Source organism: Callionymus lyra, chromosome 14 (assembly GCF_982586985.1).
Source record: "Callionymus lyra chromosome 14, fCalLyr1.hap1.1, whole genome shotgun sequence".
Classification (NCBI taxonomy): Eukaryota; Metazoa; Chordata; class Actinopteri; order Syngnathiformes; family Callionymidae; genus Callionymus; species Callionymus lyra.
Genome location: NC_141831.1, coordinates 3057484 through 3128520, shown reverse-complemented (window position 1 = coordinate 3128520; position 71037 = coordinate 3057484). Strand labels below are relative to the sequence as shown.

Below are 71037 nucleotides of genomic sequence, written 5' to 3'. Positions count from 1 at the left end.
ACTAACAGTACTAACAACACTAACAGTACTAACAACACTAACAGTACTAACAGTACTAACAGTACTAACAGTACTAACAGTACTAACAGTACTAACAACACTAACAGTACTAACAACACTAACAGTACTAACAGTACTAACAGTACTAACAACACTAACAGTACTAACAACACTAACAGTACTAACAGTACTAACAACACTAACAGTACTAACAACACTAACAGTACTAACAACACTAACAGTACTAACAGTACACACTGTGTGTGTGTTTGTGTTGTTGAAGGCGAAAGAAGTGCTGGTTCAGATCAACTTTATAAAGTAATAAAGTGTAAAACATGGTCATGATGAGGAACATCTTGAAGAACATTCACTTCATGACACCAGATCATTTGTTGATCTTCAATCCATCATCTCTGCTCGAGGAGAGTCACTGGGAACTAGAAGGATTTGTGAGATGTTATCTCTAGATTGACCTCGACTTCCTCATGGGATCTGGTGGAGATGATATTTTCAATTCTTTGAATTCTTCTTCTTCACTTCCTCATCATCATCAGTGGCAGCAGAAGATAGTGGTCAACATGTTTCCACGGCCAACACAGGGACGTGAAGTTCAGACTCTGGCCGGAGCCAGAAGCAACAGAAGATCTAGACAGAGAGAGAGAGAACGAGAGAACGAGTGGAGCTGAAGGTCGAAGGTCACCTGTGGGAGCAGAAGAACGTGATGTGAGAAGATCACGAATGACCAGAGGCCATGAGTGCTGAAGATTCTTCTGCGTTTACACGACCTTCATGAGACACAAACAGAATCGATGCCGTGACGTCATTTCCTTTCATAGCCTCGTCTCGTCCCTCGTTCAAACCACGTTCACGTCGAGGACGTCAATGTCATCGACTCAGAAGCTGCTGCGAGAACTTCAAGATCTTCACACGTGAGTGAAGAGACACCTAAGGTAAGGTAAGGTAAAACTGTCACTTTACGTTCTTTGTCTGGAGAAACATTTGAGGTTTGGCTTCGATCCTGATTCACTCATCGTGTCGACGCCACCAGTCACAAGTCACTCCCACAAGCCTGGATTAAAGGTGGATTAAAGGTGGATTAAAGGTGGATTAAAGGTGGATTAAAGGTCAGTTAAAGGTGGATTAAAGGTGGATTAAAGGTGGGTTAAAGGTGGATTAAAGAGTGGATTAAAGGTGGATTAAAGGTCAGTTAAAGGTGGATTAAAGGTGGATTAAAGGTGGGTTGAAGAGTGGATTAAAGGTGGATTAAAGGTCAGTTAAAGGTGGATTAAAGGTGGATTAAAGGTGGGTTAAAGGTGGATTAAAGAGTGGATTAAAGAGTGGATTAAAGGTGGATTAAAGGTGGGTTAAAGGTGGGTTAAAGAGTGGATTAAAGGTGGGTTAAAGAGTGGATTAAAGGTGGATTAAAGGTCAGTTAAAAGTGGATTAAAGGTGGATTAAAGGTGGGTTAAAGGTGGGTTAAAGGTGGATTAAAGGTGGATTAAAGGTGGATTAAAGGTGGGTTAAAGAGTGGATTAAAGGTGGATTAAAGGTCAGTTAAAAGTGGATTAAAGGTGGATTAAAGGTGGGTTAAAGGTGGGTTAAAGGTGGATTAAAGGTGGATTAAAGGTGGATTAAAGGTGGGTTAAAGAGTGGATTAAAGGTGGGTTAAAGAGTGGATTAAAGGTCAGTTAAAGGTAGATTAAAGGTGGGTTAAAGGTGGGTTAAAGGTGGGTTAAAGGTGTATTAAAGGTCAGTTAAAGGTGGATTAAAGAGTGGATTAAAGGTGGGTTAAAGGTGGGTTAAAGAGTGGATTAAAGGTGGGTTGAAGAGTGGATTAAAGGTGGATTAAATGTCAGTTAAAGGTAGATTAAAGGTGGGTTAAAAGTGGGTTAAAGAGTGGATTGAAGGTGGATTAAAGGTCAGTTAAAGGTGGATTAAAGGTGGGTTAAAGAGTGGATTAAAGGTGGATTAAAGGGGGATTAAAGGTGGATTAAAGGTGGATTAAAGAGTAGATTAAAGGTGGGTTAAAGGTGGATTAAAGAGTGGATTAAAGGTGGATTAAAGGTGGATTAAAGGTGGATTAAAGAGTAGATTAAAGGTGGGTTAAAGGTGGATTAAAGGGGGATTAAAGGTGGATTAAAGAGTAGATTAAAGGTGGGTTAAAGGTGGATTAAAGAGTGGATTAAAGGTGGATTAAAGAGTAGATTAAAGGTGGGTTAAAGGTGGATTAAAGAGTGGATTAAAGGTGGATTAAAGGTGGATTAAAATTGGGTTAAAGAGTGGATTAAAGGTGGATTAAAGGTGGATTGAAGAGTGGATTAACGTTGGTTTAAAGGTGGATTTAAAGTGGATTAAAGAGTGGATTATGGTTGGTTTAAAGGTGGATTAAAGGTTTATTAAAGGTGGGTTAAAGAATGGATTAAAGGTGGATTTAAAGTGGATTAAAGGTGGATTTAAAGTGGATTATGGTTGGTTTAAAGGTGGATTTAAAGTGGATTAAAGAGTGGATTATGGTTGGTTTAAAGGTGGATTAAAGGTTTATTAAAGGTGGGTTAAAGAGTGGATTAAAGGTGGATTTAAAGTGGATTAAAGGTGGATTTAAAGTGGATTAAAGTTGGTTTAAAGGTTGATTTAAGGTGGATTAAAGAGTGGATTAAAGTTGGTTTAAAGGTGGATTAAAGGTGGATTAAAGGTGGATTAAAGGTGGATTTAAAGTGGATTAAAGTTGGTTTAAAGGTGGTTTAAAGGTGGATTAAAGGTGGATTGAAGGTGAGTTAAAATTGGATTAAAGATTGATTAAAAAGTGGATTTGAGGTTTGGCTTCGATCCTGACTCATCATGGTGGATGTGAGCGAAGCTGGCGGTTCTGATCCGAACGGGTCACCCAGGGTTGGACGTGGAGTGAGTCACGAGCAGCTGCTGGTCTGATCAGATCCTCTGAGATACGATCATGACACGACAGAGAAGCGTCTCTCACTGTAAATGTGCTTCTGGAAAACTTGACTCGTCATCTGGGGAAGAAATAATCCCAGAACTCGTTCCATCTCCTTCTTCGCCGCTCAGCACTTTTTTCAAACCTCAGCACTTGAGGTTTGTTTACACATGTGTGCGATTCCTTATTTGTGCAGAAAACGCTCCCAGAATCCCGTCTGATTATACAATATTGTCACCTGATCCTCAGCTGGTCGCCCCCCCCCTCCATCGGTGGCGAGGTCAGAAGCGAAGTTTCCATGCGGTTACGAGCTGTTCCTGCGCCGGCGTGTTTTCACCAGGAGCGACCTTTGTGTTGCTGCCATAATGGAGCCTTTATTCTCCGACAACGTTTCACAAATGACTTCCCTGAAGGACTGTGAAGTCGTTTCTGCACATTCTTTCCAGGTGAGGAGAGCAACACACGCCTGATGTACACAATACTTTACACACACAACTTCACTGAGTCAGGGATTACATCAAGTTTGATGAACAAAATACTTTAAGTAAGTTAGTAAGTAAGTAATTGTTATTTATATAGTGCTTTTCTAGACCAGGGTCACAAAGCGCTTAAACAATCGAAACAATATTCAATAAAGTATATACTTTAAAGGTCAAGATAAAACTGATAACCTGGTCTGGAAAAGCGATATATAAATAACAATTACTTATTTACTTACTTACAACAGGAGTTCCAGAAAATCAAGGAAAACCCTGAACAAATAAAAACGTCTTAAGATGTTTCTTAAAGGAGTCAGTAGATCCATCAAGCCTGGAAGGATTTCTCTCCTCTGGTCCTGAACCGTGTGCGTGGAACCATCAGTAGATTCTGATCCACAGACCCCAGAGCCCGAGCTGGGGTGTAAGTCTGGATCAGATCACTGATGGAAGGTCTGACCATGAATAGATCTGAAAGTAAGAACCAGAATTTTAAAGTTGATCCTGAAAGAAACTGGCAGCCAGTGAAGAGTTTGAAGGAGAAATGTGAGTTCTTCTACTAGAGCGGCTCAGAATTCTCACTCTGAGTCAACTGCAGGCGAGACACATCCTTCTAGTTAAGACATGAAAACAAACGCATGGATTATAAGATCCAGATCATGTTCCGACAACATTATCCTAAGTTTAGAGATTTTTCTCAGTTGAAGGAAACAGTTTCTGGTCAGTTTTCTTCAGTGTTGAACAAGAGACATGTCTTTATCAAATACAACACCCAGGTTTCTCAGGCTCAGTTTGACAGACTGACCTAAGTCACCCAAGTACTGACTCAACCCTGGAATCTTATCATCATCAACAATCACCAGAGTTTAAGTTTTGTCCACATTTAGCTGCAAAGTGTTTTCACTCATTGTTTGATTTCTAGCAAACAATTGTCTAAGTTCAGCCTCTGGGGCTCAGTTGGATCAACAGAGCAGTAGAGCTGGATGTCATCAGAAAAATTGTGATGAGAAACATCAGGAAATCTCTGAATGATTTTACCGAGGAGAATCAGGTACAGCAAAAACAATAAAGGACCCAGAACAGAACCTTGAGGGACTCCACACAACAGATCTGCCGATTCAGATCTCATTTGAGTGACAGATACACTAAAACTGCGCCCAGAAAGGTAAGATGAGAACCATTCTAACACAGACCCAGACAGTCTTCATCCCTCAGTCTTCTCAGCAGGATCTGGTGATCAACTGTGTCAAAGGCTGAGGACAGATCCAAGAGAACCAGAACATTGAATTTACCAGAGTCAGCCGACATCATGATGTCACTGGACACTTTCAATAAAGCTGTCTCCGTAGAGTGATGTTTACGGAAGCCAGACTGAAACTTCTCATGGATGTCGCTCTGATCCAGGAACAAAGACAGCTGCTCAGACACCACCTTCTCCAAGATCTTGGACAAGAAAGGGAGCTTAGAAATAGACTTGAAATTACTGAGGTCAGTCGGGGCTAAGCCTGGCTTTTTGAGCAGAGGCTCCACAATGACATGTTTAAATGCATTGGGAAAAACCCCTGTGGAAAGGGAGAGGTTCACCATATTGGTAACCCAGGGGCCAATTACATCAAATACTTTGATAAAAAGCCTACAAGGAAGGATGTCATCTGAGAAAGAGGAGGGTTTCATCTTGTTCACTAGTGCCGAAAAAAACACCCAGAGATACAGCACTGAAGGAAGACCAAGAGGATGAGAGGGGCTCAGAGACAGTAGGGGTTCCAAACAAAGGGGGAGAGATTTTCTCTTTGATCAATTTAATTTTTTCAATGAAAAATCTCAACAATGCATTGCTGTCAGCTTCACAGAAGACAGGCGTGATTTGAGGTGAAGTGTGAGGTGAAATATAAATAAAAGGTGGATTAAAAAGTGGATTAAAGGTGGATTAAAGGTGGATTAAAGATGGGTAGAATGTGGGTTAGAGGGGGATTAAAGGTGGATTAAAGGGGGATTAAAGGTGGGTTAAAGGTGGATTAAATGTGGGTTAAAGGTGGATTAAAGGTGGGTTAAATGTGGGTTAAAGGTGAATTAAATGTGGGTTAAAGGTGGATTAAAGGTGGGTTAAATGTGGGTTAAAGGTGGATTAAAGGTGGTTTAAAGGTGGGTTAAAGGTGGTTTAAAGGTGGGTTAAAGGTGGTTTAAGGTGGATTAAAGGTGGGTTAAAGGTGGTTTAAAGATGGGTAAAGGTGGGTTAAAGGTGGGTTAAAGGTGGGTTAAAGGTGGTTTAAAGATGGGTTAAAGGTGGATTAAAGGTGGGTTAAAGGTGGATTAAAGGTGGGTTAAAGGTGGTTTAAAGGTGGGTTAAAGGTGGGTTAAAGGTGGTTTAAAGGTGGGTTAAAGGTGGGTTAAAGGTGCATTAAAGGTTGTTTAAAGGTTGATTAAAGGTGGATTAAAGGTGGATTAAATTTGGATTATATAAATAGAGATTTTTATTATTATTATTATTATTAAAGTAACCGACTATCTTAAATACTTGGCGAGGTCTCGATTACAGTCAGACAGTGTTGACTGAAGTCGTTTTCATTTCTCTAATCTTAATGTTCTTTGAAATATCAGGTTTTTTTCTCAGGAGAAGAAAAGCAGGTTCGAGCAAACGTGTCAAAACAAAGACGAAGCTGCAGCTCAGAGTCTTGGCCGAGCCTCGTCTTCACTGGAGATTTGGGTTTGGAGGCGATTTAGAAGTTCTAGAAACTCTTCACCAAACGGTTACAGGAGAAGAAACAATAATATTTATCCTGAAGAAGTATTTGAATCGTTCAATATGTCGAGTCAAGGGTCGATCACATGAACAACTATTTACCGTTTCTGACTCTGACCCCTCGGAATTTATAGAAAGTGATGATGTCATCATTTCATATTTTATTCTGCCATCTTTATTGACGTTATATGGTCATAAGATCCGCCCATTGAGTGCGAAGGAAAATGTGTGTCAATCAAAGCAGCGGAGTGTTGTTCAGAAGATGATTCAACAAAATGATACGATTAGATCAGGTTATTGAGGCGTGGACCGTCATTTTTGATCAATACGTGTCGATCAATCGTCTGTTTTGACTTGTTTTCTATGCGTTGAACTTCAAACACACGCGTGTTTGTTCACGGTTTTATAGACTCGCAGCGTTCAGTCAAAGAACCTTTCACAAAATACCACAGGACAGCAGTGCTTCGTTTTCCCCGACCACGTCTGTACTGTGGCACACACACACACACACACACACACACACATACACACACACACACACACACACACACACACACATACACACACACACACATACACACACACACACACACACATACACACACACACACACTGAAGCAATTAGCTGCGGCCTTGTGGTCAAATAACAGAATTGTGGCATTCCTGGTGATTTCTGTGCAGGGAAGGAAAAAGATGAAACTCGTGATTGGTTTTTCTTCAACAAGCTCCACATGTTCCTGCGTCTTCTATTAGACATGCTCGCTCTGATGAGGACCTTCTCGTCTGTCAGACCAAAAAGATGGATTCCCCGGACACCGTGAGCGAGTCTCTCGCTCGGATCACCTTCAGCTTTCATCACTTTGCGACGACGGTTAGTTTCGCTCCTGTTAGCCGACGTCAGCCGTCCAACACAAACACACACTCCTGACGTCCTTCGTCGCGCACATTCTGCACCGCCAACCCTCCGCACACACTCTTAGTGAGTCCCAGAACTTCTGCACTTACACTAGACTCAATATTTTGAGTGCGTTCTACACGGAGTCGCTTCCGTCTTGGAGAAATATGAACAATGTTCTTGCAACGGGTCGTTTATTTGCCGCTTCAAGTCAAACAAAATACAAGCTTTACATTCGACCGGATGCACTTTCTCCCGGCGACTGTACAGGTCAATAGTCCCGGGAGAAAATGTCCCGAACTGTAGAAGCATTGCAATATTTAAGGCAAATTACTGTCCGGGAGGTCGTCTCTTTCCGGCCAAATGGTCCTTTCAAGTTCCCTGTGTCACGATCACCCGCAGAGAGACATCCTAATTTGTTTTCTTGTAATCCAATCATTCAAAGGTTCTCGGGCAGGGGTTTATGTCTTTTAGCCCCCCTTTCCCGGGTGTGTCTTGCTTCGTCCTTTTATCTACGATTTAAGGTGTGATTTGCAGATAAACAGATGTTTCATATTACTGGTGTCGTATCTTTAATTCTGATCCGAGCTTGTCTCAAACCAGTGTGAATCAGTCTGAGTGGAATGTTGATTGTGAATGTGTAGTCAAACGTTTAAGCTCTTAGATGAAGCGAGTAATTTAAACTTTATATTTTGAGTATCTTTTAGCATTCATTTAAGTATGGCGTGTACGTATATAATAATTATAATCCAACAGTTCACACTGAGCGATGTGCGAAAATGTAGTGCGCTGTGCACTCTCAATTGTTGCACTCAAACGGACAGAAAATGTGTGGATCGATGGACACTTTCCAGCCTCAACGTCCACCATCTTAGCAACGAAGATGAAGCTACATCTAGAGCTGGGTCGATAAACTGGAGATACGTCACTGACGTCCTCGGAGCAGATGCCGATGTAAATGTCTCAAAAAAATGTTACCACAAAACAACAAAAATGAAACACAACTTAATAACTTGTTTACATTGTAGAGAAGTGTTGTCAAGTGTCGATGATAGTGTTTCAACGACTGGTTACAATCAGAGTTAAAAAGTAGTAGAAGAAAAAACTGTCGAGTCATTTCCTGTTAGTGTGTAGCAGCAGAGTTTGATTCGAGACAGTACTACACTGTCCACATTTGGGTACTGCACAAGTACGTGTAGCAACACTTCCTGTAGTACGCAGTGAAATTGGAGAAGAACACGATTTGAGACTCAGCATCTGCCAACAAATCCAATCTGTTGATTCATCACTTCAGTTGAATTTATGATGAGCTCTGGTGCTGGTTAAACTACTTCTGTGCTACACAGACGTGAAGAAGAAGTTGCTGCTTGGATCACAGTTCAAGGTTTGGTTCTGAAGGTTGAATAAATCATAACAAGCTTATGCTCAGAATCCAAAACTGATTTATGTTCTTGAGCCCAACAATGGTTTTCCTTGATCAGTGTGACAGTGTGTCCTTCTAACCAGTGACCATATGCTACTGTTTGATGGTCTTCTTGTGGGAGGAGAACTATAGTCCTTCAAACATCTCAAAGGTCTCTTGAACTTGTCCTTCACACAGTCCTGTGGTACCTACATGTCAGCCCTTCTGAAGGCCTCACATTAGTAACCCACTTCTAACATCAGGGCCATGGGGAGGGAAAGGGCAACTTTCCGGAGCAAGCCTGGATTGAGGTCTTCTGTGGCCAAAGAGCTATTCATAGACTTCAAAACCTGAAGGACATTGATTGTGAAGCGTGGCGAGGAGGATGAGGGTTCTTATGAGATGACTTTCCTGCAGTCTGTTCCACTTTCCTGATCACATCCTTTCTGCTATTTTCACTTAAATTTAGATAATCTTCATACATCGGATTTAAAATCCATCGTTCTACTTGTTTCTGTGTTGAGGTCTGTCTGTGACGGGCTTAGAGTTTAAGTGATTCCTTAATATCGGGCTCGACTTAATAAAATCAAGTGTGAATCAGAGAATTAGTAAATACTGCGTTTATTTAAAAAAGACGAGTTCAAGGGTCACTAACGAAAGACCCTGTTCACCATAAACAACAGGATCTAGTTTCCTAGTTCTTCCTAGTTCTTCCTAGTTTCCTAATTTCCTAGTTCTTCCTAGTTTCCGAGTTCTTCCTAGTTCTTCCTAGTTCTTCTTAGTTCTTCCTAGTTCTTCCAAGTTCTTCCTAGTTCTTGCTAGTTCTTCCTAGTTCTTCCTAGTTTTTCCTAGTACTTCCTAGTTATTTCTAGTTTCCTTATTTCTTTCTAGTTCTTGCTAGTTTCCTAGTACTCCCTAGTTCTTCATAGTTTCCTAGTTCTTCATAGTTCTTGCTAGTTCTTCCTAGTACTTCCTAGTTCTTCTTAGTTCTTGTTAGTTCTTCCTAGTTCTTCCTATTTATTCCCATTTCTTCCTAGTTTCCTAGTTCTTCCTAGTTCTTCCTAGTTTCCTAGTTCTTCCTAGTTCTTCCTAGTTCTTCTTAGTTCTTCCTAGTTCTTCCAAGTTCTTCCTAGTTCTTGCTAGTTCTTCCTAGTTCTTCCTAGTTTTTCCTAGTACTTCCTAGTTATTTCTAGTTTCCTTATTTCTTTCTAGTTCTTGCTAGTTTCCTAGTACTCCCTAGTTCTTCATAGTTTCCTAGTTCTTCATAGTTCTTGCTAGTTCTTCCTAGTACTTCCTAGTTCTTCTTAGTTCTTGTTAGTTCTTCCTAGTTCTTCCTATTTCTTCCCATTTCTTCCTAGTTTCCTAGTTCTTCCTAGTTCTTCCTAGTTTCCTAGTTCTTCCTAGTGCTTGCTAGTTCATCCTAGTTCTTCCTAGTTCTTGCTAGTTCTTCATAGTTCTTCCTAGTTCTTGTTAGGTCTTCCTAGTTCTTCCTAGTTCTTGTTATTTCTTGCTATTTCTTGCTAGTTATTCCTAGTTCTTGCTAGTTCTTCCTAGTTCTTCCTAGTTCTTGCTATTTCTTGCTAGTTATTCCTAGTTCTTCTTAGTTCTTCCTAGTTCTTGCTTGACGAAGTATGTTTAGTTCCTTCAAATGTCCGAGAAACTGAAGTAAACTGGCGCACCATTCATAGGACCTGGGGAACTGGGTCTTGATGACCAGATGACCTGAAGTACAGGAGAAGGTTTCTGTGACTTTCAAAAACTTTGTAAATTATATCTTACAATAGGAATCTTAATGTGCTTTTAAATCTAAACCACTGATCATTGAGTAGCTCTGGTTAACATCCTGTATAAATGCTACGACATGTTTACTTTCCCCTACAAAAAAACATCGTTTGAACAAGTCCATGTGTACTTTAGTCTTTGCTCCGTGTTGACATTTTTACTCTTCGCCTAAATATCACGTCGTTCATGCGAGGAACACCATTAAGTTTGTGCATTAATCATCTTGAATGAGGCCATTTCCTAACTTTTCATCGAGCCGCTCGATTAATCCTCACATCCTTAAGCGGTGGAACATCTGTCACGTGGATGGATGCAGTTTTCTTGAAAGTTCCAGAAGAAGCTGAAGGACGGGAAAAGGTCGTGTGGATGAAGCGGAAGCTTCGGGGCTCAGGAGTGGAGATGCAGCGAACGATGTGGCGAGTGAGTGGCGCACAGGATGACTTCAGAGGTGAGGAGTTGAAAATGAATCTGTGCAGTTCATTAGAGGCTCCACGGTTCGGAGGGGGCGAGTGGATCCACGGAACGCTTTAACGGGGAAATTGGGAATAAGGTTCAGTGCAGGACGATGGAAAATTGCAGTTTAGTCTGTTTTATCATTTTCTGGAATGTGTCTCTGGAGGTGTGTCTGAGCGAGCAGTAGGAGGGAGCTTCATAGGAAAGATGATGGAATAAACAGCCCCTAAAGTGGGAGTTTGGGGTTAAATTCTGCGGTTCCGGGAGAGAGATCGGAGACTGGTGACCTAAATAATGAGGCAGATGGAGAAGCAGGGCAGTAGCACAGATAAGTAAGTTGAGGAGGAGGAGTGAAGGCTACAGAAAAGAAGGTAGGACGGAGAAGAAAAGAGTGGAGGATGGGGTTGGTTCGGAGAAAGGGGGGCAGCTCGAAGGAGGAGAAAGTGGGGGGACCAGACCAAAAGGCTCTTTAGGTTCTCTGGGATCCAGTGGTTTTGTGTTTGTATCCGTCGTTGCTGCTAATGGTTACATAACCTGGAGAAGCGTCTGAATCTTGTATATGTTCTACCTGCCAAGAGCAACAGTCCAACACAGTTGACCTGAGACAGAACACAGATCTGACGTTAATCCCTCGAAAAAAATCTTTTACTCATTTTCCATCTCTTCATTGTGTGCGAGGAAGCAGTCGGTGAATCATCGCCGACACGTTTTAACTTCACCGTTTACAAGGGTCGCCCACTGGCTCCTCGATGAAAGACTGAAATTAAAGTATTTTAAATGCTTCTCTGATGTCATTCTTTTTTAAAAGGCTCTTAAAGATCATGATTGTTTGTCTTTATGTGCTGTTTCCAGAACTCAGTGATGCAAAAATCATTGACTTTTCGTGGAGTTTCTTACACTTTATCTTCTGAACTTGAACTATCGAAACATTCAATCCTTCACTGACCATCCGGGGTCGTCACCATCTTCCTTCTCTACCACGTCCTAAGTTACACGTCAGCTCCTCGTTCCTGGGAATCATTTCTCATGGTAGTTGGTGTAGAAGATGAAAATAAGCACCGTCTAAAAGAGACCAAATATGAATTCAGGTTAATTCAATGTTCTAAAAGTGTTTGTATATGTCCAAAGGTTTGATACGCAGCAGACCTCCAACAGTGAACTATAGTTGACTCCGTTGAGCTCTTATGGTTAGTAATTGCTGTTGATATTGGTATCAGTGTCCATTCAAAACATCATCAGGACTCGCAGCCTGGTGTACCATCGGAGGATAGATAAATGATCCTCGACATCTGGAAACGTATATCTGTCGGCCACCCAGTCAGGCCGGGCATGTGCTCGCCAGGGTCATCGAGAAGTTGTTTGTTTACTCTGCAGTGGAGGCTGAGAAACAAAGAACAATGGTGAAAAGACAAAACCAGGTTGAGAGACGGAGGGTCACCGGTCAGCAGTGGTCACACTATCAGTTCGGCGCGTTTGTTTGTTTTCCTGAAAGACTCCATGTGGATCTGGGGACACGGAGAGAAAGATGGACTCGACACAATAGTGGCTTTCAGGGCTGTGATGTGTCTCGTATAAAACTTGACAAGCATGTGGAAAACCGCGCTGATGTGGCATTTGAGCGCCTAAGGAGCCACATGAGCTCAGAAATTGGGGAATTCTCTAAAAATAACAGAGCTGTTGGGTTCACTCCACACTTCCTCTGCTCGCAACACTGGAAGAAAGACATCACAGTCGGAAAATCCACACGGGCCCCCGGAAAGGTAGCTTTTCATGGAGGACGTATCTTATGACAGGGGGACCCCGATGTCTCTGCTCCCCTGCAACTTAAAAGTTCAGGCCGATGCACATCTGGCATTTCCTGTCTCCTCTGCCTGGATCGGCAGGAGAGGAAATCCAGGAAAAGTACAATGACGGACACACCTCCACGTGAAACTATAACAACGTGTGGATCGACCGTCCTGAAGGTGCTTCAATGTTTCCAGCGCTCACTAAAAGCTTTCAGGTGGTTGGAGGTTCTACAGAAGTGTGGTGGTCAGAATAGACAACAATGATGAATGATTTGCAGGAGCAGACGCTGCATCCCTTCGAGCTGACAAACTCTTTCCGCTCCTGCTGATGCCACGGCCGTGTGGAAACTGAACCTTCCTGGTGTGTGCGAGCGCCCGGAGGCAGGATGGGGTGAAAGAATGATGCCGTATGGTTTTCATAACTCTCACGGTCGCACAACTTTTCTCAACTCCCCCAAACTCCATCCGTCAACCCCTCCACATCTACACACACACACACACACACTAGCCCCCTCTTTTTAAAACACACTTTTTCCTCTACGTAGCAGCATCCCCCCACTTGCCCGATGCACCCTCCCCCCAACTCTCTCTCCTTCTTTTTCTCTCTCTCTCCATCTCCCTCACTCTCTCTCTCTCTCTCTCTCCTGAAGTCGGAAAAAGTAGATCGGCAGAGGCGAGAAGTCGCCGGCAGCATCAGATACAGCAGAAGAGTCACTGAGTCGTCGATGGAAATTTAATTTCGATTCAAGGAGTTTAAGGCTTTCTACGGTGTTCCCTGGACGCGAGGACGCACCTGAGAGGTCTATGGGTCTCTTGAACTGCTCCCACTGCCCTGTTTGCCAATGAATGGGTTTTTTTCCTGAAGGTCAACTCTTTCATTGAGGACGTCTGACTAAACTGCTGAAGCATCAGTTGGATAAAGGATTATCGACTGGACTTACAGAACCACTGCAGGAGTCTCTTCTGGATCAGTCGTTTTTTACTTCACGTGGACTGTCACAGTTGAATGTCAGCCAGGTTCTAGTCTCATGCCTTGCCCGAGGACGAAGATCACCAGGAGTAGCAGCAGCATGAGTTTCTTGTGTGTCATCTGGTTGCTGGCCGTCTGTCTGGCAACTGGGGGTCAAGGCCAAGGGCAACCGGACCCTGACGTGCAGCCGGTGACTTCGTTCCAGCTGGAGGAGAAAGACGTCAGCTGCCATCCAGAAGGATGCTACGCCGTGTTCCTCCAGAGGAGAACCTTCAGGGAGGCGGGGCGGAGCTGCAGGGAGCGAGGGGGTACCTTGGCGACCATGCACGATGACGAGAAAGCAGGAGTCATCAACGATCTTCTATCGGGAGTGTCATCGCAGGGGACCAAGACTCGCTTCCGTCTGTGGATCGGGCTCCACAGGCCCCCACGCCAGTGCTCGGCGACTCGACCCCTCAGAGGATTCGTCTGGGTCACAGGCAATTACTCTTTTTTGACTTAACTCCACCTCTATTCAACACACCTGTCCTTCCTGGTCCTTCAGGCGAGGAAATGTGTTCACCAGACTAATGATAAAAGACCGTTCTTATCCAAACACGAAAACCTACCTCAATGCCCTGTTTCCTCCATTATGGCATCTTCGCCCTGAAGTCTCTCAGAGGTCTAGACAGGCTGAGTGGTTCTTACATTAACCGCTTTTGTTATTCCAGACACAGAGGCCGTCACATTAAACCCCCTGTTGACCTTCGCTGCTGCTCCCGGTTCTGGCCCCAAGTTAGACATGACACAATTGCAGTCTGCTAAAAACCAGATGATTTTCTTTTATGACTCGGGTTTTGCTTACACACACTAAATTGTCTCCAGGATTCTGAAATCAGGCACGAGGAGGGGAGGCGATGCTACTTCAACGGGGATCTGGAACAAATTAGTGGCTTATTACTTTAAGATGTGTAACTACGAGTTGAAATATTATCCCAAAAATAGCACAGCAGGAATCATCCCAATGCTAGCATGGAAACCGCTTAAAGCTATGTTGCCTTTTCTTCAGAAAAGTATGCACAAGGTTTTCCAATGTCCACCTCCGCAAGTTGACTCTGGAGCTGATCCCAGTGCGACCTTTAATCTGAAGGATTCTGAAGGATCATAGGAGGAAATCTCAACACGCACTAGAGACCCTCTTGGGGCAGAAAATCTTCTAGAACTTGCTCGAACACACAGTAGGAGGTGAAGAAGTTGCAGTTTGCACCTCAGCTCTCCCTCCACCTCAGGGCGGGACAAATCCTTCAAAGGATCCATGGAATCAGATGGTCACCTGCAACAAGACTTAAATTCAACCTTTTGTTTCTTGCTAATCTCGTTGAAATCCATTCAGTTATTTTCACAGATTGACAAACACATGATCTTCTGGTGGCAGTTACAGTAACAACTGAAACACTTTATATTACAAATTTGATTTGACGACGAATGTTTAAAATAATTGATCAACATCACCTGTATATGAAGCCAGTTCACTTTTTGCTCTTATTTCGTAGAAAGAATTGACGCGTTGTACTAACATCCTATTTGTGGCCAACAGGAGATCACGATGGAAAACACCACAACTGGCTGCGCGAGGAATCTGCCGGAGCTTGTGCGGCCCCCCGCTGTGTGGCCGTCGTCGTCCAGTCCGAGTCCACCACGAGCGACAACTTTAAGTGGCTGGACGGCTCCTGTGGTTTGGCGCTGGACGGTTACGTGTGTCAGTTCAACTACAAAGGAATGTGTGAACCCCTGAAGGACGAAGGTGAAGGTCCGGTTGTTTACACCACGGCCTTCCACCTGGTGAGCACGGTGCTGACCCACGTGCCGTACGGGTCGGTGGCCGAGCTCCGGTGTCCGGCGGATGGTGCCGACCCCTCCGCTGAGACCGAAGAGACCATTCTTTGCATCGAGAGAGACGACGAGACGGTCGGCTGGTCCCGGGACGCCCCCTACTGTTCGGCTGACGGCGGGACGAAAGCGGAGGATTGGTGCGGCGACGATCACGGGTGCGAGCACTTTTGCCAGAGCACCGACTCCGACTACTACTGTTACTGCTCCGAAGGATTCACGCTAGACGAGGACGGCTATGGGTGCAAGCCGGACCCTTTGAGCGAAACGGACGCTCCCATGTTGTCCTCCGACTCCGCCGGCCCCACCGAGGCCACCCACGTCAAAGAAGTTTGCCTGAGCATGGGTTGCGAGTACGACTGCGTGGAAACGGCTCGAGGGCTTCGCTGCACGTGCCCTCACGGCTACCAGATGGCCAGAGACGGTCGCAATTGTTTAGACGTTGACGAATGCCAGCAAGACCCCTGTCCACAGGTGTGCGTCAACATTCCAGGCACCTTCCACTGCACCTGCCACTCGGGGTTCCAGCCCGACGACGACGGCGAGTGCGTGGACGTCGACGAGTGCCTGGACGAGGGAAGCTGCGACGGCACATGTGAAAACACGGTCGGATCGTTCAAGTGTTTGTGTAACCACGGCTACGTGCCTGGCACCGACGGAGAGTGTGTGGACGTGGACGAGTGTGTGGGGGAGTCGCCGTGTCAGCAGCAGTGTCTGAACTTCATGGGGGGGTACCAGTGTTACTGCGACCAGGGCTATGACATGCAGCCCGACGGACTGACCTGCGAGCCCTCGCCTGAGGATGGAGAGTATTCAACGCTCACACCCGAGCCCAGTGATCCCGTGCAAATACTGGACCTGGATGCCGATCATGTGAAATCCTGGTCCGGGTCATTCACTCCAAACCCCAATTTCGAGTCCGACGGCAACTTTGACACTCAGTGGTTGACGGAAGCCCCCAAGAGACACACCCCTGATGTCCACCATGGATCTGAAAACCACCTCAACCAATGGGACCCTCTAGCGCCGAAGCGCTACCAAACGGTTCCACCTCCCACACAAAAAGGCAAAGACAACGAAATCGACCACGAAGCCGAAGCGAAGGCCAAAGTCACAGAAGTCGACGTCCCTAAAGGGGGCGCCTCGGGTGACGCGAAGGACACGGGGTCGAAGACTCACGGCGACGTGAGCCACGTCTCAGAAGTGGGCGGTTCAGCGGACACGGGTGAGCGTAGGAGCGACAAGAGCTGGCTGTTGGTGGCCCTGCTGGTGCCGCTGTGCGTGTTCCTGGTGGTGATGCTGGCCCTCGGGATCGTCTACTGCACCAGCTGCGCCGTCGACAAGAGCCTGAGCTTCTCAAACTGCCACCGCTGGATCCTCCCCACGACGCCTCCCAACACGGGCGATGGAAAAACCCCGGCTTGAACCCAGAAATATACAAACACAGATGTTGAACGTCTCTGCTCACGTGTCCATGTGCAGAGTCACCTTTTCTACTGTACATAGAGTCCCTGACAGCAAGTGTCCATCTTTACACGCCTGTACATAATTCACTCCACATGTTTTCTACTTCAATAAAAGGATGAACTCAGCAGCGCGTCTGTCGTCCATCGTAAGCACTTGTCAGAAGTAACCAGGTGTGGAGAGAGATGTTGAAGCTGCTGGATCATGAGGAGGATTTAAAATACCAGAGAAATAAACAACTGTAAAGACAGTTTTTAATACTCTTAGGAATCTTTCTGGGCGAGACATTTGGCTCTGTTTGATTGTTGAATAACACTTATCAGTATCACATGACAACACAAAATAATCAAAGATGAATATAATAAATCAACAGTAGCACAGTTCACAGTATTGATCACTGAGTTAAATGATAAATAGTAAATAACGGATCGATTAATTCATCAATTGAGGTACAAAATATACAGAAAACTCTGGACTCTTTCGTCCAGTAATGACGTGAATCACGACTTCAGGAAACGATTAGCTTTGGTTCCATCTAGTGGTCAAACATTTTTTAAACACCCAAAAAACTTTTTATGATGAATAAATAAATTGGGGGAAAAAACGAACCACAAAAAAAATAAATAAACTGGGGGGAGAAATAATGAAAACAAAAGCTAAAATAATAATAATAATATATGCAATAAAAAAACAACCAGAAACACCCACATACAAAATATATGGAACAATAAAATACAAAATGAACTTGAACAAAATGTATTATTATTATTAACGAACGTATGAACAAGGACACAAAGAAATAAACTAGGAGAAAAAATAGATAAACTGGAATAAACAAGATGAACTGGAATAAAAACCCCTGAAAGAAATACCTGGAACAAATTCAATATATATATATATATAAACAGTAACAAAAATAATCAGAAAAAATGAAACCGAAAAAAAAAAGTCGAAAAACAAATGAAAACTATGAAAATAATCAATAACTTGAAGCAATATTATCAATAAGTTATTTCTCCAAACCTAATTTACAATAATCAACAGGTATTTTAATAGGATCAATAATAGTTGATAATATTAACTGCTCAAATCTTCTAATATTCCCGTGTAAAAAGAAGTCCACGCTGCATTTCTGCGGTCCTCCGCCAGGGGGCGTATGGTGCGCCAGCCTGGCGGGGCTGGGATCAGGAGGCTGCTGGGAAAAGATGGCAGCTTCCTTTTGTTGGTGTCACTTCGCTGAGCTCGGGACCGGATTCTAGCGTCGACTCTGCGCGGTTTAGGCTCGAGTTGGAGCAGAAAGTCACCTGAGATCATGGAGCAGAGCAGCAGCAGCGACAGCTTGAAAGTCTCGTCGTCACGACAAAGTGTCGATTCATTGTCCAGGTACTGACCAAATCTTCAGTCTCGGTACGAGTTTACGAACTGTTTATCGTTAATGTTTTGTCAGTTCATGGAACTTTTAACCAACGTTCGTTTGGTCATGTTTGAAATAATCCGCCGCTAATCCGGTTTAAACTGGTCAAGTTGACGGACGTCACTTGTTGTATCGATTTTTAACGCAAACGTTAACTCGGTTTTATCACTGAATCTGAAGCATCGAAACAACTTTGCCTTTGATTTTGAAGAAAAATGGGCCATTTCTAGAACCGTAGATTCTTTCCAACGAAAAAGTGAACATTCTACATTTAAAAAATAAAGTAAATGAAAAAAATATTCAGTGGAAACGATTTATTATGAAAGAATTCAATGTCAGTATGTTTTGTAATAAAAAACAAACAGAAAAAGAATAATTTAAATAAATAAATTCAGTGTTAACATCCGGGCAGCCGAGGAAAAGCAATCGATCCCTGCTGTCACACGAGTGATGGTTGCCATGACGCCCTCCTGCTCCGGTACTTTTACGTGACAGCGTTTGCTTCTCATTGGTCGATATTCATTTCTGAATTTATTTAAACGTAGTTTACGTCGAAATCTTTTAACGTTGAATTTAACGTTAAGTTCAGTGAAGTTTAAATCCACGTTCGACATCCGATGAACTTTCTCAACGCCGTCTTCTGCTCGCCAGCGCCTCCACCTCGCGCTCCGAGCGCTCGGCGCCGACCAAGACGCCGTCGGCCGCGTCCTCGGACTCCGTCGCCACGTCGGGCGACTTTTCTCCGGAGATCCGGGTTCGTCACGGCGGTCTGGGGTTAGTTTTTCGGAGCCAGAATGACTCTGATCTTCATTTCTCCGCAGGTCAAACCCAAGATCCAGACAAAGGTAATGGATCGCCGTGCGATCGTTGACTCTTCTTCAGGTGTTAGCGAGTGGGTTTGTTTTCAGGCGCTCAGGGAGTCCGACAAAGAGGAACCGCAGCTGCTTCCCAACGAGACGGTGCAGGACAAAGGTCGGTTCCTCTTTCTACCAGCTGGGCCGAAACATTACGACCACACAAAACTATATGTTCAGTGAAAACATAGAAACTCAAGTGGATATCACATGTATAATAAAACTATAATACAACTATAATAATGAATCAAATGTAGATATAAATGTTTATAATGATGTAAAACAAACATGTTATTACACTTTATTATCATTGTTGATATTTGAAACTGTTGAAATTATAGAAGTTCAAAGTAATGAATATAAAACTGATGTATTTAGAAAACAAATCTAAAAAAAATTAAATTCAAGACTAAGTAGTTATTTTATACATAAAACATATAAATGAACAAACGTTCATTCAGTTCTCAAGTCTAAAGAAACGATTTGTTGACTATCAGATATATAAGTAAATGATAAGTAATCAAGTAAAAGTAAAAAAGTAAAAAAAAGTAAGTGTCAGAAATATCCAAAAAATACAGATATCGCGATATTGCCACGTGTCATATACATCGAAAACATGTGATAATTTAGTTATTTTATTGTATAAATCAATCATTTCTTAAATACACACTTTGACCAATCAGTGTCACGTTCTGTAAAGTTGTCAATTTGTACTTCTATGTCTTGTTGTTGTTTACGTCTCCGTCCGTCTGTGAACTGTGCAGCTTGTTAGGCTCGGTTGCTATGGCGACGCGTCTTGGCTCAGTATATCCAGTGAAGTAATACTAACTTATGATCTAGTCAAACACTAGTGATCCATTGAAGTAATACTAACTTATGATCTAGTCAAACACTAGTGATCCAGTGAAGTAATACTAACTTATGATCTAGTCAAACACTAGTGATCCAGTGAAGTAATACTAACTTATGATCTAGTCAAACACTAGTGATCCAGTGAAGTAATACTAACTTATGATCTAGTCAAACACTAGTGATACAGTGAAGTAATACTAACTTATGATCTAGTCAAACACTAGTGATCCAGTGAAGTAATACTAACTTATGATCTAGTCAAACACTAGTGATCCAGTGAAGTAATACTAACTTATGATCTAGTCAAACACTAGTGATCCAGTGAAGTAATACTAACTTATGATCTAGTCAAACACTAGTGATCCAGTGAAGTAATACTAACTTATGATCTAGTCAAACACTAGTGATCCAGTGAAGTAATATTAACTTATGATCTAGTCAAACACTAGTGATCCAGTGAAGTAATACTAACTTATGATCTAGTCAAACACTAGTGATCCAGTGAAGTAATACTAACTTCTGATCTAGTCAAACACTAGTGATCCAGTGAAGTAATACTAACTTCTGATCCAGTCAAACACTAGTGATCCAGTGAAGTAATACTAACTTATGATCCAGTCAAACACTAGTGATCCAGTGAAGTAATACTAACTTATGATCTAGTCAAACACTAGTGATCCAGTGAAGTAATACTAACTTGTGATCTAGTCAAACACTAGTGATCCAGTGAAGTAATATTAACTTATGATCTAGTCAAACACTAGTGATCCAGTGAAGTAATACTAACTTGTGATCTAGTCAAACACTAGTGATCCAGTGAAGTAATACTAACTTGTGATCTAGTCAAACACTAGTGATCCAGTGAAGTAATACTAACTTATGATCTAGTCAAACACTAGTGATCCAGTGAAGTAATACTAACTTCTGATCTAGTCAAACACTAGTGATCCAGTGAAGTAATACTAACTTCTGATCCAGTCAAACACTAGTGATCCAGTGAAGTAATACTAACTTATGATCCAGTCAAACACTAGTGATCCAGTGAAGTAATACTAACTTATGATCTAGTCAAACACTAGTGATCCAGTGAAGTAATACTAACTTATGATCTAGTCAAACACTAGTGATCCAGTGAAGTAATACTAACTTATGATCTAGTCAAACACTAGTGATCCAGTGAAGTAATACTAACTTGTGATCTAGTCAAACACTAGTGATCCAGTGAAGTAATACTAACTTGTGATCTAGTCAAACACTAGTGATCCAGTGAAGTAATACTAACTTATGATCTAGTCAAACACTAGTGATCCAGTGAAGTAATACTAACTTATGATCTAGTCAAACACTAGTGATCCAGTGAAGTAATACTAACTTCTGAACTAGTCAAACACTAGTGATCCAGTGAAGTAATACTAACTTATGATCTAGTCAAACACTAGTGATCCAGTGAAGTAATACTAACTTATGATCTAGTCAAACACTAGTGATCCAGTGAAGTAATACTAACTTATGATCTAGTCAAACACTAGTGATCCAGTGAAGTAATACTAACTTATGATCTAGTCAAACACTAGTGATCCAGTGAAGTAATACTAACTTATGATCTAGTCAAACACTTGTGATCCAGTGAAGTAATACTAACTTATGATCTAGTCAAACACTTGTGATCCAGTGAAGTAATACTAACTTATGATCTAGTCAAACACTAGTGATCCAGTGAAGTAATACTAACTTATGATCTAGTCAAACACTAGTGATCCAGTGAAGTAATACTAACTTATGATCTAGTCAAACACTAGTGATCCAGTGAAGTAATACTAACTTATGATCTAGTCAAACACTAGTGATCCAGTGAAGTAATACTAACTTATGATCTAGTCAAACACTAGTGATCCAGTGAAGTAATACTAACTTATGATCTAGTCAAACACTAGTGATCCAGTGAAGTAATACTAACTTATGATCTAGTCAAACACTAGTGATCCAGTCACTCGTCTCTTTCAACCTCCTTTGTTAAAGCAACATATTGTAAGAACTTTTCATCTCGACTCAGTTGTTTTCTCATAAGATGGTGAACAAACAAGTGTATTGTTCTCTCATGTGGTTCCTCCTCCAGGTCTGGACATCACCTACTTCTGTCCGTTCACCGGGGCCTTGAGAGGAGCCGTGACCGTCACCAACTACCGGCTCTTCTTCCGATGCATGGACCGAGTGAGTTGTTGCTCCTCGACCTGCTCGTCGCTCGCGCTTCAATCACCTGTGATTGACAGGAGCCGTCGTTCGTGCTCGACGTGCCGCTCGGCGTCGTGAGTCGCGTGGAGAAGATCGGAAGCGCTTCACACCGAGGAGACGTGTCGTACGGCATCGTCTGCAAGGTGAGTTTTCTTTGGTTTGAAGAAGAAAGAATGTTTGAATAGACACGTTAGATAATGTTTTATTATTATAATCAAACAATTTTCAATTATAATCAAACAATTTTCAACTAGAATCAAACAATTTTCAATAATAATCCAACAATTTTCAACTGTAATCCAAACAATTTTCAACTATAATCAAACAATTTTCAATTATAATCAAACAATTTTCAACTGTAATCAAACAATTTTCAATAATAATCCAACAATTTTCAACTATAATCAAACAATTTTCAATTATAATCAAACAATTTTCAACTGTAATCCAACAATTTTCAATTATAATCAAACGATTTACATCAGAAAACTGGTAGCAGCAAATAAGAAAAACCCCAAAGTGTTGTTTGACACAATTAATTCTCTCGTGTCTCCTGCTCCTCAAATCACGCCTGTCTTCTGTGAAGCTGACAGCAATGCATTGTTGAGATTTTTCATTGACAAAATTATATTGATCAAAGAGAAAATCTTTCCCTCTTTGTTTGGAACCCCTACTGTCTCTGAGCCCCTCTCCTCCTCTTGGTCTTCCTTCACTGCTGTATCTCTGGGTGATATTTCGGCACTAGTGAACAAGATGAAACCCTCCTCTTGCTCAGATGACGTCCTTTCCTGTAGGCTCTTTATCAAAGTATTTGATGTAATTGGCCCCTGGGTTACCAATATGGTGAACCTCTCCCTTTCCACAGGGGTTTTTCCCAATGCATTTAAACATGTCATTGTGGAGCCTCTGCTCAAAAAGCCAGGCTTAGACCCAACTGACCTCAGTAATTTCAGGCCTATTTCTAAGCTCCCTTTCTTGTCCAAGATCTTGGAGAAGGTGGTGTCTGAGCAGCTGTCTTTGTTCCTGGATCAGAGCGACATCCATGAGAAGTTTCAGTCTGGCTTCCGTAAACATCAATCTATGGAGACAGCTTTACTGAAAGTGTCCAGTGACATCATGACGTTCTGGTTCTCTTGGATCTGTCCTCAGCCTTTGACACAGTTGATCACCAGATCCTGCTGAGAAGACTGAGGGATGAAGACTGTCTGGGTCTGTGTTAGAATGGTTCTCATCTTACCTTTCTGGGCGCAGTTTTAGTGTATCTGTCAATCAAATGAGGTCCGAAACGGCAGATCTGATGTGTGGAGTCCCTCATTATTATTGTTTTTGCTGTACTTGATTCTCCTCGGTAAAATCATTCAGAGATTTCCTGATGTTTCTTATCACATTTTTGCTGATGACATCCAGCTCTACTGCTCTGTTGATCCAACTGAGCCCCAGAGGCTGAACTTAGTCAATTGTTTTCTAGAAATCAAACAATGAGTGAAAACACTTTGAAGCTAAATGTGGACAAAACTAAAACTCTGGTGATTGTTGATGATAAGGTTCCAGGGTTGAGTCAGTACTTGTCAAACTGAGCCTGAGAAACCTGGGTGTTGTATTTGATAAAGACATGTCTCTTGTTCAACACTGAAGAAAACTGACCAGAAACTGTTTCCTTCAACTGAGAAAAATCTCTAAACTTAGGAAAATGTTGTCGGAACATGATCTGGATCTTATAATCCATGCGTTTGTTTCTTCTCGTCTGGACTATTGTAACAGTTTGTTTTCATGTCTTAACAAGAAGGATCTTCTCGCCTGCAGTTCATACTAAACTCTGCAGCCAGAATTCTGAGCCGCTCTAGTAGAAGAACTCACATTTCTCCTTCAAACTCTTCACTGGCTGCCAGTTTCTTTCAGGATCAACTTTAAAATTCTGGTTCTTACTTTCAGATCTATTCATGGTCAGACCTTCCATCAGTGATCTGATCCAGACTTACATCCCAGCTCGGGCTCTGAGGTCTGTGGATCAGAATCTACTGATGGTTCCTGAACACGGTTCAGGACCAGAGGAGAGAAATCCTTCCAGACTGTTGCTCCTAAGCTTTGGAACGATCTCTGTGTTTGATGATCTACTGACTCCTTCAAGAAACATCTGTGTTTGATGATCTACTGACTCCTTCAAGAAACATCTGTGTTTGATGATCTACTGACTCCTTCAAGAAACATCTGTGTTTGATGATCTACTGACTCCTTCAAGAAACATCTGTGTTTGATGATCTACTGACTCCTTCAAGAAACATCTGTGTTTGATGATCTACTGACTCCTTCAAGAAACATCTGTGTTTGATGATCTACTGACTCCTTCAAGAAACATCTGTGTTTGATGATCTACTGACTCCTTCAAGAAACATCTGTGTTTGATGATCTACTGACTCCTTCAAGAAACATCTTAAGACGTTTCTATTTCTTCAGGCTTTTCCTTGATTTTCTGGAACTCCTGTTGTGTTATCAGTTTTATCTTGACCTTTAAAGTATATACTTTATTGAATATTGTTTTGATTGTTTAAGCGCTTTGTGACCCTGGTCTGGAAAAGCGCTATATAAATACAAATTACTTACTTACTTACTTTAATCAAACAATTTTCCACTATTTTCAAACAATTTTCGGTGTCATGTGACCTTCTCTTCTTCTTCTCTCCAGGACATGCGTAACCTGAGATTTGCTCACAAACAACTGGACGACTCGCTCAGGAAGTCCATCTTCGAGGCTCTGATGAAACATGCGTTTCCTGTCTCTAACGGTCTGGTGAGTGACATCACTTCCTGTGGTGTTTCCCAAATAAAACCTTTTTTGTTCCTCTCAGCAAATCTTCGCCTTCGAGTACGGACAAGCGTTCCCGGAGAACGGCTGGAAGGTGTTCGACGTCGTGTCGGAGTACAAGCGTCAGGTAGGAGCGCCCCCCGGAGGCAGGAAGGAGGTCTCACGTGGGCTGGTTTTCAGGGGATCCCTAACGAGAGCTGGAGGATCTCCAAGGTCAACGACCACTACGAGTTGTGCGACACGTACCCGTCCACGCTGGCAGTTCCCGTCCACATCCCCGACGAGGAGCTCAGGAGGGTCGCGGCCTTCAGGGCCAAAGGTCGCATCCCTGTGAGTCGACCTTGTCACTAACATTACCGTAACTCTTCTAAAGTTCATCAGAGGAGTTCAGTCGTTGACCCGGAGCTTTGCCCTCATATTACTGCCATTACGGTATCAGGAAGACGTAAACATAGAGCAGATGCACCTGCAGCTGCACGAAGATTTATAGTGAAACTAAAAACATGTTTTTTTAATGAGTTCCCTGAGAGGGAGTGAGACCCAGAATAATTGAGCGTTGAAGGTGTTGAAGGTGTTGAAGGTGCTGAAGGTGCTGAAGGTGCTGAAGGTGCTGAAGGTGCTGTAGGTGTTGTAGGTGCTGAAGGTGCTGAAGGTGTTGAAGGTGCTGAAGGTGCTGTAGGTGTTGTAGGTGTTGTAGGTGTTGTAGGTGTTGTAGGTGTTGTAGGTGCTGAAGGTGTTGAAGCTGTTGAAGGTGTTGTAGTTGTTGAAGGTGTTTTTCTGAAGGTGTTTCTCCGAAGGTGTTGCAGGTGCTGAAGGTGTTGACGGTGTTGCTGAAGGTGTTGACGGTGTTGCTGAAGGTGTTGTAGGTGCTGAAGGTGCTGAAGCTGTTGAAGGTGTTGAAGGTGCTGAAGCTGTTGAGGTGTTGTCGTTGTTGAAGGTATTGAAGGTGTTTCTGAAGATGTTGCAGGTGCTGAAGGTGCTGAAGCTGTTGAGGTGTTGTAGTTGTTGAAGGTATTGAAGGTGTTTCTGAAGGTGTTGCAGGTGCTGAAGGTGTTGAAGGGGTTGAAGGTGTTGCTGAAGGTGCTGAAGGTGTTGTTGAAGGTGTTGAAGGTGTTGCTGAAGGTGCTGAAGGTGTTGAAGGTGCTGAAGGTGTTGATGCTCAGGTGTTGATGTTCAGGTGCTGATGTTCAGGTGCTGATGTTCAGGTGCTGATGTTCAGGTGCTGATGTTCAGGTGTTGATGTTCAGGTGCTGTCGTGGATCCACCCAGAGAGTCAGGCCACCATCACGCGCTGCAGTCAACCCATGGTCGGCGTCAACGGGAAGCGCAGCAAAGAGGACGAGAAGTACCTTCAGGCCGTCATGGACGCCAACGCGCAGTCGCACAAGCTCTTCATCTTCGACGCGAGGCCCAGCGTCAACGCCGCCGCTAACAAGGTCCGACTCTCTCGCTCTGTCCAGAACCGTCTTTTGACCCCTCTGTGACCTCTGACCCCAGATGAAAGGCGGCGGGTACGAGAGCGAAGACGCTTACCAGAACGCCGAGTTGGTGTTCCTGGACATCCACAACATCCACGTGATGAGGGAGTCTCTGAGGAAGCTGAAGGACGTCGTGTACCCCAACATCGAGGACTCCCATTGGCTGTCCAACCTCGAGTCCACTCATTGGCTGGAGCACATCAAGGTGAGTGAGCTCCGCCCACATTAACACTAGAACTAGCATCGTTTATTGACCAGGAAGTGTGTGTTATTGACCAGGAAGTGTTTCTTATTATGAGGAAGTGTTTGTTAAGGACCAGGAAGTATGTGTTATAGACCAGGAATCATGTGTGTTATTAACTAGGAAGTGTGTGTTATTAACTCAGATGTTTGTTATTGACCAGGAAGTGTGTGTTATTAACCAGGAGGTGTGTGCTATTAACCAGGAAGTGTGTGCTATTAACCAGGAAGTGTGTGTTATTAACCAGGAAGTGTTTGTTATTAACTAGGAAGTGTTCGTTATTAACCAGGAAGTGTGTTTTATTAACTAGTAAGTGTTCGATTAACTAGGAAGTGTGTGTTATTGACCAGGAAGTGTGAGTTATTGACTAGGAAGTGTGTTTTATTAACCAGGAAGTGTGTGTTATTAGCTAGGATGTGTGTGTTATTGACCAGGAAGTGTGAGTTATTGACTAGGAAGTGTGTTTTATTAACCAGGAAGTGTGTGTTATTAGCTAGGATGTGTGTGTTATTAACCAGGAGGTGTGTGCTATTAACCAGGAAGTGTGTGTTATTGACCAGGAAGTGTGTGTTATTGACCAGGAAGTTTTGTGTTTTTAACCAGGAAGTGTGTGTTATTAACTAGGAAGTGTGTTTTATTAACTAGTAAGTGTTCGATTAACTAGGAAGTGTTTTATTAACTAGTAAGTGTTCGACTAACCAGGAAGTGTGTTTTATTAACTAGTAAGTGTTCGATTAACTAGGAAGTGTGTGTTATTAACCAGGAAGTGTGTGTTATTAACTAGGAAGTGTGTGTTAATGACCAGAAAGTGTGTTTTATTAACCAAGAAGTGTGTGTTATTGACCAGGAAGTGTGTGTTATTGACCAGGAAGTGTGTGTTATTGACCAGGAAGTGTGTGTAATTGACCAGAAAGTGTGTTTAATTGACTAGGAAGTGTGTGTTATGACCATGAAGTGTGTGTGTGCAGCTGATTCTAGCTGGAGCTCTGAGGATCGCTGACAAGGTGGAGTCTGGGAAGACCTCAGTGGTGGTCCACTGCAGCGACGGCTGGGACCGCACGGCTCAGCTCACCTCTCTGGCCATGCTGATGCTGGACAGCTACTTCAGGACCATCCGGGGCTTCCAGGTGCTGCTGGAGAAGGAGTGGCTGAGCTTCGGTCATCGCTTCCAGCTGGTGAGACTCTCTCTTCCGGAGGTCAAACGTTCTTCTGGAGGTCAAACGTTCTTCTGGAGGTCAAACGCTAACTGATGGTTCTGTGATGGCAGCGCATCGGTCACGGAGACAAGAACCACACGGACGCAGACCGCTCCCCCGTCTTCATCCAGTTCATCGACTGCGTCTGGCAACTGACCCGACAGGTGTGAGGCTCTAATGAAGAAGATGATGATGATGATGATGAAGATGATGAGGATGTTGAAGATGAAGATGAAGATAATGATGATGATGATGACTAAGATGATGATGAGAATGAAGATGAAGATGGTGATGAAGATGAAGATGAAGATGAAGATGAAGATGTGATGAAGATGAAGATGGTGATGAAGATGAAGAGGATGAGGATGAGGATGATGATGGTGATGGAGGTGAAGATGGTGATGAAGATGATGATGGTGATGATGATGATGATGGTGATGATGAAGATGATGGTGATGAAGATGATGAGGATTATGAAGATGATTATGATGAATATGATGAGGATGTTGAAGATGATGGTGATGAAGATGATGAAGATGAAGATAATGATGATGATGATGACTAAGATGATGATGAGAATGAAGATGAAGATGAAGATGAAGATGAAGATGATGATGATGGTGATGGAGGTGAAGATAATGATGAAGATGATGATGGTGATGGAGGTGAAGATAATGATGAAGATGATGATGGTGATGGAGGTGAAGATAATGATGAAGATGATGATGATGATGAGGATGAAGATGGTGATGGTGATGGTGATGAAGATGATGAGTATGATGATGATGAAGATGGTGATGAAGATGATGAGGATGATGATGGTGATGAAGGTGAAGATAATGATGAAGAGGATGAGGATGGTGATGAGGATGAAGATGATGATGAGGATGAAGATGGTGATAAAGATGAAGATGAAGACGATGATGATCTAAATCTTCTTCTTCAGTTTCCTGCAGCGTTCGAGTTCAACGAGTACTTCCTGGTGACGATCCTGGATCATCTCTACAGCTGCTTGTTCGGAACCTTCTTGTGCAACAGTGAACAACAGAGGCTGAAGGAGGTGAGTCGGACTCGCTCTCACAGGAGTGCTTTGTGGGAGCTGTAGTCATCATGAGTAACGTAGCTTTACTGGGAAATTATTTATTGTTTAGAGAGAAAATGTGTAAAAAGTATAAAAATATTTTACCCAAAGTTAAAGATTTTTTAATACTTTTTCACTACTTATTTTTTTTAATGAAACTTTTCAACTCACTGGATGATGTCATTCAAACAAGGTTAATAAATAAATGGTAAATAAACAAATAAAACAAATTCTCATCATTTATCAGTACTTTATAATGGTTAATAAGTTAGTACTTTATAATGGTAATAAGTTAGTACTTTATAATGGTCAATAAGTTAGTACTTTATAATGGTTAATAAGTTAGTACTTTATAATGGTTAATTAGTTAGTACTTTATAATGGTTAATAACTTAGTACTTTATAGTGGTTAATAAGTTAGTACTTTATAATGGTTAATAAGTTAGTACTTTATAATGGTTAATAAGTTAGTACTTTATAATGGTTAATAAGTTAGTACTTTATAATGGTTAATTAGTTAGTACTTTATAATGGTTAATAAGTTAGTACTTTATAGTGGTTAATAAGTTAGTACTTTATAATGGTTAATAAGTTAGTACTTTATAGTGGTTAATAAGTTAGTACTTTATAATGGTTAATAAGTTAGTACTTTATAGTGGTTAATAAGTTGGTACTTTATAGTGGTTAATAAGTTAGTACTTTATAGTGGTTAATAAGTTGGTACTTTATAATGGTTAATAAGTTGGTACTTTATTGTGGTTAATAAGTTAGTACTTTATAGTGGTTAATAAGTTGGTACTTTATAGTGGTTAATAAGTTAGTACTTTATAGTGGTTAATAAGTTAGTACTTTATAATGGTTAATAAGTTGGTACTTTATTGTGGTTAATAAGTTAGTACTTTATAATGGTTAATAAGCAGTTAATTGTCTGTAAATACATGTGTAAATAGATAGATTTTTTAATTTACTTTATTAAGTACTTCATTCATCGTTAATATTTGCTCCTCATTCTAAAGTCTCATCCAATCAGAAGTGATTCTCTTGCTTCCTCTTCCAGGAAGTCCCTAAAAGGACGTCGTCGCTGTGGTCGTACGTCAACAGTCAGATGGACGACTTCACGAATCCTCTCTACGTCAACTTCTCCAACCACGTGCTCTTCCCCGTCGTCAGCCTGCGCCACCTGGAGCTGTGGGTGGGGTACTACATCCGCTGGAACCCCCGGATGAGACCTCAGGTACTGGTCCCGTGAGCGCCTGTCTTATGGTGTCCTAAGAACGTGCTGGTCTTCCACAGGAGCCGGTCCACCAGCGCTACAAGGAGCTCCTGGCCAAGAGGGCCGAGCTGCAGAAGAGGGTGGACGAGCTGCAGCGAGAAGTCTCCAACCGGTCCGCCTCCTCCTCGGAGCGAGCCGGGTCGCCCACCCGCTCCATCACGCCGGTCCAGACCTTCGTCTGACCCGGGGCCTCCATAGACCTTCGTCTGACCCGGGGCCTCCACCTCTGAGGAGGTTCATCGCGGATCCTCGTCGCTCAACCTGCCTTAGAAGTCACTTCGTCATTCCCTTCATGTCTCCTGACGTTACCATGGTAACCGACCACCAGCTTCTTTTGAACCAACTTGAAGTCTTGGTAACGAGTGAGTTCGTCACGCGTCGGAGAGATGATGGACCATAACATTATGACCACCTGCAGCACGAGGCAGCTTGACCTCCACAACTGTCTCCAGAATAATCTTCTAGGTCCACAGGAATCTGTTATAATCTCTTAAATATCGATTAACCTTAAAAACCCAGTATTTCTACTTTTTTATCTTGATTTTCTCTGAAATGTAACTTGAAACTGGTTCGACAAAGTTTTGTTTCTAATCTTTCGTTCTAACCACTTCCACAAACTCATTCCTATTATAATGTGATTTTGATTTGAGTTCATATTATTTATTTCCTCGCTTTAATCTAGAACAACACGATGTTTATGAAACTAACTCTTGTTTTATCTCCACGACCCTTTGAACCCTCGTGCCTTGATTTATGCGACGTTGACGACCGTAAACTCGACTAGAAATTAATAAATAAAAGACTGAACTAGATTAAAGTTTGTGTTTTGTTTTATTTTTCTCTACTTTAATCTTCAATGTTTACTTCAGGCAGACGAGTGATTATTATTATTATTATTATTACCATCAAAACAAGTGATTTAATTCATTAATTTAAAGTAATTCAAGTAAACTTGACGAGACGTAAATTAATCAAAGACTGAACGACAACAAAATGTTTGATTTATTTATTTTATTCTTTTCAATGTTTACTTCGTGGAGACACGTTATCATGACAGGAACTATTTCAAAAGAAAATGCATGATTTGATTTATTAAAAGTAAACTTGACTAAAAATAAAATAAATCAAAGACTGAACGACAACAAAATGTTTGATTTATTTATTTATTTGTTGTTTACTTCAGCTCGACATGTTACACGTTATTGTTGTTATCAATTTATTATACATTTAAAATATAATATATTTCTAAATTAATTTACTTAAAGTTAAATTAACCAGAAAAGAATTAAAGACTGAACAAATGTATTTATTATTGTATTGTTTACTTCAGGAACACGCGTTACATGTTATCATGGTTATCCATTTATTAAACATTTAAACTAAATTAATATATTTACAGTTAAAATCACTCGAAATTAATTAAAGACTGAAAAAAATTATGTATTATTGTATTGTTTACGTCAGGAACACGCGTTACATGTTATCATTGTTATCCATTTATTAAACATTTAAACTAAATGAATATATTTACAGTTAAAATCACTCGAAATTAATTAAAGCCTGAAAAAAAGTATGTATTATTGTATTGTTTACGTCAGGAACACGCGTTACATGTTATCATTGTTATCCATTTATTAAACATTTAAACTAAATTAATATATTTAAAGTAAAATTCACTAGAAATTAATTAAAGACTGAATTATCACGAATCGTTTGTTTATTTTATTTATTATTGTATTGTTTTCGTCAGGAACACTCGTTACACGTTATCATTGTTACCTATTAAACATTTAAACTAAATTAATATATTTTAAGTTAAATTCACTAGAAATTAGTGAAAGACTGAACAAATCGTTTAATTTATTTATTTATTTATTGTTTACTTCAGGAACTCTCGTTACACGTTCTCATTGTGATCCATTTATTATACATTTAAAACACCGATGATTACATTTATTTGTATTAATCAGGCTGAAAAACTAAATGAAATAATAAAAAATGATGCGAACAAACCGAGACGATCACGTGATTGGCTCGAACCATTTCAAACGTAAATCCCACGGACGGAGCGAGTTCTCGCGAGATCGTCCTCTTTCTTCGCCGTGAGATTCTCGAGCACTTCCGGTGATGTGACGAGGACGTTGAGAGAAAACAGAGGAAAACAGGATGAATTTCGTCAGGACCGAGTGAACTTCGAACATCAGCTGCTGCTCGAGGAACAAAGTGTTTAACAGTCGTTCAGACCAACTCTCGTCCGTTCCTCAGTTCCCGCGCGAGACTCTCGTCTTCTCCGCTCCCGAGACTTTATTGTTCTTCGTGCGAGAAGCTAATTGTTAGCTAGCATTAGCCGTGCGTGTGATCACTTCCTTTAACTCGCCTGTGCTGTTGCGCGCGCCGAGGATCTGGGTCAGAACATCGGGTCAGAACATCTTCGGCTCGGTTTCAATCTCGGCGGAGGAAGAGAATGGCGACGTCAGCTCTGTACGCCTGTACCAAGTGTAACCAGAGGTGTCCCTTCGAGGAGCTGTCGCAGGGGCAGCAGCTCTGCAAGGTTGGTGCTTGTGTTTGTGTTGGTGCTTGTGTTTGTGTTGGTGTTTAAACTCATGGATGATATTTAAAACAAACATGTTGGTGTTTAAACACAAGGAACATTTTCAACACAAACTTGTTGGTGTTTGTGTTTAAACTCATGGATGATATTTAAAACAAACATGTTTGTGTTTAAACATAGTCAACTCAGACTTGTTGGTGTTTGTGTTTAAACACATGGAACATAGTCAACACAAACTTGTTGGTGTTTATTTGTGTTTGTACCAGCGGAACATATTCAACACAAACTTGTTGGTGTGTGTGTTTAAACACACGGAACATATTCAACACAAACTTGTTGGTGTTTGTGTTTAAACACAAGGAACATTTTCAACACAAACTTGTTGGTGTTTGTGTTTAAACACAAGGAACATTTTCAACACAAACTTGTTGGTGTTTGTGTTTAAACACAAGGAACATTTTCAACACATTTGTGTTTGTACCAGCGGAACATATTCAACACAAACTTGTTTGTGTTTGAACCAGCGGAACATATTCAACACAAACTTGTTGGTGTTTTTGTTTAAACACATGGAACATAGTCAACACAAACGTGTTGGTGTTTGTGTTTAAACACAAGGAACATTTTCAACACAAACTTGTTGGTGTTTGTGTTTAAACACAAGGAACATTTTCAACACAAACTTGTTTGTGTTTAAACACATGGAACATAGTCAACACAAACTTGTTGGTGTTTATTTGTGTTTGTACCAGCGGAACATATTCAACACAAACTTGTTGGTGTGTGTGTGTTTAAACACACGGAACATATTCAACACAAATTTGTTGGTTTTTGTGTTTGGACCAGCGGAACATATTCAACACAAACTTGTTGGTGTGTGTGTTTAAACACACAAAACATATTCATCACAAACTTGTTGGTGTTTGAACCAGCAAAACATATTCAACACAAACTTGTTTGTGTTTGAACCAGTGGAACATATTCAACACAAACTTGTTTGTGTTTAAACACATGGAACATAGTCAACACAAACTTGTTGGTGTTTGTGTTTAAACACATGGAACATAGTCAACACAAACTTGTTGGTGTTTGTGTTTAAACACATGGAACATAGTCAACACAAACTTGTTTGTGTTTGAACCAGTGGAACATATTCAACACAAACTTGTTTGTGTTTAAACACATGGAACATAGTCAACACAAACTTGTTGGTGTTTGTGTTTAAACACATGGAACATAGTCAACACAAACTTGTTGGTGTTTGTCTTTAAACACATGGAACATAGTCAACACAAACTTGTTGGTGTTTGTGTTTAAAAACATGGAGCATATTCAACACAAACTTGTTGGTGTTTGTGTTTAAACATATTCAACACAAACTTGTTGGTGTTTGAACCAGCGGAACATATTCAACACAAACTTGTTGGTGTGTGTGTGTTTAAACACACGGAACATATTCAACACAAATTTGTTGGTTTTTGTGTTTGGACCAGCGTAACATATTCAACACAAACTTGTTGGTGTGTGTGTTTAAACACACAAAACATATTCATCACAAACTTGTTGGTGTTTGAACCAGCAAAACATATTCAACACAAACTTGTTTGTGTTTGAACCAGTGGAACATATTCAACACAAACTTGTTGGTGTTTGTCTTTAAACTCATGGATGATATTTAAAACAAACATGTTTGTGTTTAAACATAGTCAACTCAGACTTGTTGGTGTTTGTGTTTAAAAACATGGAGCATATTCAACACAAACTTGTTGGTGTTTGTGTTTAAACACATGGAACATAGTCAACACAAATTTGTTGGTGTTTGTGTTTAAACACATGGAGCATATTCAACACAAACTTGTTGGTGTTTGTGTTTAAACACATGGAGCATATTCAACACAAACTTGTTGGTGTTTGTGTTTAAACATATTTAACACAAACTTGTTGGTGTTTGTGTTTAAAGATATTCAACACAAACTTGTTGGTGTTTGAACCAGCGGAACATATTCAACACAAAGTAGTTGGTGTTTGTGTTTAAAGATATGGAACATATTCAACACAAACTTGTTTTGTTTGAACCAGCAAAACATATTCAACACAAACTTGTTTGTGTTTAAACACATGGAACATATTCAACACAAACTTGTTGGTGTTTAAACACATGGAACATATTCAACACAAACTTGTTGGTGTTTAAACACATGGAACATATTCAACACAAACTTGTTGGTGTTTAAACACATGGAACATATTCAACACAAACTTGTTGGTGTTTAAACACATGGAACATATTCAACACAAACTTGTTGGTGTTTAAACACATGGAACATATTCAACACAAACTTGTTTGTGTTTAAACACACGGAACATATTCAACACAAACTTGTTGGTGTTTGAACACACGGAACATATTCAACACAAACTTGTGGCTCAAAGCTGCTACTGTTGTGTAACATCAACCTCAGAGTAAACGCCTGCAGAAGAACTTGTTTAAATCTACACACAGACTCACAACTGTTTCTATTAGTCTCATGTTTTGAGACTATATTGCATTTAACTGTATTTAACTTTATCATTCTATATTTACTACATATTGACATATTTTTATAATTATTATGTTATTACATTATAATTATTGTGCACTGTATGTGTATAACATGTAATTACATTAAGATATAGCGTGAACATACAAACATGATACATAAATCCACAGTAATAAACAAAGTACTCACTACAGCAGGTTCTTCATGTGATTCTCTCTCCTCAGGAATGTCGCATCGCTCACCCTATCGTCAAGTGTACGTACTGCAGGTCCGAGTTCCAGCAGGAAAGGTACGACCAGTGGTTCAGTTTCCAAGTCTTCCTCTGACGCTCCAGTCTTTCTTCGCAGCAAAACCAACACCATCTGCAAGAAGTGCGCTCAGAACGTCAAGCAGTTTGGAACCGTGAGTGAAAACAGGTCTTTAAAGTTTCCTCGTGACTCAAACCTTCTCCCCTCGCAGCCCAAGCCCTGCCAGTACTGCAACATCATCGCCGCCTTCATCGGGACCAAGTGCCAGAGATGCACCAACTCGGAGAAGAAGTACGGACCGCCGCAGACCTGCGAGCAGTGCAAGCAGCAGTGCGCCTTCGACCGGAAGGAGGAGGGTCGCAGAAAGGTACGCGCGACCCCGTGACCCCTGCAGGTGTCTGACCCGCGTGTGACCCCCCCCCTCAGGTGGACGGGAAGCTCCTGTGCTGGCTCTGCACCCTGTCGTACCGCCGGGTCCTGCAGAAGACCAAGGACCAGAGGAAGGGCTTCGGGTCCTCCAACTCGTCCTCGTCCCTGAACGAGAAGGACCACCACTCCAGGCCGCACCACCAGCACCGCCACAGCAGCTCCCACCACAAGTAGGTGTCGTCGAGCCGCGGGGTCACGCCGGCACTGACTCATGATATGTTGCAGACTAAGTGGAAGTTTAAGTCCAGAGCCAGAGCAGGGATTATGGAAGCAAAGGTAGGAACATAGTTTCATTAGAAGAACTGGACGTTTGGTTTAAAGCTAAACCTTTCTGTTCGAAACTCGGTTTCAGTACAACTTCGTGATCTTTGTTGAACTCAGTAGACATGAAGTGAGTTTAATTAGTGGTTTTAGCTGGAATCAAACAATATTTAACTAAAATCAAACTATTTTCAACTATAATCAAACAATTTTCAACTATAATCAAACTTTTTTCAATTATAATCAAACAATTTTCAATTATAATCAAATCAATTTTCAACTACAATCAAACAATTTTCAACTATAATCAAACAATTTTCAACTATAATCCAACAATTTTCAACTATAATCCAACAATTTTCAACTATAATCAAACAATTTTCAACTATAATCAAACAATATTTAACTAAAATCAAACTATTTTCAACTATAATCAAACAATATTTGACTAAAATCAAACTATTTTCAACTATAATCAAACTATTTTCAACTATAATCCAACAATTTTCAACTATAATCCAACAATTTTCAACTATAATCAAACAATTTTCAACTATAATCCAACAATTTTCAACTATAATCAAACAATTTTCAACTATAATCAAACAATATTTAACTAAAATCAAACTATTTTCAACTATAATCAAACAATATTTGACTAAAATCAAACTATTTTCAACTATAATCAAACTATTTTCAACTATAATCCAACAATTTTCAACTATAATCCAACAATTTTCAACTATAATCCAACAATTTTCAACTATAATCAAACAATTTTCAACTATAATCCAACAATTTTCAACTATAATCAAACTATTTTCAAATATAATCAAACTATTTTCAACTAAAATCAAACAATTTTCAACTAGAATCAAACTATTTTCAACTATAATCAAACTATTTTCAACTAAAATCAAACAATTTTCAACTAGAATCAAACTATTTTCAACTAGAATCAAACAATTTTCAACTATAATCCAACAATTTTCAATTATAATCAAACAATTTTCAACTATAATCCAACAATTTTCAACTATAATCAAACTATTTTCAACTATAATCAAACAATTTAAACTATAATCAAACAATTTTCAACTATAACCAAATAATTTTCAACTATAATCAACAATTTTCAACTATAATCAACAATTTTCAACTATAATCGAACAATTTTCAACTATAATCAAACAATTTTCAACTATAATCAAACAATTTTCAACTATAATCAACAATTTTCAACTATAATCAACAATTTTCAACTATAACCAAACAATTTTCAACTATAATCAACAATTTTCAACTATAATCCAACATTTTTCAACTATAATCCAACAATTTTCAACTATAATCAACAATTTTCAACTATAATCAACAATTTTCAACTATAACCAAACAATTTTCAACTATAATCAACAATTTTCAACTATAATCAACAATTTTCAACTATAATCAAACAATTTTCAACTATAATCAACAATTTTCAACTATAATCAACAATTTTCAACTATAATCAAACAATTTTCAACTATAATCAAACAATTTTCAACTATAATCAACAATTTTCAACTATAATCAAACAATTTTCAACTATAATCAACAATTTTCAACTATAATCAAACAATTTTCAACTATAATCAAACAATTTTCAACTATAATCAAACAATTTTCAACTATAATCAAACAATTTTCAACTATAATCAAACAATTTTCAACTATAATCAACAATTTTCAACTATAATCAAACAATTTTCAACTATAATCAAACAATTTTCAACTATAATCAAACAATTTTCAACTATAATCAACAATTTTCAACTATAATCAACAATTTTCAACTATAATCAAACAATTTTCAACTGTAATCCAACAATTTTCAACTAAAATCAAACAATTTTCAACTGTAATCAAACAATTTTCAACTAAAATCAAACAATTTTCAACTATAATCAAACAATTTTCAACTATAATAAAACAATTTTCAACTATAATCAAACAATTTTCAACTATAATCAAACAATTTTCAACTATAATCAAACAATTTTCAACTATAATCAAACAATTTTCAACTAAAATCAAACAATTTTCAACTATAATCAAACAATTTTCAACTATAATCAAACAATTTTCAACTATAATCAAACAATTTTCAACTATAATCGAACAATTTTCAACTATAATCAAACAATTTTCAACTATAATCCAACAATTTTCAACTATAATCAAACAATTTTCAACTATAATTAAAGAAAGTATCTTACGATCAAATGCAAGAGAAGTTAAATCATTACAACATAGTGAGACGTTGATAAACATGATGTAAAAACTCTATATTTTCTCTCGCAGCCACAAGTCGTCTTCGATCCAGAAAGAACCTCCGAAGAAGAAACCAAAGCTGGAGTTGAAGCCGTCGAACGGCGACAGGTGAGTCTCAGGTGCGTCGTCACCGGAGCGACCGAGGCTGACGTGGATGTTGGTGTCGACAGCAGCTCCATCACTCAGTCCATGGACTCGGGAGGAACCGACAACTTCATCCAGATCAGCCAGCTGAAGGAGGAAGTGATGTCACTGAAGAGGATGCTGCAGCAGAAGGACCAGACCATCCTGGAGCGGGACCGGAAGGTGAGGCAGCGTCTCCGGGCCTCGTCCGAACCACCTGATGATCTTCTCTTCTTCAGTTGACGGAGATCAAGGCCGACTTCCAGTACCAGGAGTCCAACATGCGCGTGAAGATGAACCAGATGGAGAAGGCTCACAAGGAGTCCATGGAGCTGCAGCAGGTGAGATGAAGCGACGACCTTGGATTCGACCCGAAGATTCTTTTTAACGTCTCTTTCGCTCGCAGTCCAAGAACCGAGAGCTGATGAAGCAGGTGGCGGCGCTGTCCAAAGGGAAGAAGTTCGACCGGACCGGGAGTTCTCTGCTGCTGCCATAGCGACGCCGACGAGATCACGACGTTGTCACGAGGACTCGGCGGCGCCGTGACGAGCGTTTTCCCCTCATCGCCGCCGGCGCCGGAACCTGCCGTGGAACAAAACACGATTTTTTAAATTCTTCTCCTCTGGCTCTGGATGAAGTCTTTCATCTCAAGTCACTGCCAGCCCCGGTCCAAACGCCCTGATGATGTCACGGCTGTTATTTATTCGGACGCTCGCCGCGTTTCCGACCTTCACACTCAGAGAATAACCTCTATTTTCCAGAGTTTTCTTTTTTCAAAGCGTTTCTTTCTATTTTTCTAAACGGAGTTGATTGTGGAAAACTTTTCGTGGAGACGAGCGTTTCCGGGGCGAGACCTCGGATTATAGACCGACGGAGAGACGGCGCCGGGTTCGTGTCCCTGGAGCGACCGATTGTAACGCTTGCATGATGATGATGATGATGATGATGATGATGATGATGATGATACTGCCACATATATGGTCCGACCCCTGACCCCCCCCTCCTGCGCCTCGGTTTTTAAAGGTTTTCTAAAGAATGAAATGTACGTGTTCGTGTCGGTTGTATTTAAACTGTTGCTCGTCTCTGTCTCGTGTGACGCCAGTCGTTTAGAAGATGCTTTCGAGGAACTTCACCTTTTTTCAGTATCAGGATAAATTTCATACATCAACGGTCACTTTTGTACTCTTTTCCAAAGTGTTTTAAAATCTATTAAAAACTGGCTCAACTGTAGCGTTTGTTTCGTCTCTTGTTAATGGATATAATCTTCAGAAAAGGATGTTTTAAAGGAGCGTTAATAGTTGTTTTCGGGAGGAAAGATGTTTTAAATGTCGACTCGTACAGAAGAAGAGAAACTTGACAAGTTAAGCAAAAAAACAATTTTAAAATACACTTAAACGCTATTCGGTTGAATCTAAATGTTACTTTATTATGGTATAAAATCACTTTCCCCTCGATATTATTTAAACTAATTCAGAAGTACTGACGAACAGTTACTCTTTAAGGGGTTAAATCTAGATTTGAAATAGTGACGCATCATGACATGAGTATGATCGTTTGTTCGAAATAATTAATATAATAATTTGTTGATTTTTTTAAACAAACGAGATTATTTTCAGTGAAAGTGACGCTCGCTGCCTCTGGACAGAGACGTTACACGAGAAAAGAGTGACTTCCTGCTGCTCAGCTACGTTTCCCTGCGAGCGTAAAAACGACAATTCTGCGAAAATGGATGTAATTTCAACACGTGAGAGTGAATGGAATAGAAATAATTTATTTTTTAAAACACGAAATCGTGTGTAGCTTGGAACTACAACGTGACCCACAAGCCATTGCGAACGACGCGGTTACAGTTGTGTTGGAGGGGAGGGAGTTCTCTTGCGTGTAGCATCTCTGATCGCTGCACTTGACACGCCTTTTGTTGTCTCGTCCTGTTAGCATTAGCATCGGCAGCTAGCGGACAGACGAGCGGAGCCAGAGGGGACACGTCCTACACCTTGTCAGGTAGTGCGTCTGATAAACACGCGTGGTTGAAGATCTGAACACCGGCCTGTCAAAGGTCGTGAGTCCAGAGGAGGCGAGAACATCCAGGGATGCTACAGCTAGCCTGCTAGCTAACATGCTAACGTCAAACATCAGCAGTTAAATGTCGTTAACTGTGGATCTGTTGCGATTAAACGCGGATTAATCGTGTATTAACGGCGTTAATCTGGAGTGAGAGAAGGTGCGTGAAGGTGTTTCTAAAGTGAGTGTCTTTTGAAGGATGAGCGCCGATGACAACAACCCGGCGGCAGCAGCCACACCTGGGGCGGATGTTCAGGGAGACGCTCGCTGGATGTCTCAGGTGAGTCTGGTCACCTAACAGCTGATCTACGCCATCTTGTTCTAACGTGGAGGGGGTCGAGAGATGCTGTGGAGAAGTTCAAGTGCTCGCTTGTGACCTCATCTCTGAGGCTCCTTGATTTGTTTTGTTTCTTTCAACGTTTTAATGAAACTTGTTGCACCTGCTCGTCCAGTTCCTCTGGCGGGACTCGAACCTAAACCTGCAGCGACGACAACTTTCATTTATGAATACAAGTATTTTGTAGTACAGTAGTTTGTACATAGTTCTCTCCCTGCAGCAGCAAATAAAAACAAGTTGTTCTCAACCAAGTATTACATGTGTTTCCTGCTCAGGAATGTAGAGTCCTCGCCCGAGATAAGATAACAAGTAAATATGTGTAGTATTGTCCAGTACTTGACTCTGGTGTTGTGATAGTGTAGTAACAAGTATATATGTGTAGTATTGTCCAGTACTTTACTCTGGTGTTGTGATAGTGTAGTAACAAGTATACATGTGTAGTATTGTCCAGTACTTTACTCTGGTGTTGTGATAGTGTAGTAACAAGTATATATGTGTAGTATTGTCCAGTACTTGACTCTGGTGTTGTGATAGTGTAGTAACAAGTATATATGTGTAGTATTGTCCAGTACTTGACTCTGGTGTTGTGATAGTGTAGTAACAAGTATATATGTGTAGTATTGTCCAGTACTTGACTCTGGTGTTGTGATAGTGTAGTAACAAGTATATATGTGTAGTATTGTCCAGTACTTGACTCTGGTGTTGTGATAGTGTAGTAACAAGTAAATATGTGTAGTATTGTCCAGTACTTGACTCTGGTGTTGTGATAGTGTAGTAACAAGTATATATGTGTAGTATTGTCCAGTACTTGACTCTGGTGTTGTGATAGTGTAGTAACAAGTATATATGTGTAGTATTGTCCAGTACTTGACTCTGGTGTTGTGATAGTGTAGTAACAAGTATATATGTGCAGTATTGTCCAGTACTTTACTCTGGTGTTGTGATAGTGTAGTAACAAGTATATATGTGTAGTATTGTCCAGTACTTTACTCTGGTGTTGTGATAGTGTAGTAACAAGTATATATGTGTAGTATTGTCCAGTACTTTACTCTGGTGTTGTGATAGTGTAGTAACAAGTATATATGTGTAGTATTGTCAAGTACTTGACTCTGGTGTTGTGATAGTGTAGTAACAAGTATATATGTGTAGTATTGTCCAGTACTTTACTCTGGTGTTGTTATAGTGAAGTAACAAGTATATATGTGTAGTATTGTCCAGTACTTGACTCTGGTGTTGTGATAGTGTAGTAACAAGTATATATGTGCAGTATTGTCCAGTACTTTACTCTGGTGTTGTGATAGTGTAGTAACAAGTATATATGTGTAGTATTGTCCAGTACTTTACTCTGGTGTTGTGATAGTGTAGTAACAAGTATATATGTGTAGTATTGTCAAGTACTTGACTCTGGTGTTGTGATAGTGTAGTAACAAGTATATATGTGTAGTATTGTCCAGTACTTTACTCTGGTGTTGTTATAGTGTAGTAACAAGTATATATGTGTAGTATTGTCCAGTACTTGACTCTGGTGTTGTGATAGTGTAGTAACAAGTATATATGTGTAGTATTGTCCAGTACTTGACTCTGGTGTTCTGATAGTGTAGTAACAAGTATATATGTGTAGTATTGTCCAGTACTTTACTCTGGTGTTGTGATAGTGTAGTTACAAGTATAAGTGTAGTATTGTCCAGTACTTGACTCTGGTGTTGTGATAGTGTAGTAACAAGTATATATGTGTAGTATTGTCCAGTACTTGACTCTGGTGTTGTGATAGTGTAGTAACAAGTATATATGTGTAGTATTGTCCAGTACTTGACTCTGGTGTTGTGATAGTGTAGTAACAAGTATATATGTGTAGTATTGTCCAGTACTTGACTCTGGTGTTGTGATAGTGTAGTAACAAGTATATATGTGTAGTATTGTCCAGTACTTGACTCTGGTGTTGTGATAGTGTAGTAACAAGGATATATGTGTAGTATTGTCCAGTACTTGACTCTGGTGTTGTGATAGTGTAGTAACAAGTATATATGTGTAGTATTGTCCAGTACTTGACTCTGGTGTTGTAGTATTTACAGACCACATGACTCTTGACGAAGTCGTAACTGCTTTCATTTGTTTTCAAACCAAAATATGTCCAAACATCAGCTTTAAAAGCTGCTGGACTCACTGTATCCTCTCGTCCTCAGTCATCGCCGCGATCTAGCAGAATTTCTTATTTTTCTTTTGCTGCACAGGATGTTAATTGTTAACAAAAAATCGAATTACTTACTTATTTATACAGACTAAAAACTAAAGCCTGAAAAAACTAGTACAAAAAAGTGAACCTTCTTTTAATTCAATACAATATCAAGAACAAAATTATTTCACTGTTTATTTGTAACAATATTTTGTCGCATTCCTAATTGTTAACCCTAATTAATTATATTCAATTAAAATAAGCCACTTTCCCATCTGTCTGTGTGTGTGTCTGCGTGTGTGTGTGTGTGTGTGTGTGTGTGTCTGAGTGTGTGTGTGTGTGTGTTGGCAGGTCACTGTGAGGCTAATCTAGCTAAGCTAATCAGGCTGAGACGTCTATTTTGACGTGTGAAGAGAAAATATATTTCTTTCTTCCCTGATCTGTCACTGGTAACTCCTGTTTCCTCCCATCGTTGACCTCTTTAAAAGAGCAGGTCGAGTGAAGAATGTTTATTTCAAATAAATGACGAGTTGTTGTTCATTTGTTGCAGCACACGAGGTTCGTTCAGGAGTGTAAAGATGGTGAACCTGAAGTTCTCTTCATCGGAGACTCAATGGTGCAACTCATGCAGCAGTACGAGGTGAGAGAATACACTGTAATACTGCAGTTTACTGCAGCAGTACGAGGTGAGAGAATACATTATAATACTGCAGTTTACTGCAGCAGTACGAGGTGAGAGAATACACTATAATACTGCAGTTTACTGCAGCAGTACGAGGTGAGAGAATACACTATATTACTGCAGTTTACTGCAGCAGTACGAGGTGAGAGAATACACTATAATACTGCAGTTTACTGCAGCAGTACGAGGTGAGAGAATACACTATAATACTGCAGTTTACTGCAGCAGTACGAGGTGAGAGAATACACTATAATACTGCAGTTTACTGCAGCAGTACGAGGTGAGAGAATACACTATATTACTGCAGTTTACTGCAGCAGTACGAGGTGAGAGAATACACTATAATACTGCAGTTTACTGCAGCAGTACGAGGTGAGAGAATACACTATAATACTGCAGTTTACTGCAGCAGTACGAGGTGAGAGAATACACTATAATACTGCAGTTTACTGCAGCAGTACGAGGTGAGAGAATACACTATAATACTGCAGTTTACTGCAGCAGTACGAGGTGAGAGAATACACTATAATACTGCAGTTTACTGCAGCAGTACGAGGTGAGAGAATACACTATATTACTGCAGTTTACTGCAGCAGTACGAGGTGAGAGAATACACTATAATACTGCAGTTTATTGCAACAACGAGGTGAGAGAATACACTATAATACTGCAGTTTACTGCAGCAGTACGAGGTGAGAGAATACACTATAATACTGCAGTTTACTGCAGCAGTACGAGGTGAGAGAATACACTATAATACTGCAGTTTACTGCAGCAGTACGAGGTGAGAGAATACACTATAATACTGCAGTTTACTGCAGCAGTACGAGGTGAGAGAATACACTATAATACTGCAGTTTACTGCAACAGTACGAGGTGAGAGAATACACTATAATATTGCAGTTTACTGCAGCAGTACGAGGTGAGAGAATACACTATAATACTGCAGTTTACTGCAGCAGTACGAGGTGAGAGAATACACTATAATACTGCAGTTTACTGCAGCAGTACGAGGTGAGAGAATACACTATAATACTGCAGTTTACTGCAGCAGTACGAGGTGAGAGAATACACTATAATACTGCAGTTTACTGCAGCAGTACGAGGTGAGAGAATACACTATAATACTGCAGTTTACTGCAGCAGTACGAGGTGAGAGAATACACTATAATACTGCAGTTTACTGCAGCAGTACGAGGTGAGAGAATACACTATAATACTGCAGTTTACTGCAGCAGTACGAGGTGAGAGAATACACTATAATACTGCAGTTTACTGCAGCAGTATGAGGTGAGAGAATACACTATATTACTGCAGTTTACTGCAGCAGTACGAGGTGAGAGAATACACTATAATACTGCAGTTTACTGCAGCAGTACGAGGTGAGAGAATACACTATAATACTGCAGTTTACTGCAGCAGTACGAGGTGAGAGAATACACTATATGACTGCAGTTTACTGCAGCAGTACGAGGTGAGAGAATACACTATATTACTGCAGTTTACTGCAACAGTACGAGGTGAGAGAATACACTATAATACTGCAGTTTACTGCAGCAGTACGAGGTGAGAGAATACACTATATTACTGCAGTTTACTGCAGCAGTACGAGGTGAGAGAATACACTATAATACTGCAGTTTACTGCAGCAGTACGAGGTGAGAGAAAACACTATAATACTGCAGCAGTACGAGGTGAGAGAATACACTATAATACTGCAGTTTACTGCAGCAGTACGAGGTGAGAGAATACACTATAATACTGCAGTTTACTGCAGCAGTACGAGGTGAGAGAATACACTATATTACTGCAGTTTACTGCAGCAGTACGAGGTGAGAGAATACACTATATTACTGCAGTTTACTGCAACAGTACGAGGTGAGAGAATACACAATATTACTGCAGTTTACTGCAGCAGTACGAGGTGAGACAATACACAATATTACTGCAGTTTACTGCAGCAGTACGAGGTGAGAGAATACACAATATTACTGCAGTTTACTGCAGCAGTACGAGGTGAGAGAATACAAAATATTACTGCAGTTTACTGCAGCAGTAGGAGGTGAGAGAATACACTATAATACTGCAGTTTACTGCAGCAGTACGAGGTGAGAGAATACACTATATTACTGCAGTTTACTGCAGCAGTACGAGGTGAGACAATACACTATATTACTGCAGTTTACTGCAACAGTACGAGGTGAGAGAATACACTATAATACTGCAGTTTACTGCAGCAGTACGAGGTGAGAGAATACACTATACTACTGCAGTTTACTGCAGCAGTACGAGGTGAGAGAATACACTATATTACTGCAGTTTACTGCAGCAGTACGAGGTGAGAGAATACACTATATTACTGCAGTTTACTGCAGCAGTACGAGGTGAGAGAATACACTATAATACTGCAGTTTACTGCAGCAGTACGAGGTGAGAGAATACACTATATTACTGCAGTTTACTGCAACAGTACGAGGTGAGAGAATACACTATATTACTGCAGTTTACTGCAGCAGTACGAGGTGAGAGAATACACTATAATACTGCAGTTTACTGCAGCAGTACGAGGTGAGAGAATACACTATAATACTGCAGTTTACTGCAGCAATAGGAGGTGAGAGAATATACTATATTACTGCAGTTTACTGCAGCAGTACGAGGTGAGAGAATACACAATATTACTGCAGTTTACTGCAGCAGTAGGAGGTGAGAGAATACACAATATTACTGCAGTTTACTGCAGCAGTAGGAGGTGAGAGAATACACAATATTACTGCAGTTTACTGCAGCAGTACAAGGTGAGAGAATACACAATATTACTGCAATTTACTGCAGCAGTACGAGGTGAGAGAATATATAATATTACTGCAGTTTACTGCAGCAGTACGAGGTGAGAGAATACACAATATTACTGCAGTTTACTGCAGCAGTACAAGGTGAGAGAATACACAATATTACTGCAGTTTACTGCAGCAGTACGAGGTGAGAGAATACACAATATTACTGCAGTTTACTGCAGCAGTACGAGGTGAGAGAATACACAATATTACTGCAGTTTACTGCAGCAGTACGAGGTGAGAGAATACACAATATTACTGCAGTTTACTGCAGCAGTACGAGGTGAGAGAATATATAATATTACTGCAGTTTACGGCAGCAGTACGAGGTGAGAGAATACACATTATTACTGCAGTTTACTGCAGCATTACGAGGTGAGAGAACACAATATTACTGCAGTTTACTGCAGCAGTACAAGGTGAGAGAATACACAATATTACTGCAATTTACTGCATCAGTACGAGGTGAGAGAATACACAATATTACTGCAGTTTACTGCAGCAGTACGAGGTGAGAGAATACACAATATTACTGCAGTTTACTGCAGCAGTACGAGGTGAGAGAATACACAATATTACTGCAGTTTACTGCAGCAGTACGAGGTGAGAGAATACACTATAATACTGCAGTTTACTGCAGCAGTACGAGGTGAGAGCATACACTATATTACTGCCGTTTTATGCAGCAGTATGAGGTGAGAGAATATACTATATTACTGCAGTTTACTACAGCAGTATGAGGTGAGAGAATATCCTATATTACTGCAGTTTTCTGCCGTGAAACCACTTGTAAAACTTGGATCTACTTTCTGTTCGTCCAGGTGTGGAGGGAGATGTTTTCGCCTCTTCACGCTCTCAACTTCGGCATCGGTGGAGACACGACGTGTAACGTTCTCTGGAGGCTGCAGAACGGAGAGCTGGACAACATACGACCCAAGGTGAGGTTACGTGGTTTTTAGTTCATACTCAAGCAGCGTTATGTAATATTCTGACTCTATGAAATATTTTTTTGTATTTTCTCCAGAGATAAATGTCATTTTAAACAGTTTTAACTCACGCAGTAAAAATATTTTTATAACGGTGTACGAGTGAGCATCACAGCATCAGTGGCTCGGAGACGGGGCTTGCATTCATTGACATGGATATATATATGTTAGTATTTATATATATGAAAGAAACAAATGTGTACATTTATTGATTTAAAGCATAGATAAATATATGTTTATATTTCTATATAACAACAAAAGAAATGTAGCCTAAGTGTGTCAAATACATGATGTAAAACCTCGTCATAGAAAAACATAAAATATATGCATAAATAAATATTTCTATAAAGACATATAATTGTAAACTACATGCATATACTTGTAAAATAGAATGTGTTATGTATGTACCAAACAAATTTTAATTTCAGTACAAAATATATATACTATACAAACATACTGCATTATTATTACTATCATCCTCCTACATACAGTATATATCATATATTAAGCTAAAAATATCAATTATTCCATTTCTGTCAGTCTTTCATAGTTTATCTAATAGTTGTGTGTACGTGTTAAACTGTTGTGTGTACGTGTTAAACTGTTGTGTGTACGTGTTCAACTGTTGTGTGTTTGTGTTAAACTGTTGTGTGTTTGTGTTCAACTGTTGTGTGTACGTGTTCAACTGTTGTGTGTACGTGTTAAACTGTTGTGTGTACGTGTTCAACTGTTGTGTGTACGTGTTAAACTGTTGTGTGTACGTGTTCAACTGTTGTGTGTTTGTGTTCAGGCCGTGGTTCTGTGGGTCGGAACCAACAACCACCAACACACAGCAGAACAGGTTGCTGGTGGAATCCTGACCATCGCGGAGCTGCTGACGTCTTCGCTGCCTAAAGCCAAGCTCATCGTGCTGGTGAGTCTGTTGTGTTTGTTCATCTTAGTGTTCACACGTTCATGCACCTGCACAACATCAACATATTACTCTGCAAGTCTCCCAAGTATTACTCCGCGAGTCTCCCGAGTATTACTCCGCGAGTCTCCCAAGTATTACTCCGTGAGTCTCCCAAGTATTACTCTGCAGGTCTCCCGAGTATTACTCCGTGAGTCTCCCAAGTATTACTCCGTGAGTCTCCCAAGTATTACTCCGTGAGTCTCCCAAGTATTACTCCGCGAGTCTTCCAAGTATTACTCCGCGAGTCTCCCTAGTATTACTCCGCGAGTCTCCCAAGTATTACTCCGGGAGTCTCCCAAGTATTACTCCGTGAGTCTCCCTAGTATTACTCCGCGAGTCTCCCAAGTATTACTCCGTGAGTCTCCCAAGTATTACTCCGTGAGTCTCCCAAGTATTACTCTGCAGGTCTCCCGAGTATTACTCCGCAAGTCTCCCAAGTATTACTCCGTGAGTCTCCCAAGTATTACTCTGCAGGTCTCCCGAGTATTACTCCGTGAGTCTCCCAAGTATTACTCTGCAAGTCTCCCAAGTATTACTCCATGAGTCTCCCAAGTATTACTCTGTGAGTCTCCCAAGTATAACTCCGCGAGTCTCCCAAGTATAACTCCGCGAGTCTCCCAAGTATTACTCTGTGAGTCTCCCAAGTATAACTCCGCGAGTCTCCCAAGTATTACTCCGTGAGTCTCCCAAGTATTACTCCGTGAGTCTCCCAAGTATTACTCCGCGAGTCTCCCAAGTATTACTCCGTGAGTCTCCCTAGTATTACTCCGTGAGTCTCCCAAGTATTACTCCGTGAGTCTCCCAAGTATTACTCCGTGAGTCTCCCAAGTATTACTCTGCAGGTCTCCCGAGTATTACTCCGTGAGTCTCCCAAGTATTACTCCATGAGTCTCCCAAGTATTACTCTGCAGGTCTCCCGAGTATTACTCCGTGAGTCTCCCAAGTATTACTCCGTGAGTCTCCCAAGTATTACTCCGTGAGTCTCCCAAGTATTACTCCGTGAGTCTCCCAAGTATTACTCTGCAGGTCTCCCGAGTATTACTCCGCGAGTCTCCCAAGTATTACTCTGCAGGTCTCCTGAGTATTACTCCGTGATTCTCCCAAGTATTACTCCGTGAGTCTCCCAAGTATTACTCCGTGAGTCTCCCAAGTATTACTCCGCGAGTCTCCCAAGTATTACTCCGCGAGTCTCCCAAGTATTACTCCGGGAGTCTCCCAAGTATTACTCCGTGAGTCTCCCTAGTATTACTCCGCGAGTCTCCCAAGTATTACTCCGTGAGTCTCCCAAGTATTACTCCGTGAGTCTCCCAAGTATTACTCTGCAGGTCTCCCGAGTATTACTCCGCAAGTCTCCCAAGTATTACTCCGTGAGTCTCCCAAGTATTACTCTGCAGGTCTCCCGAGTATTACTCCGTGAGTCTCCCAAGTATTACTCTGCAAGTCTCCCAAGTATTACTCTGCAAGTCTCCCAAGTATTACTCCGCGAGTCTCCCAAGTATTACTCCATGAGTCTCCCAAGTATTACTCTGTGAGTCTCCCAAGTATAACTCCGCGAGTCTCCCAAGTATTACTCCGTGAGTCTCCCAAGTATTACTCTGTGAGTCTCCCAAGTATAACTCCGCGAGTCTCCCAAGTATTACTCCGTGAGTCTCCCAAGTATTACTCCGTGAGTCTCCCAAGTATTACTCCGCGAGTCTCCCAAGTATTACTCCGTGAGTCTCCCTAGTATTACTCCGTGAGTCTCCCAAGTATTACTCCGTGAGTCTCCCAAGTATTACTCCGTGAGTCTCCCAAGTATTACTCTGCAGGTCTCCCGAGTATTACTCCGTGAGTCTCCCAAGTATTACTCCATGAGTCTCCCAAGTATTACTCTGCAGGTCTCCCGAGTATTACTCCGTGAGTCTCCCAAGTATTACTCCGTGAGTCTCCCAAGTATTACTCTGCAGGTCTCCCGAGTATTACTCCGCGAGTCTCCCAAGTATTACTCTGCAGGTCTCCTGAGTATTACTCCGTGATTCTCCCAAGTATTACTCCGTGAGTCTCCCAAGTATTACTCCGTGAGTCTCCCAAGTATTACTCCGCGAGTCTCCCAAGTATTACTCCGCGAGTCTCCCAAGTATTACTCCGGGAGTCTCCCAAGTATTACTCCGTGAGTCTCCCTAGTATTACTCCGCGAGTCTCCCAAGTATTACTCCGTGAGTCTCCCAAGTATTACTCCGTGAGTCTCCCAAGTATTACTCTGCAGGTCTCCCGAGTATTACTCCGCAAGTCTCCCAAGTATTACTCCGTGAGTCTCCCAAGTATTACTCTGCAGGTCTCCCGAGTATTACTCCGTGAGTCTCCCAAGTATTACTCTGCAAGTCTCCCAAGTATTACTCTGCAAGTCTCCCAAGTATTACTCCGCGAGTCTCCCAAGTATTACTCCATGAGTCTCCCAAGTATTACTCTGTGAGTCTCCCAAGTATAACTCCGCGAGTCTCCCAAGTATTACTCCGTGAGTCTCCCAAGTATTACTCTGTGAGTCTCCCAAGTATAACTCCGCGAGTCTCCCAAATATTACTCCGCGAGTCTCCTAAGTATTACTCCGCGAGTCTCCCAAGTATTACTCCGCGAGTCTCCCAAGTATTACTCCGCGAGTCTCCCAAGTATTACTCCGCGAGTCTCCCAAGTATTACTCCGTGAGTCTCCCAAGTATTACTCCGTGAGTCTCCCAAGTATTACTCCGTGAGTCTCCCAAGTATTACTCTGCAGGTCTCCCGAGTATTACTCCGCGAGTCTCCCAAGTATTACTCCGTGAGTCTCCCAAGTATTACTCTGCAGGTCTCCCGAGTATTACTCCGTGAGTCTCCCAAGTATTACTCCGTGAGTCTCCCAAGTATTACTCCGTGAGTCTCCCAAGTATTACTCCACGAGTCTTCCAAGTATTACTCCGCGAGTCTCCCAAGTATTACTCCGCGAGTCTCCCAAGTATTACTCCGGGAGTCTCCCAAGTATTACTCCGTGAGTCTCCCTAGTATTACTCCGCGAGTCTCCCAAGTATTACTCCGTGAGTCTCCCAAGTATTACTCCGTGAGTCTCCCAAGTATTACTCTGCAGGTCTCCCGAGTATTACTCCGCAAGTCTCCCAAGTATTACTCCGTGAGTCTCCCAAGTATTACTCCGCAAGTCTCCCAAGTATTACTCCGTGAGTCTCCCAAGTATTACTCTGCAGGTCTCCCGAGTATTACTCCGTGAGTCTCCCAAGTATTACTCTGCAAGTCTCCCAAGTATTACTCTGCAAGTCTCGCAAGTATTACTCCGCGAGTCTCCCAAGTATTACTCCATGAGTCTCCCAAGTATTACTCTGTGAGTCTCCCAAGTATAACTCCGCGAGTCTCCCAAGTATTACTCCGTGAGTCTCCCAAGTATTACTCTGTGAGTCTCCCAAGTATAACTCCGCGAGTCTCCCAAGTATTACTCCGCGAGTCTCCCAAGTATTACTCCGTGAGTCTCCCAAGTATTACTCCGTGAGTCTCCCAAGTATTACTCCGCGAGTCTCCCAAGTATTACTCCGTGAGTCTCCCAAGTATTACTCCGTGAGTCTCCCAAGTATTACTCCGTGAGTCTCCCAAGTATTACTCTGCAGGTCTCCCGAGTATTACTCCGCGAGTCTCCCAAGTATTACTCTGCAGGTCTCCTGAGTATTACTCCGTGATTCTCCCAAGTATTACTCCGTGAGTCTCCCAAGTATTACTCCGTGAGTCTCCCAAGTATTACTCCGCGAGTCTCCCAAGTATTACTCCGGGAGTCTCCCAAGTATTACTCCGGGAGTCTCCCAAGTATTACTCCGTGAGTCTCCCTAGTATTACTCCGCGAGTCTCCCAAGTATTACTCCGTGAGTCTCCCAAGTATTACTCTGCAGGTCTCCCGAGTATTACTCCGCAAGTCTCCCAAGTATTACTCCGTGAGTCTCCCAAGTATTACTCTGCAGGTCTCCCGAGTATTACTCCGTGAGTCTCCCAAGTATTACTCTGCAAGTCTCCCAAGTATTACTCTGCAAGTCTCCCAAGTATTACTCCGCGAGTCTCCCAAGTATTACTCCATGAGTCTCCCAAGTATTACTCTGTGAGTCTCCCAAGTATAACTCCGCGAGTCTCCCAAGTATTACTCCGTGAGTCTCCCAAGTATTACTCTGTGAGTCTCCCAAGTATAACTCCGCGAGTCTCCCAAATATTACTCCGCGAGTCTCCTAAGTATTACTCCGCGAGTCTCCCAAGTATTACTCCGCGAGTCTCCTAAGTATTACTCCGCGAGTCTCCCAAGTATTACTCCGCGAGTCTCCCAAGTATTACTCCGCGAGTCTCCCAAGTATTACTCCGCGAGTCTCCCAAGTATTACTCCGTGAGTCTCCCAAGTATTACTCCGTGAGTCTCCCAAGTATTACTCCGTGAGTCTCCCAAGTATTACTCTGCAGGTCTCCCGAGTATTACTCCGCGAGTCTCCCAAGTATTACTCCGTGAGTCTCCCAAGTATTACTCTGTGAGTCTCCCAAGTATAACTCCGCGAGTCTCCCAAATATTACTCCGCGAGTCTCCTAAGTATTACTCCGCGAGTCTCCCAAGTATTACTCCGCGAGTCTCCCAAGTATTACTCCGCGAGTCTCCCAAGTATTACTCCGCGAGTCTCCCAAGTATTACTCCGTGAGTCTCCCAAGTATTACTCCGTGAGTCTCCCAAGTATTACTCCGTGAGTCTCCCAAGTATTACTCTGCAGGTCTCCCGAGTATTACTCCGCGAGTCTCCCAAGTATTACTCCGTGAGTCTCCCAAGTATTACTCTGCAGGTCTCCCGAGTATTACTCCGTGAGTCTCCCAAGTATTACTCCGTGAGTCTCCCAAGTATTACTCCGTGAGTCTCCCAAGTATTACTCCACGAGTCTTCCAAGTATTACTCCGCGAGTCTCCCAAGTATTACTCCGCGAGTCTCCCAAGTATTACTCCGGGAGTCTCCCAAGTATTACTCCGTGAGTCTCCCTAGTATTACTCCGCGAGTCTCCCAAGTATTACTCCGTGAGTCTCCCAAGTATTACTCCGTGAGTCTCCCAAGTATTACTCTGCAGGTCTCCCGAGTATTACTCCGCAAGTCTCCCAAGTATTACTCCGTGAGTCTCCCAAGTATTACTCCGCAAGTCTCCCAAGTATTACTCCGTGAGTCTCCCAAGTATTACTCTGCAGGTCTCCCGAGTATTACTCCGTGAGTCTCCCAAGTATTACTCTGCAAGTCTCCCAAGTATTACTCTGCAAGTCTCGCAAGTATTACTCCGCGAGTCTCCCAAGTATTACTCCATGAGTCTCCCAAGTATTACTCTGTGAGTCTCCCAAGTATAACTCCGCGAGTCTCCCAAGTATTACTCCGTGAGTCTCCCAAGTATTACTCTGTGAGTCTCCCAAGTATAACTCCGCGAGTCTCCCAAGTATTACTCCGCGAGTCTCCCAAGTATTACTCCGTGAGTCTCCCAAGTATTACTCCGTGAGTCTCCCAAGTATTACTCCGCGAGTCTCCCAAGTATTACTCCGTGAGTCTCCCAAGTATTACTCCGTGAGTCTCCCAAGTATTACTCCGTGAGTCTCCCAAGTATTACTCTGCAGGTCTCCCGAGTATTACTCCGCGAGTCTCCCAAGTATTACTCTGCAGGTCTCCTGAGTATTACTCCGTGATTCTCCCAAGTATTACTCCGTGAGTCTCCCAAGTATTACTCCGTGAGTCTCCCAAGTATTACTCCGCGAGTCTCCCAAGTATTACTCCGGGAGTCTCCCAAGTATTACTCCGGGAGTCTCCCAAGTATTACTCCGTGAGTCTCCCTAGTATTACTCCGCGAGTCTCCCAAGTATTACTCCGTGAGTCTCCCAAGTATTACTCTGCAGGTCTCCCGAGTATTACTCCGCAAGTCTCCCAAGTATTACTCCGTGAGTCTCCCAAGTATTACTCTGCAGGTCTCCCGAGTATTACTCCGTGAGTCTCCCAAGTATTACTCTGCAAGTCTCCCAAGTATTACTCTGCAAGTCTCCCAAGTATTACTCCGCGAGTCTCCCAAGTATTACTCCATGAGTCTCCCAAGTATTACTCTGTGAGTCTCCCAAGTATAACTCCGCGAGTCTCCCAAGTATTACTCCGTGAGTCTCCCAAGTATTACTCTGTGAGTCTCCCAAGTATAACTCCGCGAGTCTCCCAAATATTACTCCGCGAGTCTCCTAAGTATTACTCCGCGAGTCTCCCAAGTATTACTCCGCGAGTCTCCCAAGTATTACTCCGCGAGTCTCCCAAGTATTACTCCGCGAGTCTCCCAAGTATTACTCCGTGAGTCTCCCAAGTATTACTCCGTGAGTCTCCCAAGTATTACTCCGTGAGTCTCCCAAGTATTACTCTGCAGGTCTCCCGAGTATTACTCCGCGAGTCTCCCAAGTATTACTCCGTGAGTCTCCCAAGTATTACTCTGCAGGTCTCCCGAGTATTACTCCGTGAGTCTCCCAAGTATTACTCCGTGAGTCTCCCAAGTATTACTCCGTGAGTCTCCCAAGTATTACTCCACGAGTCTTCCAAGTATTACTCCGCGAGTCTCCCAAGTATTACTCCGCGAGTCTCCCAAGTATTACTCCGGGAGTCTCCCAAGTATTACTCCGTGAGTCTCCCTAGTATTACTCCGCGAGTCTCCCAAGTATTACTCCGTGAGTCTCCCAAGTATTACTCCGTGAGTCTCCCAAGTATTACTCTGCAGGTCTCCCGAGTATTACTCCGCAAGTCTCCCAAGTATTACTCCGTGAGTCTCCCAAGTATTACTCCGCAAGTCTCCCAAGTATTACTCCGTGAGTCTCCCAAGTATTACTCTGCAGGTCTCCCGAGTATTACTCCGTGAGTCTCCCAAGTATTACTCTGCAAGTCTCCCAAGTATTACTCTGCAAGTCTCGCAAGTATTACTCCGCGAGTCTCCCAAGTATTACTCCATGAGTCTCCCAAGTATTACTCTGTGAGTCTCCCAAGTATAACTCCGCGAGTCTCCCAAGTATTACTCCGTGAGTCTCCCAAGTATTACTCTGTGAGTCTCCCAAGTATAACTCCGCGAGTCTCCCAAGTATTACTCCGCGAGTCTCCCAAGTATTACTCCGTGAGTCTCCCAAGTATTACTCCGTGAGTCTCCCAAGTATTACTCCGCGAGTCTCCCAAGTATTACTCCGTGAGTCTCCCAAGTATTACTCCGTGAGTCTCCCAAGTATTACTCCGTGAGTCTCCCAAGTATTACTCTGCAGGTCTCCCGAGTATTACTCCGCTTGTCTCCCAAGTATTACTCCATGAGTCTCCCAAGTATTACTCTGCAGGTCTCCCGAGTATTACTCCGTGAGTCTCCCAAGTATTACTCCGTGAGTCTCCCAAGTATTACTCCGTGAGTCTCCCAAGTATTACTCCGTGAGTCTCCCAAGTATTACTCTGCAGGTCTCCCGAGTATTACTCCGCGAGTCTCCCAAGTATTACTCCGTGAGTCTCCCAAGTATTACTCTGCAGGTCTCCTGAGTATTACTCCGTGATTCTCCCAAGTATTTCTCCGTGAGTCTCCCAAGTATTACTCCGCGAGTCTCCCAAGTATTACTCCGGGAGTCTCCCAAGTATTACTCCGGGAGTCTCCCAAGTATTACTCCGTGAGTCTCCCTAGTATTACTCCGCGAGTCTCCCAAGTATTACTCCGTGAGTCTCCCAAGTATTACTCCGTGAGTCTCCCAAGTATTACTCCGTGAGTCTCCCAAGTATTACTCCGTGAGTCTCCCAAGTATTACTCTGCAGGTCTCCCGAGTATTACTCCGCAAGTCTCCCAAGTATTACTCCGTGAGTCTCCCAAGTATTACTCTGCAGGTCTCCCGAGTATTACTCCGTGAGTCTCCCAAGTATTACTCCGTGAGTCTCCCAAGTATTACTCCGTGAGTCTCCCAAGTATAACTCCGCGAGTCTCCCAAGTATAACTCCGCGAGTCTTCCAAGTATTACTCCGCGAGGCTCCCAAGTATTACTCCGCGAGTCTCCCAAGTATAACTCCGCGAGTCTCCCAAGTATTACTCCGTGAGTCTCCCAAGTATTATTCTGCAAGTCTCCCAAGTATTACTCTGCAAGTCTCCCAAGTATTACTCCGCGCGTCTCCCAAGTATTACTCTATGAGTCTCCCAAGTATTACTCTGTGAGTCTCCCAAGTATAACTCCGCGAGTCTCCCAAGTATTACTCCGTGAGTCTCCCAAGTATTACTCTGCAGGTCTCCCGAGTATTACTCCGTGAGTCTCCCAAGTATTACTCCGTGAGTCTCCCAAGTATTACTCCGTGAGTCTCCCAAGTATTACTCCACGAGTCTTCCAAGTATTACTCCGCGAGTCTCCCAAGTATTACTCCGCGAGTCTCCCAAGTATTACTCCGGGAGTCTCCCAAGTATTACTCCGTGAGTCTCCCTAGTATTACTCCGCGAGTCTCCCAAGTATTACTCCGTGAGTCTCCCAAGTATTACTCCGTGAGTCTCCCAAGTATTACTCTGCAGGTCTCCCGAGTATTACTCCGCAAGTCTCCCAAGTATTACTCCGTGAGTCTCCCAAGTATTACTCCGGAAGTCTCCCAAGTATTACTCCGTGAGTCTCCCAAGTATTACTCTGCAGGTCTCCCGAGTATTACTCCGTGAGTCTCCCAAGTATTACTCTGCAAGTCTCCCAAGTATTACTCTGCAAGTCTCGCAAGTATTACTCCGCGAGTCTCCCAAGTATTACTCCATGAGTCTCCCAAGTATTACTCTGTGAGTCTCCCAAGTATAACTCCGCGAGTCTCCCAAGTATTACTCCGTGAGTCTCCCAAGTATTACTCTGTGAGTCTCCCAAGTATAACTCCGCGAGTCTCCCAAGTATTACTCCGTGAGTCTCCCAAGTATTACTCCGTGAGTCTCCCAAGTATTACTCCGTGAGTCTCCCAAGTATTACTCCGCGAGTCTCCCAAGTATTACTCCGTGAGTCTCCCTAGTATTACTCCGTGAGTCTCCCAAGTATTACTCCGTGAGTCTCCCAAGTATTACTCCGTGAGTCTCCCAAGTATTACTCTGCAGGTCTCCCGAGTATTACTCCGCTTGTCTCCCAAGTATTACTCCATGAGTCTCCCAAGTATTACTCTGCAGGTCTCCCGAGTATTACTCCGTGAGTCTCCCAAGTATTACTCCGTGAGTCTCCCAAGTATTACTCCGTGAGTCTCCCAAGTATTACTCCGTGAGTCTCCCAAGTATTACTCTGCAGGTCTCCCGAGTATTACTCCGCGAGTCTCCCAAGTATTACTCCGTGAGTCTCCCAAGTATTACTCTGCAGGTCTCCTGAGTATTACTCCGTGATTCTCCCAAGTATTACTCCGTGAGTCTCCCAAGTATTACTCCGCGAGTCTCCCAAGTATTACTCCGGGAGTCTCCCAAGTATTACTCCGGGAGTCTCCCAAGTATTACTCCGTGAGTCTCCCTAGTATTACTCCGCGAGTCTCCCAAGTATTACTCCGTGAGTCTCCCAAGTATTACTCCGTGAGTCTCCCAAGTATTACTCCGTGAGTCTCCCAAGTATTACTCCGTGAGTCTCCCAAGTATTACTCCGTGAGTCTCCCAAGTATTACTCTGCAGGTCTCCCGAGTATTACTCCGCAAGTCTCCCAAGTATTACTCCGTGAGTCTCCCAAGTATTACTCTGCAGGTCTCCCGAGTATTACTCCGTGAGTCTCCCAAGTATTACTCCGTGAGTCTCCCAAGTATTACTCCGTGAGTCTCCCAAGTATAACTCCGCGAGTCTCCCAAGTATAACTCCGCGAGTCTTCCAAGTATTACTCCGCGAGGCTCCCAAGTATTACTCCGCGAGTCTCCCAAGTATAACTCCGCGAGTCTCCCAAGTATAACTCCGTGAGTCTCCCAAGTATTATTCTGCAAGTCTCCCAAGTATTACTCTGCAAGTCTCCCAAGTATTACTCCGCGCGTCTCCCAAGTATTACTCTATGAGTCTCCCAAGTATTACTCTGTGAGTCTCCCAAGTATTACTCCGGGAGTCTCCCAAGTATTACTCCGTGAGTCTCCCAAGTATTACTCCGTGAGTCTCCCTAGTATTACTCCGCGAGTCTCCCAAGTATTACTCCGTGAGTCTCCCAAGTATTACTCCGTGAGTCTCCCAAGTATTACTCCGTGAGTCTCCCAAGTATTACTCCGTGAGTCTCCCAAGTATTACTCTGCAGGTCTCCCGAGTATTACTCCGCAAGTCTCCCAAGTATTACTCCGTGAGTCTCCCAAGTATTACTCTGCAGGTCTCCCGAGTATTACTCCGTGAGTCTCCCAAGTATTACTCCGTGAGTCTCCCAAGTATTACTCCGTGAGTCTCCCAAGTATTACTCCGTGAGTCTCCCAACTATAACTCCGCGAGTCTCCCAAGTATAACTCTGCGAGTCTTCCAAGTATTACTCCGCGAGGCTCCCAAGTATTACTCCGTGAGTCTCCCAAGTATAACTCCGCGAGTCTCCCAAGTATTACTCCGTGAGTCTCCCAAGTATTACTCTGCAAGTCTCCCAAGTATTACTCTGCAAGTCTCCCAAGTATTACTCCGTGAGTCTCCCAAGTATAACTCCGCGAGTCTCCCAAGTATTACTCTGTGAGTCTCCCAAGTATTACTCTGCAAGTCTCCCAAGTATTACTCCGCGAGTCTCCCAAGTATTACTCCGTGAGTCTCCCAAGTATTACTCTGTGAGTCTCCCAAGTATTACTCTGTGAGTCTCCCAAGTATTACTCTGCCATTCTCCCAAGTATACACTCGTCTCACCCTCATCTCACGCTCGTCTCACTCTCGCCTCACACTCGTCTCACTGTCGCCTCACTCTCGTCTCACACTCGTCTCACTCTTGTCTCGCACTCGTCTCACTCTCGCCTCACTCTCCTCTCACTCTCGTCTCACACTCGTCTCACTCTTGTCTCGCACTCGTCTCACTCTCGCCTCACTCTCCTCTCACTCTCGTCTCACACTCGTCTCACTCTTGTCTCGCACTCGTCTCGCACTCGTCTCACTCTCGCCTCACACTCGTCTCACACTCGTCTCACACTCGTCTCACTCTCGTCTCACTCTCGTCTCACACTCGTCTCACACTCGTCCCACACTCGTCCCACACTCGTCTCACTCTCGCCTCACTCTCGTCTCGCACTCGTCTCACTCTCGTCTCACACTCGTCTCGCACTCGTCTCACACTCGTCTCACTCTCGCCTCACTCTCGTCTCGCACTCGTCTCACTCTTGTCTCACACTCGTCTCACTCTCGTCTCACTCTCGTCTCACTCCCGTCTCACTCTCGTCTCCCTCAGGGTCTGTTACCACGAGGCGAGCGTCCGAACCCTCTGCGGGAGAAGAACGCCGCGGTGAACGACCTCCTTCGCTCGCTGCTGCCTGGCGTCGCTCAGACGCAGCTGCTGGACGTGAGCGCAGACTTCGTTCACTCGGACGGAACCATCGCTCCGCAGGTGATGTTCGACTTCCTGCACCTGACCTCGGCCGGGTACCGCCTGCTCGCCAAACCCCTGAGCGAGCTGCTGCTGCAGATCCTGGAGGAGACGCCGGAGGAACGCCGCGCCTCGCTGGTGTGAGGGGGGGGGCGACCAATCACTGCGCTCGCTCCGGAGACCACGAGATGAAGGTGTTTCTGTATTTATGACACGTTTACTTCTTTTTTTATCTTCTTTTGTACTTTCTTACCTTCAGTTCTCTTTATTTTTGGACCTTTTTCCTCGTGATCTCAAGAGCGAGTTTAGTGATCGAGTGTGAGCTCCTGTCGGCGATCAAAGATGGTGAATGAGAATGAGAGCGAGCGAGAGAGAGAGAGGGGGATAGAGAGAGAGCAAGAGAGGTGTCACTCTGATCACAATATCCTCGACCGTTCCGCAGACGTTTCGAGGGAATGAAAGGTTTTATTTGATTGACAGGTTGTTACGATTGTTCCGCTGAAGACTCGAGTCTCGGAGACGATTTTTTTTTCTCTTTATTTTCATCCACATTAACCTGTGAATAGATGAACAAAGATCTTAAACTTTCTCTTGATGTTCCTGGTTTTTTCTCACACATGAATTGAATGAAACGATCTCTGCAGACGCGACGGTGAAAAAAACTCAAGATGTAAATACTCGTATATTTAGGTGTCGGCCATGTTTTCTCACTCGTATCATCACTCGACGATAACGGGTTTATTTTCCCACTATAGATGGAATATTAAACTACTACGGACTCACTCTGTTCCACACACACTCGACGTGTGTGTGCGTATGTGTGTGCGCATGTGTGTGTGTGTGTGTGCGTTTGTGTGTGTGTGTGTATCGTCCTCTCTCCTCGTCAAACTGCTTGGTTTTAGAAAAGTATCATCAGCTGCTCAACACACGAACCTTTCATGAAGCTTTTTATTCCTCCTGTGATTCGACAACATCCTGCTCCGAGTGTGTGTGTGTGTGTGTGTGTGTGCGCGCGAGTGTGTGTGTGTGTTACCGGATGTGTGTGTTTTCACTTGTACATAAAACCTGTAAAAAAAAAAAAACCTAAAGTTTGTTCGGAGCCATGATTTGTTTACACTGTTGCTTGTTGTCACGCAGAGAAAAAATCATTCCAATAAAAAGAGAAGAATCTCATCGTTTTGTTGTTGTTTTTCTTCCTCTTTAAATGTTGACGACTTCACTCTGGCTCAGGAATGTCTCGTTTACTCTGCAACTGCCTTATTTCACATTTTATAAAATGTCTCATTGGACTTGATTCACGTGACAGAAGTGTTTTATTACACGACAAATGAAGCTTGAAATACAAAAGAGGTAGAAATAATGTAATAACACGTTAATACACTGTTGTTTTTTAGCAGATTTTATTTACAATTTACAACAATTCAGGTGTAATTTGTCCTTCAATCTTAAAAATATTGTTTTAGTTTGAATTGTTAGGTTATTAAGTAAGTAATTTTTATTTGTATAGCGCTTTTCTAGACCAGGGTCACAAAGCAATGATTTATTTTTATTCTGCTAAGACTTTAATACTCGCGTATATTTAAGTTTTATATATTTGTGAAGTTTAAATTGAAGTTTCCTCAGACATTTGTCAGTTTATTACCTAATAGTGTAGAAATGTTGTAATAACGCTTTAAATCCTCCAGCAGGGGGCGCCATTCACCATCCAACCGAGGTCAACTTGGTTTCTTTTCCTGCGACGTCATTTTTTTCACTTAATGTGTCTAAAGTTTGTGTTTAAGGACGTTTTGTTGGTTTTTGTCATTTCTGTGAGTATAATTTTTTATAGTATATAGTAAGTACAAATATTCCATGTTTGGAACCAAACGTTTTAAATGTATTAATCGTTTTAAAAAGCACATTTTAAAACATGACAACATGATTTTAAATGCAAAATATTGTTGTCACCTACGGCTCAAATTAGAACACACACCTACACACACTAACACTCGCACACACTGACACACACACACACACCTTCCTCTCATCAGTCAAGTGACGCATTCGTCACAAACATGAGACACTCACACACACACACACACACACACACACACACGCACACACACACACACTCTGTCCTTCGTTCATTGATTCAGTTTCTCGACCGTCTCCTCAGTCCGCAGTGGTCAGTGGCTTCAGTCAGACCTCCCCCTGCACTGACCAATCACAGCCTTGATATGAGATGATGTCATCAGATTCTTAATGATCTTGATCAACTCTTGTCACCTGAGACTCTCGACAGGTGAGTCTGAGCAGCACCGAGTTCCTGGGTCTGCAAACATCTGAAGGTCCATCTGAAGGTCCATCTGAAGGTCCATCTGAAGGTCCATCTCAAGGTCCATCTGAAGGTCCATCTGAAGGTCCTGGAGCTTCAACACAGCACCACTGGTCAAAGCTATCCTCCTGTACGGCGCCTGCACCGTGTCCTGCCGCCTGAAGCTGCAGCGCATCGTGAAAGTAGCTGAGATCATAAATATTCATAATACACTAATAAATATTCATAAAAACCAGTTTGTTGTGACGTTTCTGAATCAACTGGTTCTTGTTTGAACATGATTTGACTTTTTTTATGTTTCTTTGACAAACACTTTAAACACAGATTGTGAAACGAACATGTTTCTTTTTTTAAACACAAATGTGAAAAAAAATATAGTTTCCAAATATTGTAAATATTGTTGTTTTAAAAATACTGTTAATAATATTTGCAAATATATATTTGCTATGCAATGCTATACTTTGCTATGCTATACTATGCTTTGCTATGCTATGCTATGCTATACTATACTATACTATACTATACTATACTATACTATACTATTCTGTTAAGCTATGCTATACTATGCTATATTATACTATACTATACTATACTATGCTATGCTATGCTATACTATGCTATAAACATTATACTAAACTATGCTATGCTATGCAATACTATACTATACTATACGATGCTATGCTATGCTATGCTATGCTATGCTATGCAATACTATACTATACTATACTATGCTATGCTATACTATGCTATAAAACATTATACTTAACTAAGCTATGCTATACTATGTTATGCTATGCAATACTATACTATACTATACTATACTATACTATGCTATAAAACATTATACTAAACTATGCTATGCTATACTATGCTATGCTATGCTTTGCTATGCTATGCAAAACTATTCTATACTATACTATACTATACTATCAAATATGTTACCAAACTATATTTCAGAGGAGAACGAGAGATTCTTCCTGAAGTAAACAAAGTCAGATCTAAGTCAAGACGACTCGTGATCTTTAAAAGGTTTTATTTAAACTGGCGTCTCTCCAGTGATCTCTGTGATCAGGACCTGGCGCTCGTACTCGCAACTCTGTGTGAAAGTGGATTCAGCTGCAGGGAAGTGATCCCAGTGTTTATTGAAACTATCTGTTCAGAGAGAAAGACGAGTTTCTGCCTCAAATGTTAGTTTCAACCTTCGAACCTTCAGCGTCACACGAGTTCTCTGGTTCAACTCTACAGTCTCTGGTTCAACTCTACAGTCTCTGGTTCAACTCTACAGTCTCTGGTTCAACTCTACAGGTCTCTGGTTCAACTCTACAGTCTCTGGTTCAACTCTACAGTCTCTGGTTCAACTCTACAGTCTCTGGTTCAACTCTACAGTCTCTGGTTCAACTCTACAGTCTCTGGTTCAACTCTACAGTCTCTGGTTCAACTCTACAGTCTCTGGTTCAACTCTACAGTCTCTGGTTCAACTCTACAGTCTCTGGTTCAACTCTATATGTCTCTGGTTCAACTCTACAGTCTCTGGTTCAACTCTACAGTCTCTGGTTCAACTCTACAGGTCTCTGGTTCAACTCTACAGTCTCTGGTTCAACTCTACAGTCTCTGGTTGAACTCTACAGTCTCTGGTTCAACTCTATATGTCTCTGGTTCAACTCTACAGTCTCTGGTTCAACTCTATATGTCTCTGGTTCAACTTTACAGTCTCTGGTTCAACTCTACAGTCTCTGGTTCAACTCTACAGTCTCTGGTTCAACTCTACAGTCTCTGGTTCAACTCTACAGTCTCTGGTTCAACTCTACAGGTCTCTGGTTCAACTCTACAGTCTCTGGTTCAACTCTACAGTCTCTGGTTCAACTCTACAGGTCTCTGGTTCAACTCTACAGTCTCTGGTTCAACTCTACAGTCTCTGGTTCAACTCTACAGTCTCTGGTTCAACTCTACAGTCTCTGGTTCAACTCTACAGTCTCTGGTTCAACTCTACAGTCTCTGGTTCAACTCTACAGTCTCTGGTTCAACTCTACAGGTCTCTGGTTCAACTCTACAGTCTCTGGTTCAACTCTACAGGTCTCTGGTTCAACTCTACAGGTCTCTGGTTCAACTCTACATGTCTCTGGTTCAACTCTACAGGTCTCTGGTTCAACTCTACAGGTCTCTGGTTCAACTCTATATGTCTCTGGTTCAACTCTATATGTCTCTGGTTCAACTCTACAGTCTCTGGTTCAACTCTACAGTCTCTGGTTCAACTCTACAGTCTCTGGTTCAACTCTACAGTCTCTGGTTCAACTCTACAGTCTCTGGTTCAACTCTACAGGTCTCTGGTTCAACTCTACAGTCTCTGGTTCAACTCTACAGTCTCTGGTTCAACTCTACAGTCTCTGGTTCAACTCTACAGTCTCTGGTTCAACTCTACATGTCTCTGGTTCAACTCTTCAGTCTCTGGTTCAACTCTACAGTCTCTGGTTCAACTCTACAGTCTCTGGTTCAACTCTACAGTCTCTGGTTCAACTCTACAGTCTCTGGTTCAACTCTTCAGTCTCTGGTTCAACTCTACAGTCTCTGGTTCAACTCTACAGTCTCTGGTTCAACTCTACAGTCTCTGGTTCAACTCTACATGTCTCTGGTTCAACTCTACAGTCTCTGGTTCAACTCTACATGTCTCTGGTTCAACTCTACAGGTCTCTGGTTGAACTTTACAGTCTCTGGTTGAACTCTACAGTCTCTGGTTGAACTCTACAGTCTCAGGTTCAACTTTACAGTCTCTGGTTCAACTCTACAGTCTCTGGTTCAACTCTACAGTCTCTGGTTCAACTTTACAGTCTCTGGTTCAACTCTACAGTCTCTGGTTCAACTTTACAGTCTCTGGTTCAACTCTACAGTCTCTGGTTCAACTTTACAGTCTCTGGTTCAATTCGAAAGTCTCTGGTTCAACTTTACATGTCTCTGGTTCAACTCTACAGGTTTCTGGTTCAACTTTACAGTCTCTGGTTCAACTTTACAGTCTCTGGTTCAACTCTACAGTCTCTGGTTCAACTCTACAGTCTCTGGTTCAACTTTACAGTCTCTGGTTCAACTCTACAGTCTCTGGTTCAACTCTACATGTCTCTGGTTCAACTCTACAGGTTTCTGGTTCAACTTTACAGTCTCTGGTTCAACTTTACAGTCTCTGGTTCAACTCTACAGTCTCTGGTTCAACTCTACAGTCTCTGGTTCAACTTTACAGTCTCTGGTTCAACTCTACAGTCTCTGGTTCAACTCTACAGTCTCTGGTTCAACTCTACAGTCTCTGGTTCAACTTTACAGGTCTCTGGTTCAATTCTACAGTCTCTGGTTCAACTCTACAGTCTCTGGTTCAACTATACAGTCTCTGGTTCACCTTTACAGGTCTCTGGTTCAACTCTACATGTCTCTGGTTCAATTCTACAGTCTCTGGTTCAACTCTACAGTCTCTGGTTCAACTATACAGTCTCTGGTTCACCTTTACAGGTCTCTGGTTGAACTCTACAGTCTCTGGTTCAACTCTACAGGTCTCTGGTTCAACTTTACAGTCTCTGGTTCAACTCTACAGTCTCTGGTTCAACTTTACAGTCTCTGGTTCAACTCTACAGTCTCTGGTTCAATTCTACATGTCTCTGGTTCAACTTTACAGTCTCTGGTTCAACTCTACAGTCTCTGGTTCAACTTTACAGTCTCTGGTTCAACTCTACAGTCTCTGGTTCAACTTTACAGGTCTCTGGTTCAACTCTACAGTCTCTGGTTCAACTCTACAGTCTCTGGTTCAACTCTACAGTCTCTGGTTCAACTTTACAGTCTCTGGTTCAACTCTACAGTCTCTGGTTCAACTCTACAGTCTCTGGTTCAATTCTACAGTCTCTGGTTCAACTCTACAGTATCTGGTTCAACTCTACAGTCTCTGGTTCAACTCTACAGTCTCTGGTTCAACTCTACATGTCTCTGGTTCAACTCTACAGTCTCTGGTTCAACTCTACATGTCTCTGGTTCAACTCTACAGTCTATGGTTCAACTCTACATGTCTCTGGTTCAACTCTACAGTCTCTGGTTCAACTCTACATGTCTCTGGTTCAACTCTACAGTCTCTGGTTCAACTCTACATGTCTCTGGTTCAACTTTACAGGTCTCTGGTTCAACTCTACAGTCTCTGGTTCAACTCTACAGTCTCTGGTTCAACTCTACAGTCTCTGGTTCAACTTTACAGTCTCTGGTTCAACTCTACAGTCTCTGGTTCAACTCTACAGTCTCTGGTTCAATTCTACAGTCTCTGGTTCAACTCTACAGTATCTGGTTCAACTCTACAGTCTCTGGTTCAACTCTACAGTCTCTGGTTCAACTCTACATGTCTCTGGTTCAACTCTACAGTCTCTGGTTCAACTCTACATGTCTCTGGTTCAACTCTACAGGTCTCTGGTTGAACTTTACAGTCTCTGGTTCAACTCTACAGTCTCTGGTTCAACTCTACAGTCTCTGGTTCAACTTTACAGTCTCTGGTTCAACTCTACAGTCTCTGGTTCAACTCTACAGTCTCTGGTTCAACTTTACAGTCTCTGGTTCAACTCTACAGTCTCTGGTTCAACTTTACAGTCTCTGGTTCAACTCTACAGTCTCTGGTTCAACTCTACAGTCTCTGGTTCAACTCTACATGTCTCTGGTTCAACTCTACAGTCTCTGGTTCAACTCTACATGTCTCTGGTTCAACTCTACAGGTCTCTGGTTGAACTTTACAGTCTCTGGTTGAACTCTACAGTCTCTGGTGGAACTCTACAGTCTCAGGTTCAACTTTACAGTCTCTGGTTCAACTCTACAGTCTCTGGTTCAACTCTACAGTCTCTGGTTCAACTTTACAGTCTCTGGTTCAACTCTACAGTCTCTGGTTCAACTTTACAGTCTCTGGTTCAACTCTACAGTCTCTGGTTCAACTTTACAGTCTCTGGTTCAATTCGAAAGTCTCTGGTTCAACTTTACATGTCTCTGGTTCAACTCTACAGGTTTCTGGTTCAACTTTACAGTCTCTGGTTCAACTTTACAGTCTCTGGTTCAACTCTACAGTCTCTGGTTCAACTCTACAGTCTCTGGTTCAACTTTACAGTCTCTGGTTCAACTCTACAGTCTCTGGTTCAACTCTACATGTCTCTGGTTCAACTCTACAGGTCTCTGGTTGAACTTTACAGTCTCTGGTTGAACTCTACAGTCTCTGGTTGAACTCTACAGTCTCTGGTTCAACTCTACAGTCTCTGGTTCAACTTTACAGTCTCTGGTTCAACTCTACAGTCTCTGGTTCAACTTTACAGTCTCTGGTTCAACTCTACAGTCTCTGGTTCAACTTTACAGTCTCTGGTTCAACTCTACAGTCTCTGGTTCAACTTTACAGTCTCTGGTTCAATTCGAAAGTCTCTGGTTCAACTTTACATGTCTCTGGTTCAACTCTACAGGTTTCTGGTTCAACTTTACAGTCTCTGGTTCAACTTTACAGTCTCTGGTTCAACTCTACAGTCTCTGGTTCAACTCTACAGTCTCTGGTTCAACTTTACAGTCTCTGGTTCAACTCTACAGTCTCTGGTTCAACTCTACATGTCTCTGGTTCAACTCTACAGGTTTCTGGTTCAACTTTACAGTCTCTGGTTCAACTTTACAGTCTCTGGTTCAACTCTACAGTCTCTGGTTCAACTCTACAGTCTCTGGTTCAACTTTACAGTCTCTGGTTCAACTCTACAGTCTCTGGTTCAACTTTACAGGTCTCTGGTTCAATTCTACAGTCTCTGGTTCAACTCTACAGTCTCTGGTTCAACTATACAGTCTCTGGCTCACCTTTACAGGTCTCTGGTTCAATTCTACAGTCTCTGGTTCAACTCTACAGGTCTCTGGTTCAACTTTACAGTCTCTGGTTCAACTCTACAGTCTCTGGTTCAACTTTACAGTCTCTGGTTCAACTCTACAGTCTCTGGTTCAATTCTACATGTCTCTGGTTCAACTTTACAGTCTCTGGTTCAACTCTACAGTCTCTGGTTCAACTTTACAGTCTCTGGTTCAACTCTACAGTCTCTGGTTCAACTTTACAGGTCTCTGGTTCAACTCTACAGTCTCTGGTTCAACTCTACAGTCTCTGGTTCAACTCTACAGTCTCTGGTTCAACTTTACAGTCTCTGGTTCAACTCTACAGTCTCTGGTTCAACTCTACAGTCTCTGGTTCAATTCTACAGTCTCTGGTTCAACTCTACAGTATCTGGTTCAACTCTACAGTCTCTGGTTCAACTCTACAGTCTCTGGTTCAACTCTACATGTCTCTGGTTCAACTCTACAGTCTCTGGTTCAACTCTACATGTCTCTGGTTCAACTCTACAGGTCTCTGGTTGAACTTTACAGTCTCTGGTTCAACTCTACAGTCTCTGGTTGAACTCTACAGTCTCTGGTTCAACTTTACAGTCTCTGGTTCAACTCTACAGTCTCTGGTTCAACTCTACAGTCTCTGGTTCAACTTTACAGTCTCTGGTTCAACTCTACAGTCTCTGGTTCAACTTTACAGTCTCTGGTTCAACTCTACAGTCTCTGGTTCAACTCTACAGTCTCTGGTTCAACTTTACAGTCTCTGGTTCAACTCTACAGTCTCTGGTTCAACTTTACAGTCTCTGGTTCAACTCTACATTCTCTGGTTCAACTCTACAGTCTCTGGTTCAACTTTACAGTCTCTGGTTCAACTCTACAGTCTCTGGTTCAACTTTACAGTCTCTGGTTCAACTCTACAGTCTCTGGTTCAACTCTACAGTATCTGGTTCAACTCTACAGTCTCTGGTTCAACTCTACAGTCTCTGGTTCAACTCTACAGTATCTGGTTCAACTCTACAGTCTCTGGTTCAACTCTACAGTCTCTGGTTCAACTCTACAGTCTCTGGTTCACCTTTACAGGTCTCTGGTTCAACTCTACAGGTCTCTGGTTCAACTTTACAGTCTCTGCCTCAACTTTACAGTCTCTGGTTCAACTCTACAGTCTCTGGTTCAACTTTACAGTCTCTGGTTCAACTCTACAGTATCTGGTTCAACTCTACAGTCTCTGGTTCAACTCTACAGTATCTGGTTCAACTCTACAGTCTCTGGTTCAACTCTAAAGTCTCTGGTTCAACTTTACAGTCTCTGGTTCAACTCTACAGTCTCTGGTTCAACTCTACAGGTCTCTGGTTCAATTCTACATGTCTCTGGTTCAATTCTACAGTCTCTGGTTCAACTCTACAGTCTCTGGTTCAACTTTACAGTCTCTGGTTCAACTTTACAGTCTCTGGTTCAACTCTACAGTATCTGGTTCAACTCTACAGTCTCTGGTTCAACTCTACAGTATCTGGTTCAACTCTACAGTCTCTGGTTCAACTCTACAGTCTCTGGTTCAATTCTACAGTCTCTGGTTCAATTCTACAGTCTCTGGTTCAACTCTACAGTCTCTGGTTCAATTCTACACATTCTTATTCTCTCAAGTTTCCAATAACTTCCAGAACTTTCCTCATTCAGACTCAACATGTCTTAAACAATAAATCAACTTTTTCCATCCAACGTTGATCCTGATAATGAAGCACAGTCGCTGCCTTGCTCACTGACTGTTACCACGGCAACCTGTCTTCTCGTAAACGTTCCATAAACGTTTGAGACATTCCTGGTGTTCTTCTCTGCAACACAACACAGTGACGGAGAAGAACTAGAGTTGAACCCAGACCAGGAACTCCAGACGCTCCAGGGCAAGAGTGAGTGAAGGGAAAGAGTAGGCGAGGAAGAGAGTGAAGACGTGATGGAGGGTAAGAAAAGTATCGCTACCATGAAGAAGTAAATGAGTCAAAAGTTGAAACACAGCAAGCGACTCGTTCACATCTGAAGTGAAGGTAGAGGCGCATCTGTAGGTGACCAATCACAGCGCAGCATTGATGCCGAGGATTCAACTCACACCCTGAGAGATCTGAGGAACCTGATGGAAGTTTATACAAAGATCTACAATAACAGCGGTAATAACTCTCCACTGACATTAGTGTGTAACTCTCCACTGACATTAGAGTGTAACTCTCCACTGACATTAGTGTGTAACTCTCCACTGACATTAGAGTGTAACTCTCCACTGACATTAGTGTGTAACTCTCCACTGACATTAGTGTGTAACTCTCCACTGACATTAGTGTGTAACTCTCCACTGACATTAGAGTGTAACTCTCCACTGACAAAAGAGTGCAACTCTCCCCTGACATTAGAGTGTAACTCTCCACTGACATTAGTGTGTAACTCTCCACTGACATTAGTGTGTAACTCTCCACTGACATTAGTGTGTAACTCTCCACTGACATTAGAGTGTAACTCTCCACTGACATTAGAGTGTAACTCTCCACTGACAAAAGAGTGCAACTCTCCCCTGACATTAGAGTGTAACTCTCCACTGACATTAGTGTGTAACTCTCCACTGACATTAGTGTGTAACTCTCCACTGACATTAGTGTGTAACTCTCCACTGACATTAGAGTGTAACTCTCCACTGACAAAAGAGTGCAAC

General features: G+C 42.2%; 4 protein-coding genes across 7 annotated transcripts; all 4 read left to right on the top strand.

Annotated features, from left to right (window-relative positions):
- Window positions 1-13147: 13147 nt before the first annotated feature.
- LOC148065717 (uncharacterized) lies at window positions 13148-16897 on the top strand. The gene is made up of 2 exons (XM_087807212.1): window positions 13148-13916; window positions 15014-16897. The coding sequence occupies exons 1-2, from the start codon at window positions 13496-13498 to the stop codon at window positions 16729-16731; spliced, it is 2139 nt and encodes a 712-aa protein (XP_087663338.1). The 5' UTR covers window positions 13148-13495; the 3' UTR covers window positions 16732-16897.
- Window positions 16898-17957: 1060 nt separating this feature from the next.
- On the top strand, window positions 17958-31011 carry mtmr2 (myotubularin related protein 2). Its single transcript, XM_087807044.1, has 16 exons — window positions 17958-18153; window positions 18836-18938; window positions 19006-19029; window positions 19093-19156; window positions 22007-22101; window positions 22161-22265; window positions 24806-24910; window positions 24969-25052; window positions 25106-25255; window positions 26173-26361; window positions 26423-26608; window positions 27613-27819; window positions 27912-28004; window positions 28787-28900; window positions 29979-30155; window positions 30215-31011. The coding sequence occupies exons 1-16, from the start codon at window positions 18083-18085 to the stop codon at window positions 30374-30376; spliced, it is 1929 nt and encodes a 642-aa protein (XP_087663170.1). The 5' UTR covers window positions 17958-18082; the 3' UTR covers window positions 30377-31011.
- A 1295-nt stretch (window positions 31012-32306) lies between these two features.
- On the top strand, window positions 32307-39892 carry fam76b (family with sequence similarity 76 member B). Of its 4 annotated transcripts, none has more exons than XM_087807046.1 (10): window positions 32307-32745; window positions 35510-35574; window positions 35633-35687; window positions 35745-35900; window positions 35960-36132; window positions 36188-36238; window positions 38570-38647; window positions 38713-38845; window positions 38902-39003; window positions 39069-39892. In XM_087807046.1, exons 1-10 carry the CDS (start codon window positions 32659-32661, stop codon window positions 39156-39158), a joined length of 990 nt encoding a protein of 329 aa, XP_087663172.1. In that variant the 5' UTR covers window positions 32307-32658; the 3' UTR covers window positions 39159-39892. The 4 variants fall into 4 exon arrangements, with proteins under 4 accessions (XP_087663172.1, XP_087663171.1, XP_087663174.1 ...); XM_087807045.1 differs by having other exon boundaries at window positions 38710-38845; XM_087807048.1 differs by lacking the exon at window positions 36188-36238.
- Window positions 39893-40528: 636 nt separating this feature from the next.
- On the top strand, window positions 40529-61357 carry pafah1b2 (platelet-activating factor acetylhydrolase 1b, catalytic subunit 2). The gene is made up of 6 exons (XM_087807146.1): window positions 40529-40663; window positions 40922-41003; window positions 43784-43873; window positions 47574-47690; window positions 48529-48651; window positions 60050-61357. Exons 2-6 carry the CDS (start codon window positions 40923-40925, stop codon window positions 60326-60328), a joined length of 690 nt encoding a protein of 229 aa, XP_087663272.1. The 5' UTR covers window positions 40529-40663; window position 40922; the 3' UTR covers window positions 60329-61357.
- The last annotated feature ends 9680 nt before the right edge of the window (window positions 61358-71037 follow it).

Bases quoted from the DNA above. Each gene is read 5' to 3' on its own strand.
- LOC148065717 (XM_087807212.1), top strand. From the start codon at position 13,496: ATGCCTTGCCCGAGGACGAAGATCACCAGGAGTAGCAGCAGCATGAGT. The intron at 13,917-15,013 runs GCAATTACTCTT...TGTGGCCAACAG, and splicing joins AGGATTCGTCTGGGTCACAG to GAGATCACGATGGAAAACAC.
- mtmr2 (XM_087807044.1), top strand. From the start codon at position 18,083: ATGGAGCAGAGCAGCAGCAGCGACAGCTTGAAAGTCTCGTCGTCACGA. The intron at 19,030-19,092 runs GTAATGGATCGC...GTTTGTTTTCAG, and splicing joins AACCCAAGATCCAGACAAAG to GCGCTCAGGGAGTCCGACAA. The intron at 30,156-30,214 runs GTACTGGTCCCG...GGTCTTCCACAG, and splicing joins ACCCCCGGATGAGACCTCAG to GAGCCGGTCCACCAGCGCTA.
- fam76b (XM_087807045.1), top strand. From the start codon at position 32,659: ATGGCGACGTCAGCTCTGTACGCCTGTACCAAGTGTAACCAGAGGTGT. The intron at 35,575-35,632 runs GTACGACCAGTG...CTTTCTTCGCAG, and splicing joins TCCGAGTTCCAGCAGGAAAG to CAAAACCAACACCATCTGCA. The intron at 38,648-38,709 runs GTGAGTCTCAGG...TGGTGTCGACAG, and splicing joins AAGCCGTCGAACGGCGACAG to CAGCTCCATCACTCAGTCCA.
- pafah1b2 (XM_087807146.1), top strand. From the start codon at position 40,923: ATGAGCGCCGATGACAACAACCCGGCGGCAGCAGCCACACCTGGGGCG. The intron at 41,004-43,783 runs GTGAGTCTGGTC...CATTTGTTGCAG, and splicing joins ACGCTCGCTGGATGTCTCAG to CACACGAGGTTCGTTCAGGA. The intron at 47,691-48,528 runs GTGAGGTTACGT...GTTTGTGTTCAG, and splicing joins TGGACAACATACGACCCAAG to GCCGTGGTTCTGTGGGTCGG.